The sequence below is a fragment of the Solanum dulcamara genome, chromosome 9 (assembly GCF_947179165.1).
Source record: "Solanum dulcamara chromosome 9, daSolDulc1.2, whole genome shotgun sequence".
In the NCBI taxonomy this organism is placed as follows: Eukaryota; Viridiplantae; Streptophyta; class Magnoliopsida; order Solanales; family Solanaceae; genus Solanum; species Solanum dulcamara.
The window spans coordinates 18,804,633-18,876,721 of NC_077245.1; the positions used below are offsets into that span (position 1 = coordinate 18,804,633).

Below are 72,089 nucleotides of genomic sequence, written 5' to 3' on the forward strand. Positions count from 1 at the left end.
TTCACTATAAAGTAATGTCAACCTCAACACTCATGAAACTGGTAAACGTGATTGAAATGCAATACAAAGTGATGTTATCATTAGAGGGAATAGAATACACATTACTTTTTTTTAAAACTAAAATTCTGTCCATTTTAATTTTCCTAAGATTTTTAATGAAACAAACCAATAATGCACACTATTAGATGTGTGCCCTCTTTTTCTTTCAATAGAATTTTTCTCATGGGTTCTTTTTCGTAAAATATTACCGTGTGAATGTAGTAGCTATTATATCTACCTGTGTAGCTAATAATACTCTCTATATAAACAAAAAAATTAAGAAAACCCTACTATCAATCTTCTTTCTAACAAATGAAAGTATCCCATAAATTTCAATTATCATAAAGCTTTAAATAACGGCATAAATAAAAGTATTGAACTCTTATTGCAACTAAAAAATGAAGCATTTCCATAATTAACTACTTATTCTAGAAAAAAAATGGTAACAAAACAAATACAACATCCAACATTTCTTGTTATTACGTCTTTATTGAATTTCCATCCGTATTATAGTTACGTAGTGTAATGTCACAAAGATCACCCACAGGTCACAAGGAATATCTATGCAAAGATAAAAACATTTCAACAACTGCGAAAGATCTTTATGTCAGCATTACCATTTCCAATCTGACTTATAAACATCACTGCAATTGATATGCAGGAACTTCGTTCCAAAAATCGAGGTTTCCAGCCGATCGCTGTCCCTAATATTCTACAAATCCAGTCAATAGCATCAACCCGTAAGAAACAAAAATGTGGAAATGATGCTGGGTATATTTCTGTGATGGATAGATCTCTCTGACTCCATTCTAATTGAGTAGATTATGTAAATTAATATCACCCTAAAAATGGGGTGTCAGAATCTGTGAAATGTTCACTGTTTCCTCCAAACAAGAATCAATATCGTGCTATGCTGTTGCATCTTCATACCCTGGGAACAGTAATAAGTCCTGATCTTTACAGCATAAGCTGCCAAAATACAGTGGCCCCAGATCATGATATTGGCAGTTTGATGCAACTCTAATACGCGCAACACAGAAAATAGATTAAGATGCTGGTCATTTGAAAAGAAAGGATCAGCAGTTAGTGTCCTCTGTGTAGTATCTTTTCTACATGTAATATGCATAATTCCACATGTCCTTCCAGATGAACTGTTAATATTAGTTGTCCTTGCAGTTTCTCGTATAATTTGATGATAATCGGGCTTGGGACTGAAAGAAATCAAATGGAGCCCCTGGTCCAAAAGAACGCCTTGTAGCACTAGGAGAATCTGAGAGCAGTGGTTCGTAGACTGACGTACGGTTCTTGGGTTGAGAAATTGATAAAGGTGAAACATCTTTATCCAAAGATCGTGATTGAGGCTCTATATTACCCAGCGACAATATAGGTCCTCCCATACGTTCGGCTTGCTGAAGTATGTTAATTTTACTAGATCTGTAGGTATACCTGAAGTACTTCAAAGCTAGCACTGGACCCATGCCAGCTGCAACAATGATCTGAAATGGGAAGGTAAGCCAGAATAAGTTCTGTTGTAGTATGATTCACTAAAAGATGGAATAACAAAACTACTTTCCTCCGGTAAAATAATTGCTTAAAAGGAGCATTCCATCTAATTAGATGTAACAAAGCATTTCATATAACAATTAGAAGCACCTTATAACCTTTGGCATATAGAAATGAGTAGATTATAGAATACTTTTCAGTCAATTTGTAATCAATTTGCAGGAGAATTGACTTTCAGAAGCTATTACACTTTCTAGCATTGGTGATCTACTACAACGGATCGATATTTAAACAAAGATTTACAAAATCACAGCATCGCTATTCGTGAAATGCTTATACTAACATATTTTTGGATCAACAAGGAAAGATGATGAATAGAATGATATCATGCCAGAACAATCTGAAGGCTAACTGCACCTGTCCCAAGTAACATGACACATTCTTTTCAGACATACTAGATTATTTTAAACTTAGCCTATTCATTACATTTTGAAGTGTTAAAGAACTTGTTCATGCAACAATTTGAAATCAACTCTTAGGTAATGTTTCTCCAATCAAACAAAGTACCCAACTACAAATATTTCTTCTAACTGCTGGAGTAATAGTAAGTCATCTCCTAAAACTTTCTGCCCAGCCACATTCTACAATAAAAAAACTGGATGGACTCAATTCTGAAGCATTATCTCGACTCTGACTGTGTTTTTGTTAAGCATACTCATCATGGTTATAAAAGTAAAACCCAATCTTTAGAGCTTCAAATTCAGAAGTATGAACCATAGAGTTAAATAATTTCTGAATTACTTGGAAAAAAAAAACCTTTTGAACTGTAGACAATAGATAATCACTTTGGAAACATCGTGATACCAATAAAGGATTTGAACACTACATGAAAAAAGAAGATAGAAAAAGTTAACTTACAAATATAGTAATCCAGTATGACGGCTGTCTACATAAGCGAAACATTATTGTATACAGGCCAGAGGATGGGAAGGCACTGACAATCCAATTGATGACATAAAAAGCAACAAGATTTCCCCATATGGCAATGTGTTGCAATATTGTGAAAGAACTGTAAACATTGAGGCAAAGTTAGTTCCCTAGAGATTTAAGACCAATATTGCATACTACCATGCATTGCAAGCACTAATACACATAGGTGTTGTCCAACTAAATAAAGATTTATATAGTAACTCACTGGGGAGGTGAAAATGATACTATCAAGAAATGTACCCACTTCTGCTTTCACTGGTTATCGGCCAAACTTTTTCCTTCACAGATAAAACTTCATTTTGAGTTTAGAAAAATCATATTTAGGGTCTCAAATGTAGGACTGTTGTTGCGATCTGGTCCCTAAATTGTGCTAATTGGATCCTTATTTTATGAAGTTAGTCCTTACACTCACCACCAACCAATTCAGCATACTTTCCAATAAAAAATTAGCCTCACATGACTATCCTAATAATTTCTAGAGGCAAAGTTGGAGAAAGAGGAAACAATAGACCACAAGAAAAAAGGAAAAGAGACGACCCTTCAAGAGGACTCATCAAAATAGTAATGTAACAATTATAGCAAAAAGAACAATGATACTTAGACAATCAGTCTCTATCTTTGCCACCCCAATCTTTGGCCACACCCACCAGCTTCACCCTTTCCCCTTTCCATCCAAATCACCATCAGTATTGTTAAGGGCATGCTTTGAGGAATATTAAGCTGAGAGACTACGTGCAGTGTAGGTAATGAGTGATCCACCTTGCTTAAGTGGTGCTCTATCTTGAATAGAACTAAACTAGAAATTGTCACCACAGTCAATACACTATGGACACTTATATTAGCTATTAGGAATTACAAGTTTGAAATTTAGAAAATCCCACTCTGAAACTAAAAACCGTATCTTTGCCTCTGCAGCAGAAATTTAGAATGGTTTCTGAAATTGGATTGACATGGTTTTCCTTCATGTCTTTTTCTTAATTCAAGTACTCTTAGTTCCTATGTATCGCCATAACCACACCTTTTTCTCGTGTTTCTTCTCCAGTGGCACCATACCTCTCTTGGATAACTATTACAAAAGCACCAGCATTTTCCCAGCCAACAACAACCCAGTGAAATCCCACAACGTGGGGTCTGGGGAGGGTAAAGTGTACGCACACCTTACTCCTACCAAGGTAGGACGGCTGTTTCCGAAAGACCCTCGGCTCAATAAAAGCATAAGAGAGGTTAGATAAGGCTAAGAAGTTCAAAGCGATATGGGAAAGCAAATAACGAGAACACACAGATAAAATAGAGTAATCAAAGTACAGAAAGTAATAGATAACAAGAGAAAGCAGAGCACAAGAAATTATAGTGCGCTAATGCGCCTACTAATAAGGAGGAATAACGAGACTATGTACTAGCCTTCTACCCTAATGTAGGTCCTCCACACCAATATTTCGAAAATATTTGTCAACTAGAAATTTGTCCCACATGATCTAACAGCTGAAACATTTTCAGTGAGATCAGGAAACAAAAACTTTTCCAACAAGTTTCTACAATCAAAACCTTCCCAGTGACTTTCCAGCATGCTTACCGAAAACCATTCCGGGGACTATCTACTTTCTCTGTGTCAGTGTTGTCAAAAGTTTTCTTTTAGTACATTTAAGCCCTGAAACTTGATGAATCCCAGATTGTGTTCTTTGCTTGCTTAGTTGCCGCTTTGGTGTAGGCATCAAGGTCCTAAGACATGCACATCTTCACTGATGAGCTCTGTCTTTAAAACCACGATAATAGACAATAAATATTATTGACAAAGTGATATAGTAGTTGTTAAGAAAATGTCATGACTGAACTTTTAGTGATTCGCAACAAGAAATTAGATATTCCTCAAAAGCAAATTAGCGCCCAAAAACTTATAAAAATATCTTTTTATCTATACTAGAAATTTAAAATAGTCTTTGAAATTAATTAGACTCATAGTTACATTTTCATGTAATGCATTTTCCATTTTTTATTTTTCCTCAATTGGTGCTTTGCTTTACAATAGTCAACACTTCAATTGTGTTTTGATGCTTAAAGCCTCAACAAATTTTGGCCTTTTTGTAGGCTTTTCTCTTTTGACTACTCTTCTATAGATTCAGTTGTATGACTAGCTCATTTAAAAGCGTAAGCTGCTAGAGAGGGTACACATAATATTTATTTAACCATGACACTAGTGTTGTCAAAGGCATGCTTAAAGTGCACTTAAGCTCTGAAGCGAGGCTCAAAATACGTTGAGCGCTTCACCTCGCTAAATGTGCGCTTCAGTGTCGTCATCAAGGCTCTGAGACAAGCTTTTCCTTGTTAATGAGTGTTTCCTGGAGACACCACACTAAACAATTAATATTTCACTTTATAGTAAAAAATCAATTTCTTTGTCCATATATTTGTTAGTCATGTTTATAGTTATTAGTCTTGGACTAAACATATAATTTGTATGTTTTTTCCATTTGTGCCTTTCTTCATTAAAGGCCACACTTTATTTGTGCTTAAAGACCAAGCGGACCTTAGAGCTTTTTTGCGCCTTTTGCTTTTGATAACACTGTATGACACACTTTCTCATTTGTGGATCTAGTTCTTTTTCATAAATCAAACATGTGAAAAATTCTTTTTGATAAGGGTATCTTGGACCCAAGACCTCTAGTATCTCTAATACCGTGTTGAATAGTGTTCGTTTAAAAACTTGAGCTTTAAGAGAGGGTACACTTATCTTAACTACTATTCCTCGTTTTATGTGATATTTTCTTTTTAGTCTGTCCCAAAAGAATGACACCTTATTTTTAGAAAACTACCTAGTCTTAACATCCCCATTTTATCCTTCATGATATGACTTGTTGGAACCCTCACCACCACTCATTTAAATTAAAAAGACACATGGAACTCTCACGCCACTCATTTGAAAGGATACTTTTGCTACTTTGCATATATTTTGTTAAGTTTTTTGTAATTTCTTAAACTCTATAACCAATCAAACATTGAGGCCGTTTGGATTGACTTATAAGCTGCTTATAAGCTGTTTTCACCTTTTTTTTGAGTGTTTGACTGGCCAACTTAAAGTCATTTTGTGCTTAAAATAAGCCCCAATAAATAGTTGGGTTTATTTTGATGAACTTATTTTAAGCAGTTTATAAGTTAAAAACAGCTTATAAGTCAAAAAAAAAAGTTGGTCTACACCTACTTTTTTTTCAACTTATAAACTGCTTAAAAATAAGTCAATCCAAACAGGCTAATTGTCACATAATTGGGATAGAGGAAATATGTCTTAACACTATGTATACAACATGTTAAAGCGCTAAGAGTTAAAATATTCGAAATGTCACGTTCTTAAGTAAAATATAATCCCACATTAAATTAACATTATGAGTATTGTGCCTAGCACCTATAAATAGGTGTGCTGGTATGCATCAAATCATCTAAGTCACCCATAAACCTCTTCTCTTATTTCCTCAATTTTTTCGCACTCTTGCTACGAGTAAACGATCCTCTTCGGATAATTTTTCCAATCCAAGGATAGCTATAATGTCTTGAAGTTCTTTGTAACGTTGTAAAGGTTGCATAACTTGGGCAGTTACGTCGCAAAAACCAGCATCAAAAACTTCCCATACTGCTCCAATCCTAGACCTCTCTCTTCCAACACAACATCACGATGCCTAACCTGTTGGTGTACTTGCTCTCTCCTTGTAAGAGTTCAAAAGAAGATAGTATAGGACATAGAAGTCAGACAGAGAGCTTCCAGAGGTCGACACAACCACGAAACGTAGGGTAGCAACGATGATGGTAAAACGTTTTCCCCTTTTCTTTGTGTCACTTACTATGTAGTTCTTTTTATTGGGAAGAAAGTGAGGTTTTCAAACATAACCCTAGGGTGCTGACATGGGCTTGAAAACCAGCCAGAAACCAAGGACCAATTAAATTCCAAACTTTTATGAAGGATTCTTTCTCACTTATCTGTCAACCCGTGACAGCCAGTATCCTCTTTCCTACTCAAGCTCTGGGGGCTAGAATCTGTGGATAAGGTAGTGAAATTTAGAACATAGAAACTTACTTTGTTTCCAGTGCTACAACAAATGCCTGCAACCAAATACATCCGGAAAGTGCCACCATGGATGCTTCTTCCATCTCACTTTTCTCAAAAGCATATGCATGTATGGTGATGACAAAGACAACAATAGCCTGAAAAAGCACCTCCAATCATTATGGCTATATTAAAACTAGGTTTACCATAGACTACTAGAACCAGATGACAATTAAGCGAAATCTTCCGAGACTGCAAATCCAATGCTAGAAAAGAATAGATGTGCAGTTCTAAGGAATCTGCTAAATGACATTAGAAATTTGAACCAAAAAGCACTCACATGAAAGAGAGACCGGCCAAACCATCCAGCAAATGTGCTAGGATTAAGAAGCCTGTTAAAATTTGAGTCAAACAAAACAGTGAGGTTAGTACCATATCAAATAACATGAAAATTAAATCAATAATTTTTTTTTATTTTTTCACTCAATTTCAGAAAAACTAAAAGACGGGCGAGTGCTACAAAAGAACTTTGTTCAGAATTTTACTCTATCTTTATGATCGTATGAAAACCGTAATCGATCCTTTCGTTTGTGTGGGCCACTGGCCATCTACCAGGAGTTTTGGGTTTAATATAAAGCAGCAATCCAATCAAACTAAGTTCCACCAAATTAAAGCTATAATCCTACTGCGACTTTTGAAATAGATGAAAAGCAAGCAGAGTACTAAGATACAGAAGACTCAATGAGCACGAATCTCAAACCTTCCTGCTTGGCAATAGAACAGTATTTGTGGATGCTGCATTACTGTTCTTTCACTGAGATCTTTGTCAAGGACACTGACTAGAACAGGAACACTTGTGTAGAAAACATTATAAGCCATCAAACTAACAGAATTGAAAAGGCTTGTTCCAGAAACACCTGAAATGAATGAGAAGCTGGTATGTATGATAATGTTAGTACAAGATGAGTAATCAAAGCTGTGGAGAGGCAATCAACAAGGCTATATGCCTTTGGTGAAGGCAATTTATCTTAAAAAAAGGGCACTCAACAAAAGACAGTCTAGCACTTACAAAATCTGGATGAAGCATATTAGCAGGGATTTGTAGAAGGAATATTGGGAAAGAAATGCTGTCCTATTATAAGAGTAACGGCCATGGACAAGTATCAGTCGTTTCAAGAACCTGAATTCTGCACGCCAGGAGAAGCACACATTAAAAGATACGGAGTTTGGTGAATGCCACAATATCAATGCTACAAATGCCCTTCTTGTTTTAGTATTTACCCAACTAAAAGGCAGATGAATTTTAGCAGGAGTTTATATATATTATAAATCTAATAAATACAGGAAATATTGCAGTAAAATGGAGAATACTGAATAATCCTGAGATAGAACAGCACCACTAAAATTAACGATACAAGTTGAGATTGTCTTATACAATCAAATGTAAATGCAAAAACAAACAGGTAAACATATGTACATCAAAGAGCAGTACATCAGCATTGAGTTTAAAGGGTCGCTGAGATAAGGAAAAGGGAGACACGCAGGAACCAATACACATGACAGCAAATACTTCTCACGAGATAATATAAAACTCGGATGACAAGAGAGAGATAGGTGTTTCCAAATATCTTTCTGATCGCCTTAACTACTTTAACATGTTGAATAAGTATCAATCTCCAACATTGACTTGAATGATAATTTATTAATCTACTAATGTTACCTGACTAATTCCCCTAGATATCCACAGATGTTACTTGCATTTTAAGACATTTTTCACCAATTCCAACAAGTCAAACATACCAATATCTTGATTTATAAAAGGAGTTCTTACAATTTTAAAATGAATATTAAAATATAATGCTCAAAATTATACTCTTAACAGTCAATTAAATGTTTTTATTGAAATAGAAACCATAAAAAAAGATGTAAATTAAACCTTTCAACACCACAACAACAACTATACAATCCCAAGTAAGTGGAGACCAACTATATATATATATATATAGTACCAGAAATCACAATAATTTCGAGAGGCATATAAATCTGACTTGGCCATGATTTGAAGTCATTAATTTTAAATCGGGTTGGTTTGAAGTTAAAATTTTGTTTGGACATGCAATTTGGATCTCAAAAGTTCTTTTTCTAATAAACATGAAAACCCCAAAATTTGTGAAAACTATCAAACCTCCTCAACTCTTATACGATCTTTCGAAATGAGCAAACCATAGTTCAGAAAAATGGTATTGGAATATCCTAAGGCACCACATAATAAATTGCAAACCTTCATGTCTTTTTTATAAATAAATGTTTGGAATTACATGCTATTACAAATTTTCAAAATACACATAATTTTACAAAGAATCACTGGTCCAATAAATTAACAATAGTAGTAACTAACTATTCTTTAATATAATCTTTCCAAATGGTACGGACAATCTCTTCACATCTAGCATGTTTTTTTTTTCCAAAATTTAAAATTATGGTCTTTTTTGAAAAATATAAACTTTATGGGTCAAATTTTAAATTTTAAAAAAACTGAATCACAAACTTGGAATAAAAATCCTATTTTTAGGAGAATTCGAGATAGTGATAAGGTCTGTGTAGACACTACCCTCCCCAGACCCCACTTAGTGGGATTTCACTGGATATGTTGTTAACAAGTGCAAAATGTCTGTTAGATGTTTTCCCTATTCTTCATTGTCTTGCTGCATGCACTGATCCTACCGTCTCTGAGTACGAGTAGACAACAAAATGGGACCTTAAATTCAAAATGAACTTCCATGACTTGGAGCTAGATAGATTAGATCAGCTAGTCGGCAAGTTAAGGGATGAAAGAGCTCTTCTCACAATCAGACACTTATTAGAAGACAGAAAAAGTTGGCTGCATTTGTAATAAGTCCTCCTTTATCATAGATATCGCAACTGGCAGGACTTATTACAAAAGCAGCCAACTTTTATGTCTTGTCATGCATGCAGTGTGTCTTACACAGGAAAAGCCACAGCAAAGGAGCCCACGTCCAGTAGATTCTACATGTTTGAAAAGACATTAAAGGCCTCAACAGTTTTTGCATTGCCTTGAACCTTGACAAATATGGTGCATGTTTTAACCTTTCTGGAGTGGAAGGGGCATGACAAACAGCTTGAGGAGGCTTTTACTATCTGGATGACAGATTAAGAAGAAGCAGCTCCCAGTACTATGGAACTTTGTTTCTTTGAGCATATTATGGACAATTTGGTAGGAAAGGAAGAATGAATGGTCTGAAGGAAAAAGTAGAAGATATTCATGATTTAATTATTTTCAATCTTTAGCTTTTTGGTGCAACATGAAATATCTAAATCATTTTCACTTTGATTGACTTTCACACCTTGCATAATTGAAAAAGAACTCATGTGCTCAGTGCCGAGGTTTTGAACTAGCACTTGTTGTCATTTTGGGGTTGATTAGATAAGGCTTATGCCGATAATGAAGGATTTTGAAACCGATTGATAAGGAGACCAATAGGATCAAGGTTCTCTAAGATTTCAGTTTGCATGCACTAGTATAGTAATTGATTGCTCTTTAGGAAAAAGATTAGAACAAGGGGGTCTCATAGGTTTTTTAATTCTACTTCTTATGGGAGGCATGCCAACAATCTTTCTTGAAAAGCTACTATTCACTTGTATATGTATAAAAAGGAAGAGAATGCATACCTTTCCCCCTTAGGAGTCCGGGCCATGTCTCAGTTCCAGTGTGGTTGATCATCGAAAAGACGAACTAAGCACCATTGGCTTGCTGAGCCTTTGCCTAACCAACTATCTTATACTAAGAAGGCTCATCAAACAACGCTTTTTAGCTTTTTCAACACCCCCCACCCAAAAAAAAAAGCCTCAAACTAGGCATTTTGCGACTCTACCGCTCGGACGGCCTCTCACCTCTCTCTTGTTGTGGTAAGACTCTTGCTATGTGTCTAACCCACTTGTTCAAACCCCTGGGTCCAACACTGCTTACAAAATAATTATCAATTGGTCATCACCTCTGATCCTTGTTAAGTTTTACGGCACTAAACTACACTACCACCTATTTCTGCTACCTATTCCATATTCTTGACATTCTTTTGAAACAGAGGACAAATGTGAGGTAAACTAAGAAGCAGCTAATACAATGTTTGTAACTAAAACATAATGTAAAAAAACGAAGAGTATTCAAGAACTCACTTCCAATACTGTAATCAGCTGCTCTTGCTGCCTGCAGTCCTTCTCTCCCACTTATACCAACTCCAATATCAGCTTGTTGGATCATCCTCACGTCATTTCCGCCATCCCCTATTGCCAGTGTCCGATATTCACACGATTTAAGTAGCTCTACCAGCTGAAAGTAATAAAATGTGGTTGAGATCTATACACTCACAAGTTGTACTTTTACGAACTATAGGCATCAACAAGATGAGCATTCTACTATGCAAAGACCATATCCCAAAGTTACGAGCACAAAAACCTTTGACTATAAAAAATGACTTCCCTAGATTCAAACTAATGTATGTTTGCTCAGGAGATTTCAAGCTTCTTTTTAAACGTTTGAACTGCAAACTTAGGAAAAATTGACCCGACTATACAAGAAAAATCAATCTGTTCGAAAAAGCCATCGTGAAATACAAAAACACACCAACTCCTACTATATTCGTAGTAGTTACTAACAAGTTTTCTTTCCCAACTAACTGTTCTGCTTCCAACACTTTGATCTCACTCCAAAAAGTTGTCCATTTTATCTCATTAGAGTATACATGTAATGGGAAAATATTCTGCTACAACATCATTTTTTCTCGAGTAAAATGTTTCATTAATAATACCAAGGCCAACATGGCCGTATACAAGTGGTATAACAAAAAGGAGAGACCTACAAAATATGGTACTCTCCAAAAGACACCCCATCCTCTATACAAACAGGAAATACATGGATGCACCAGAAGAAAATAGGGGATCGAAGACGACTACTCAAGTGAGCAAAGCTCATCTCCACCCCTTCAAAATCATTCTTATACCTACCTCTCTTTCCAAACGACCCACATTAAGGCAAGAGGAGTGACATTCCAAGCCTTGTGTTTTATTCTCCTAGCTCCATTTTTCCATCTCAACATCAACTCTCTCAGGGATCTTGGCATTACCCAAGAAACGTCAAACCATCTAAATATATCCTGCCATAACCTCGAGGGTAATTTGCAATGTAATAGAATAGGGTCCACATCCTCACCAGTCTCCTTACAAAGGAAACACCAGCTCTAAAAAATCACCTTTCGTTTCCTAAGATTCTCTGTTGTCAAAATCACCCCTTTAGTAGCTAGTCATGCGAAAAAGCATACTTTCCTCGGTACCTTAGGAATCCAGATCGAGGCATGAAGAAAGCTGACCTTTGTCCTAACTAGGAGCTTCTCATAGGACTTAACTGAGAACGAATTGTTATTCCCAAGATCCCATCTCAAGGCATTAGATTTGTCAATTGGCTTGCCTTTCTTTTGGATTAAATCTAGCAATCTTTGAAACTCGGTCACCTCCCAATCCTAGGAATTCCTCCTAAACCTCAGATCCCAAAAGTCTCATTCCTTTGTGTTCCCCTAACTTGTTGACCGGTCAACTCCCTCTAACAAGAGATACTATACAACACCGAAAATTCATCCTTGAGCACCAATCCTCCACACAACTTTTGCCCCCAAAATTTAACTCTACTCCCATCCCCAACCTTAAAAGTAATGTTATCAAAGAAAAGATCCCACCCCTTCATTATATTCCTCCACACACCACACCCGAATTGTGATCATATTTGTTCTCCACTCCCCTTCCATTACACAATATCTATCCGCAATCACCTCTTTCCATAAAGATTCTCCCTCCACCCGGAATCTCCACAACCATTTACTCAAAAGTGCTTTATTAAAAAACCTTCAAGTCCTTGACCCCCCACCCCACACACACAGAGTTTAGAAGATGTCAGGGTCTCCCAAACGAACTAAGTGAAATGCCTTTGTCCTATTCGCCGCATCCCAAAGAATTTTTTTTTGCAACCTTTCCAATTTAACTATCTCAGTGTCAGATGCCTTGAACAGGAACATACAATAAGCAGGGATACTCAACAACGTGCTTTTATTGAGCACTGCCTTGCCTTCTTCGAATAAGTATCTTTTCTGCCAACCTACTAGCCTCTTCTCTACCCTCTGAATAACCGGATTTGAGATACCAAGATCCTTGTTGGAAGCACCTAGAGGCAACCCAAGGTAGGTAGTAGGGTGAACCCCTACCCCGATTGCAGAACTTGGGCAAGAATGACAATGTTATCCACTGCACTAATGGGTATGATCTCATATTTTCTAAGGTTAATTTTAAGCCCTAGCACCACCTAGAACAAAGTCAAGACTTGCCCAAGGAAGTCAAGTTGGATTTCATCTGCATCACAGAACACCAAAGTATCATTCACAAACAAGAGGTGAGAAACCACTGTGGTACCCACACCACCAACCGCAACTTTGAACCCCTTGATATATCCTCCTAAAAATGTTTTGTCCATCATTCTACTCAAAGCTTCCATTACCAATATAAAGAGCATTGGGGATAAAGGATCACCCTGCCTCAAACACCTCGAGCTGACTCACTTTCATCATCTCTCCCCAAAGCCCATCTTCAACAAAATGAAATCCAAGATCTTCCAATTTAGGTGGTCATAAGCCTTCTCAAAAACCAACTTGCACAAGATACCCTGGACACCATGTTTCTTCCTCTAGTCAACCACTTCATTAGCCACAAAGCTACATCCAAAATCTGTCTTCCTTTGACAAAGGCATTTTGTGAAGAAGAAACGGTCTCATCCAGAACTCTCTTGAGTTTATTAGAAAGCACCTTAGAAATAATCTTATAGATGCTTCCCACTAGATTAATGGGTCTGTAATCCCAGATACTAGTCGCGCCCTCCTCTCAGGAATAATGACAATGAAGAAGCTTCTTTCAAATTCACCCTCTCCTAGAATTCCTCAATAGTACTCAAAACATCATACTTGATCATGCAGTGCTGAAAGAAAGTCAGTCATCCGTACCTACAGCCTTGCCCCCCGCACAACACACTACCACCAATGTACATCCTCCTCCTCAATAGACTTTTCTAACCACTCACTATTTTCCCCTCCAATCTCATAGAAATCCACCACCTCCCCACCCCACCCCACCCCACCCCCAATTTGTCCCCCACTTTCCTTCCTCCTTGAACAATCGTTCATAGAATTGAACAATTGTTCCCTCTACTTCCTCCTCCCCCTCTTATGTCTCACCCCAACCTCCACAGATTCTATCAAACTCCTCTTGTTTGCAACTGCTACCCAGTGAAACAACTTTCTGATAGCTCAATTACAACGCCCTTCATTTTTGTCTCCAACTAGTCTCTTGAGCCAAAACCAAAGAAGTTAGCTCCCCTTTCAAAACTTCATGTAGTAATCTTTCTACATGTTGGGACTTTGCTAGTGAAAAAGAATGAACACAACAGAACCTCAACATATCAATTTTCATTCAAACAGTACAACAAAAATGCTACAAGTCGCTCCCCCCCCCCCCCCCCAAAACAAAAAATCACTCAAACCTCTCAATACCAACCTCGTTGCTCCAAATCTTATTGAATTTAAATCTCATGTGATATTCATATTTATTAAATTGAAAATTCAAAAAGCTAATACAAATATTAATAAATCCATAACTTCATCTTTTAACAAATGTAATGTGGAATGTGTGAAAACGGTAGTCTACGTTAAGAATTAGGAAATTAATGATATGGAAAGAGCTATTTCCTTGTGAATATGAAAAACATTTAAAGTTTGTATAATTGTGTAATTAAAAATAGAAATTACATTCCTTTCCTTTTTAGGATTACCCTCCTTTTCTTGTTAGGATTACTTGTAAACACTATTCAAATCCCAATATACTTGAGGATATAATCAATTTGTTATGCATATTGCTTCAAATTCAGTATTTTCATGAAAGAACAAAGCATATAGAGGCTGAATTAGATTGTCATTTTATTTGACAAAAGATTGAATCAAGTTGCATTGTGAGAGATTGTCTAAACTGAAATGATCAACTGGCAAATATTCTTACAAAATCATTTTGTGGCTCCAGAATTGAGTATATTTGTGGCAAGTTGGGAGCATACGACATCTACGCTCCAACTTGAGGGGAAGTGCTAAGAATTAGGGAATTAATATGGAAAGAGTTCATTCCGGTAAATATGAGAAAGGGGCTTTTTTTGATAAATAAATATGAGAAAGGTTCAGTTCTTATAATTGTGTAATTAGAAACAGAAATCACTTTCATTTCCTTTTCTAAGATTACTTTCCCTCCTTTTTACAATTACTTGTAAGCACTATTGTTAAGAAATGGATATTGGGCCTAACTCAACCCCAAAATCTAGCTCAAGACAGGAGGATTGCCCAAGACCAAATAATGAGACCAAGCATCCCTTTTTCATCCAATGTGGAACTCTTTAACATTCCACCTCACACCCTGGGGCTAGACATCTAGAGTGTGGGCAATTTAATATGGGCGTACACCATTGGTAAACAAGAATTGGAATGGGTTCTGTTCTGATAGCATGTTAAGAAATAGATCTTGGGCCTAACTCAACCCCAAAAGCTAGCTCAAGAGGGGAGAATTGTCCAAGACCATATAAGGAGACCACCCATCCCTTTTTCATCCAATGTGGGACTCTTCAACAACTATTTATCCTAACATGTTTGAGGAAATAATCAAGCAATTCATTTTCAAATCTCTTCTTTTTTTACAGACTACAAAAAGCTCCCAACCTCATCTTTTCATTTCTCATGTTCCAAGTACAAAAGAGTTGTTGACGTTCCAGATTCCTCATCAGAACTTTACAAAATTTATCAAAGATATGTACTCCAATAAAATAATAGATTGCTTTTGGTTATTATAAAATAATAAATACATAAATATTTTATTAAGGTTAGGGCTGCGGAAAAGTTCCCAAACACATTCTATATCAATCAAAATATGTTTCTTAAAACAACCTTTCACGCACTAGAATTTAGACACTTTATTTGGACTAAGCAAATACAAGCACACATCTGCAGATAAGCAACAAAAATTTGAGGTGCTTATTGAACAGATTGAAGTAGTAAAAACATTTTAATCAGATAAGTTGCACTTTCAACTTGCACATTGGGAGCTAAGGAAATTTCAACTATGAAAAGGAAATAGAAAAAACTGAAGCAAACATGAAAACTACCAAAATATAGTGACACGACAAATTAAATGTCGACAAGTAAAACTTTCTATATCTTATGAGCATTTTTTTACTGCTTGAACTTTATTTGCAAGAGGTTCACAAAAGAGCTGTGATGGGACATGATTAAGTTCTTGTTCTCAAAATAGGTAACACAATGGTATTGTACTCTCCTTAAAATAATGCATTAAATATGAAAAATTATCTTGCTAGCACACATAATACCTGTGCCTTTTGGGATGGAGTAACACGACAACATATAGCTGTTCTTGACAATATAGCAAGTTCTGTGAATGCCTTCCGATAATGCTTAAGTACAATCTCAAGAGCCCAACCATCCACAACAAAAGCAACATCCTGCCAGATATAAATACTAAGAGTCATGTATCATGAAAGAGGAAAATGTAAAAGAAAAAGTACCACCCATTCCAACGTTAGAGTTATTTCAGAGATCTTGGAGGGAAAGTAAGTTTTCTTGTTCTTCTGTTTCCTCCCTCTCTGAAAGTACATTTCTGAGATTTACAAGATAGTGCCTTAGAGTATGCATACAGAAAGGATGCTATCAACAGAGGAAAAAAATTAAGAACTGGAACAGGTGACAGGTTCAATCCGTGGAAATAAGACTTCATAAAATAGACCAAATATGGTCAGGCCCTTCTCCAGGCCCCAGGTATAGTGAGTGCTTAGTGTACCGGGCTGCCTTTTGTAGTGTTTCTCCTGAATCACGGATAAGATGTGCCTCTACTGAAATAAGTCATCCACATATTTCCGAAGATACAATAGTGTGCACCTTTGTTCAGCTATGTCTTGGGATCAGGGCCATCTTGCCACATTAATTCTTAATCCATTTTTGGTTATCAAAAAAAATAATCAAAGAGACGAAGCACTTCTGTGATTTTAGAGTCTCCTTATTAAGCAATAATGTCTGTCACAAAAACAGAAAGCAGGGAAGACTTCCATCTCCCCATAAGTGTAGCCATTACTCTTCAAATTGAGAATTGATGTACAATCCTTGTGAACTTCTTCGTGTATGATCATGTTATTTTAAACCCACTCAAGACATTGCTTTATTAAGGCAGACACAATTATTTTTAAGGCTATCACTAACAAATTAAGATCCTTTTCAAGTTATCCAAATTTAGAGCACAGCCTGATAAGTTCATAACATTAAGCTTCCCTTACAAATTATGTAGTCCCAAAAGCAGACATCAAAGATGCATATATTAATTCATCCACTAGTAAAAAGACACACAGAAACCCCAAAGCAAGTGCATATCCTATGTCAACATCAAGCACCATAAATGCAAGCACAATGGTCAAGAAAAGAAGCTCATATTTTCCAGATCTAAGAAAATAACAACTGAAAATGCAATTATGGCTGGAAATTGGAATATGCAATTATTTAGGCATCTCTATTTATCTTTTTAGCAAAGAAGATTATAAAAGTGGCAGCCAAGCAAACACTTATTGTCATAGCTAAGCAGTTGATAGGTGCTGATGGAAATGAAAAGGATTTGTCTTACAAGTTAACAAAATAGAACACTCGCCAACATAGACATGCATTCAATTCAACATACCTTGGGTTCTGCATTGGTTATTCTCATTGTAAGAAGCACTCTCTCCAGACTTTGACCTACTTCATCTTCAGTTCTCCCATTAATCAGCAGAAGCTGACCTTTAGGTTCTGCAAACATGTCAATCAGAAAATAAAAACATCTCCTGACAAATTTTTAAGAAGAAAACATCTTTTGTCACAATTGTGGCATATGAGAGAATACAATCCAGAGGATTAGTCTGGCTTTAGCATATCCATTTTCTTTTACCCCTTTGAAGGAAATCTTAGTCAATTGCTTTTGTTATGCAGCTGAAAAGCATTTCTGAGGATGCAGGTTTGCGGTATTAATGGATCTGTTGCGCAACAAGAACACTTGACAGGATGATCTTGTTGCATTTGATTTTTTTTTAACTAGAAGGCCATCTTGTCCTCAGCATTGCATCTTTTGTTCTATTCAAATGGATCTTTTTTCCAGTATATGACATATTTATGTCAGTTGTCAGTTTAGGGTGAAATTCGTTAGGTTTAGAGACAAGTTCTGCAAGGATTCGTTGCAGGGATTATTTGTTGTCGATATTTGGTTTAGTAGGCATTTGACCATAGATTTCAATATTTTCACTTTATTTGTAATATATGGAATTGTGTTTGGTTATACTTTTTGCAACAAGTATTTGGAATAATGTTCATGCCTAAATGTACTAAAACATAACTTCAAAAGCGAAAAGTTAGTTGGAAAACAGCTTTTGACCTTTTCTCCAAAATTGAAATACAACTTCAAGTTGGATTTAGTATTTTCATGGCAAAACAACAACAACATACCAGTGAAGTCCCACAAGTGGGGCTTGGGGAGGGTAGGATATATGCAGATCTTACTCATACCTTTATAAGGAAGAGATGTTGTTTCCCATAGACCCTCGCCTCAAAAGAAGTAAATCAAAGCAAAATTGAAAAGAAAATAACGACAGCAAAATACCAAGATGAACATTGCAAAAAGCAACAAGTTGTAATAAAAATAGAAAAAAAAAAGATACTACGTGGAAACTAACTAAAACTACTAAATAAGGAGAAGATGAGCAAAGGAGACTAGCCCTCTGCCTCACGCAGATAAAGTATGACAACATTTGGCTACCTATTACCCTTCTACCCTAATTGTCGACCTCCATACCTCCATATCTAGGGGCATGTCCTCAATAAGTTGAAGATATGTCATTTCCTGGCTAATCACCTCTTCTTCGGCCTACATCTCTCTCTCCTAAAACCTGCTATAGCCAATCTCTCATACCTTCTTACAGGTGCACAGAGACCACTCCCACCTTCTTACATTTCCAAACCAACTCTACCTCGTTCCCTCATCTTGTTCTCCACGGAGACCACTCCTACCTTGTCATGTACCACTCTATTCCTAATCATATCTCTCCTACTATGTCCACATTTATGTGAGCATCCTCATCTCCGCTACGTTTATCTTTTAAACATGAGTATTCTTGACTGGCCAACACTTCGTCCATTGAACAATGTAAGTCTAACCACCACTCTATAGAACTAACCTTTAAGCATTGGTGACACATTTTTTTATCACACAATATGCCGAATGTGAGCCTCTCCATATCACCCACCCTACTCCAATACAATGTGTGTCATCATCGTCAATCTCTCTGTTTCCTTGGACTACAGACTCAAGATGCTTGAAACTTCCTCTCTTGTATATGACTTGTGTATCAATGTTAAACTTTCCCCTCCACTTCATATGTTACAATACTGAACTTACACTCCAGATGCTCTATTTTAGTCCCGCCCCCTTGTGTTTTAGAATAAGTCAATCAGCCAATTCTAGAGCTTTCTTCTTAATACGACCCAAACATAACCTATATTTGTCCTCTACGTTTGTGCAATAGCCATAGTTTTTTGCTTCAAGTGCTAAAAATGGAAGGACAACAATTGCTATGACATTTCACGCCGCATGTTCTCTATTTCCCAGAAAGACCTTACACTTGTCACTTGTGATAAAGTAGATAATAGAAATCTCTCCATCCTGTCATTATGTTCCACCATAAACCACTCTAATTAGGCACTGTGATGTTTTTGGTCCTCCGTCGACTCTCTTGGATCCTATACTTGTCCACAATAATTGTTCTTCAAATAGCCTATTCCTCGTTGCCCACATCCATCTCCCCTTCTTTGTTTTGAGAAATATTGCCCACATTCCAATTCCTTAAAAGCACTTTGTTGAAGAACCTCAAATACTCTCCTTAAACCTCAAATCTCATCCAGGATGTGACCACTTTCCACTTTATAGAAATCTATCCATCCTGTCACCATGTTCCACCATAAACCACACCCATTGCAATGATCTTTGTCCTCCATCAACTCTCTTTGATCCCATACTTGTCCACAATAATTGTTCTTTAAATAGCGTGTTCCTCATTGCCCGCATCCACCCCCCCTACCATCCTTTTCTCCTTTGAGAAATATTGCCCACAATCCATTTCCTTGAAAGTGCTTTGTTGAAGAGCCTCAAATAGTTTACCTTAAACCCCTCCTAATCTTATCCAGGATGTAACCACTTTTCAGTTTACCAAATGTAACTTTTTTCACACCTCCCCTGTGTCCAATAGGAGTCCTTTCGGAGCCTCTGCAACTCTTTTTTTTTTATGACAACGGAAACCTGCAGCCGCTACCCTTTGGGTGCGCATAGGGTAAAATCCCTGATCCTATGCAATAGCTCACAAACCACACTGGAGAGGTAACCCACACTAGGTAAAAAAATAACATTGAAAGGTGTTTGGCTTATTAGAATTTAATGTAAATATATGTTGGCTATTCCAAGTGTAAATGATGATAGGGCTATGCAAGTTGTAAACTGTTTGTTTGGATTGTACATATGAGTAAGTATCCCCTAAAAGAAATGGACTTTGGGTCTAACTCAACCCCAAAAGCTAGCTCATGAGGGAAGGACTGTCAAGGACAATATAAGCAGACCAAGGACCCCTTATCCCACCGATGTGGGACTCCAACACCCCCGGCACGCTTAGGACCAGATATGGAGCGTGGACAATACAAGACGACGAGCTCAACATCGGGTAAACAATGAATTGAGATGGGCATGACTATGATACCAAGTTAAAGAAATGGACCTTGGGCCTAACTCAACCCCAAAAGCTAGCTCATGAGGGGAAAGTTGTCCAAGACCATACAAGGAGACCAAGGACCTCTTATCCCACGGATGTGGGACTCCAACACCCTGAATTGAACCCAAAGCCCACCTCCTTTCTTTGATCATTTAGCCCTCCATTTCATATCCATCACAAGACTATTTGTGCTCATTTAGTTAAAAAATCCAAATGAGCCCATAATTTTCCATGATTCCTAGCCCACTGCAGAAACTTTTACCTGGACTCAAACTAATCCTTCATGATAATGCATCTGGCAGAAAGCTTAAAGTACGAACAGTTGATTGGAGGAATTCGTGAATCACAAGCATGGGAAACAGCTAAAGTTCTTCAACTGAAGAGGGACTCATAAGTCATACTGCCACTTTTGTTCAGCATAACTTTAGTACTGTCTCTTATTTTTTCTAGAAACTCAGTCAGGCATTGAGCTATCAAAGTAAAAGAGTTGGAGACATTGCACAAGAAAGCACAAATTAGAAAGAAAAAAAGAAACAGAAGGAGAAAAAGTCAACAGGGCATACCAGGAGAAACAAAATTACATGAACGTGCAATCTGTATTGCCGTATTCTGTTTGTCGCCAGTCAGCATCCAAAAGTTTATTCCTGCCTTCCTGAGTGTCTCAATTGTTTCAGGTACAGCATCCTGAACAAATATGTGCGTATATATACAAGTGAAAAGTAAGATTATAAATCCATTGACCAAAAGACAATGAATTATAATTCTAAAGGAGCATCTTTGCGAAAATGCAAGAATTGTGTCAGGATGGAAAGCAAGCCTTACCAAGAATTTTTTAAATTTTTTTAGAGAAGACGGTCTCACCTGTAATCGATCTTCAATTGCTGCAACTCCAATAATCTCAAATCCATGCTCTATTCTTTGGCAGACTTCAGCTACTCTCCACTGCGGCATACAAGGATAAGATCAGTCAGTCAACTGAAAATTTCAGTAACACCCAACAGATAGCCAGAGCACAATGGATACACAACACAGGTGATCTATGTAGCAGGCATAAAACATAGAGATGATTTCTCACCTCTCTATCGACCAATGAACTATTAGCCTCTTTAAACAATAATGACCATTCATTATATTCTTCTTCTTCCAAATCACGCCATGCCAAACATAACGTCCGCAGACCAAGCTGAGCATATTGTTCCACAGCTTCAGAAAAGATCCGCGTTTGCTGTCCTGATATATATATATGCTTTTCAGTTTTCATCAATATATAAGAAGCATTCACAGTTGAGCAGCAGGGCGACATAGTAATTATACAACTTGCATATTTTTGAGTAAGAGTAAATATAAACTAGCAATTACATAACAAAATTCGATTGATTTAGCATACATACTCAGAACAATGCAGCAAGACATTAGCAAAGAATTTACAAAAACAATGCACCTTTGTCCTCAATCTTGAGACTGAAAATATGCAAAGTAAACTAGTTTTTAACTCTCCTAACCAACCAGATGGAGTGGTAGCAATAAAGGGCATTCCAGACAATATTGTCCCTGCAGCGATTTGGTGGACAATTTGGAAGGAGAGGAATTCTAGGTGTTTTGAAGATACTAGTAGTTACTTACAAAGAATTAAGATGAACTGTATTTTTATGTTCTGTTATTGGTGCAAATCAGAGTATATAGATGTTCCAATTTCTGCTTTAGACATCCTAGGGTCCTTATGAGATGATATAGGGCTTAGGTGGTTTGTCTCTAGTTTATATTTTTTGGGTTTGGATCCATTGATGTAAACACTCCATTTTGGCTTCCAACATTTTGTGTTTGATGATTTATATAGACTGTTAATTACCTTGTCAAAAAGAAAAATGTCACCATTTTGTCATATCTTAGATGTTCAAGCAATTGTCAAAGCATAAACAGAACTTTGTTAAGTAAGGGACCAGTGTAGTCAAAGGCGCGCTTTAAGCGCGCTTAAGGCCTAAAGCGAGGCTCAAAACGTGTTGAGCGTTTCGCCTAGCTTTATGTGCGCTTCAGTGTCGTCATCAAGGTTCTAAGGCAAACTTTTCCTTGCCAATAAGCCTCTTCTGAAGAAGTGACACTAAACAATTAATATTTCACCTTATCATAGTTTTTTTTTTCAATTTCTTTGGTCATATATTTGTCATTCATGTTTATAATTATTAGTCTTGGACTAAATATATATATTTGTATTTTTTTTGTCCCTTTGCGCCTTTTTTCATTAAAGCCCACGCTTTATTTGCGCTTTGCGCTTAAAGCCCCAACGGACCTTAGAGGTTTTTTGCGCTTTTCGCCTTTGATAACACTGTAAGGGACTAAAATGAAAGAATAAAATCCTGTTGAATACTCCTACAAAAGTATTGTCCATAGTTTCAGGGCTATCTATTGTTATGCACAACTAAAAACTATGCGCACTTCTTCTCCCCTGAATCAATTTGAAATATTAAAATAGAAATTAAGTAAATTCCAAAAGTAGAAAGGCCACAAACTGACAGCTTTACTTCTGGTGATACCCTCATTTCCACATTGATGCAATTTGTGTAAAGGTGGGATCTTCTTTTACAACTATTCACCTAACACATCTACCTTGCTTTGCACCTATCCTGCAACACTCCAGTATCCCCCCTCAATCACTTGTCAAAGACTCTCCGTCATTTACTATCCTTCTCAAATGCCCCCTCTCCTCTTTAAAGCTATTTACTTCTGCACACACTAATTGTCTCCATTTTTCTTGTCAGCCAAAAAATAAAAAAATAAGGAGGAAGAACTTTTGAAGCAAAAAGATGTATTTAACAGTAAAGATAGAGAAGAAAACTAGGTTATATTGGGAAAGCACATATGTTGAAACTGAAAAGAGTAGACCCCACCATATGTTTACCCATCTGCAACCATTTCTCAGAAAGATGAATAAACCTGGTTAAAAAGCCACATACTTCAAATCTAAAAGGAGTTGTTCTCCACTTGATCCGGTAAAACTTGAGGAAGTGGAGAACATTGAGAATGATCTGAGAAAATGTGTGGGGTGATCTCTTGAACTATTAAGGAAACGTCTCATTCTACTGAAGAAAGGAACAAGAATGAGCAAGTTTGCAACTGGACAATGTCCTAGCCTGCACCAATTGAACTGAGTATTGCTAAGAGGAACATCCCATACGTCAAAATCTGGAGTAACGCTATCAAAAACTCTCAAACTACAGTAAACCTTCTATCCTGAAATTTTCTCATCAGTACTCCTAATGAGCCGAAAATTCCCACAAAAAGACCTACTTGCTAGCACAGTATGAAAACAAAACTTTAGGCCATCCAAGAAACTAACATGATCACTTGGTCTTTTGACCTATAAATGGAACTAAATTAACAAGAACTTCCGCTGTCTACATCAAATCTTAAAGATGCAGGAAGTTCCACACCTCACGGTAAAACGGTAGCAAAGTGTGTGTCCTAAACAATTGGAATACCATCAGATGTTCCATTACAAGGAAACTCAACAATTTGCTTAAATAGAAAATCTCAGAAACCTTTAATAATTGATAAGTCTGCAATATCAAACTCAGTTTCTGGAAGAAAGAGATTGCTCCAATATCAAGGTCAATCCATCCTCCTGATAGTGTTTTTAACCCTCAGCAGACTTACACAGTCAATCAGCACTTAATGTTCCAGGTTATATCACCACGTACCTTATCTCATTACCTATCAGAGAGATCTACTAAGCCTGTTTGGTCGAGCTGCCAAAAAGGCTTCTTTGAAGAACAGAAGAAGCAGTTTTGTCAAAATAGCTTTTCAAAAAGTACTTTTGGAGGGAAGCAATTTGTGTTTGGCCAATTCGATTGAGAAGTATTTTCATTATTTGTATGCAGATTCTGTTCGGCCCATCATTTTAAAAGTGCTTTTGAGTATCAAATTATGATAAAAGTCAAGTATCACTATACATTTTACAATAAGGATTATTAAAACAGAAAAATTATTTTAAATATTCGTTATGAGAGACGTTTTTTACTAAAGTAATAAATTTCATTAAACAAAGCGCAAAGAGGTGCCCATATACCAGAAGTATATCAAAAGTCGAAAACTCTACAACAAGACATAGTTTTCTATAAATGCCACCCAATCATCTAGACATAAGGAACCTTGTGGGTGCCACCAAAAAACCAATAAGCGAAAAGAGGCTATTTCTCAAATGTACAAGATCTTTCTCTCAAAGCTCTCCTAGAATTACATTTTAAAAAAAATGTGTCAAAAGACCCACCGTCTCTCTGAATTCATGCAGACTTAGCAAGCAAATGATAGACTACAATGGAAGCAAAAGATCTATATGGGTGATACCAATAAGTTGGGATTAACACTTAGATTGATTAACTAACACAAGATTTGGTGTTTGGCAAGAGTCTTTTTAATATAAATACTTAGAGACCCTATGCCAGAGTGTCAAGGAACTCCAACCCATTAAGTATTGACATAGAACTGGTCCAAATAGAGAAAAGTGGCTGTTATTCATATAGCCGACTCCAGCTAGTTCAAGGCTAAGGCATAGTAACTGTTGTTATTCTATAGTGCTGTATGAGAAGAAATTGCAGATAAGTTGTTCAAGTAATCCTTAACAGCACACGAAAATCAACATTCATAGAGATTCAGACTTCTCTTCTGCTAAATTATGAAATATGGTATTACTGGGTAAGGAATTATCACCAGCATGTGCATGAGGCAGAATAGCCTCATCTGCTCCTTTTGACAAAAGTATGATATTTCCATTTTGACAGTCCCTGACCACCACAGACATCATTTTTCTCTCAGAAGTGAACTCTAGGGTATCCAATACTTCATACTGGACCAGCGAATCATTAAAATTGATATCTGTGTTTGAGAAAAGGTTCCAAGAGAAAACAATATTACTATTGTATCTAATATGTAAATAGTATTACTGTCTTTCCTCAGTCACAAACTCATACCAAGAATATTCCCTTTCTTCTCAAGGAAGACCATATTTAAGCGAGCAGCAGCACGCACAAGTGCTTCCTCATCTTGAGATTGTGCCTTGTATGAAACCGCTCCAGCTTTGCTATAGGCAGTAAAAGGAAAAATAAAAATAAAAATAAAAATAATAATATTAATAAAAATAATAATATTAATAATAATAATAACAACAGAAACAGAATACTACTACAGAAAGACGACAGGCACCAATAATGGCCATCCTAGATTATTAAAAATTTGATGACTTCATCGAGAAATTCAGAAAAAACAATATACCTTTGTACAGGAACCACAGTGTTACATATTGCCATGACTATAAGAAACCGAATAGCATCTGGAGAACCAGAGGCAACAGCTTGAAGCAGTTCTGGATCTGCATGGAAGACAAAGTTTGTTTATGCTTCTTTTCTACAAGAAGGAAAATATACAATTGATAAGGAAAAAGGTATGGAGAACACATTAGTTCTCCACCCAGAGAAAAAGGAAAATCAGACAAGGAAAGGTCAAATTAATTGAAGATGATGCTATAGAAGAGAGACCACTTTATGCAAAAGATATTGCAGTCCTTCCCAGGATCAAAAATTTAAAGTTGTGTTGATCAACAGATTTACATGACATAAGAGAGAGCAGTAAAAACTTCCGGATGAAATTAAAAATGTTATATAGATATACGAAATGCAAGTGTATACTAGTGACAATCAAATATAGGTTGAGAAGTTTTTCAGATACGAAAGGTTAAATAATCATATGTGAAGAGTAGATGTAGATAAGCAAATGGCAGAGAAGATGATAGGTTAAATTGAGAGAACTGCCTGACAAAACCTTTTAACTTATAAATCATAGGCTCCACAAATTAGTAACAAATATTATCCCAAGTCATCATTCAAAAACAAGGAAGCAACTATTAAAATCCCAAGTTTTAGAATTCAACGGGTGTTGCATGTTTGTTTTAGCAACACATGCAATGATAATCTGCAAAGTACCCACTTGAGGAGTCTCCTTCATTTCAAGCATGTGTAGAAAGGAAGGAAAAAGCTTGAAAAAAACTTTTCCTGAACTTTTGTGCATCAGGAAAGCAGCATAGTTGTGAGAAAAGCAGTCAAAGCCACTTCCCATACTTTTTTCAAAAGAAACAAAGTAGAGAACTCATGGGTCACTCTGAAACTGAACTAAAAGTCCAATGCTAACAGAAATATATTTTTGGGGGTTTTAAAATGGAGCTTTCAGAAACATTGGTAACTACTTTTCCTTTAAAATCTTTAATAACTGCGACCGAGTTTAAAGGAAAGGCAATGAAGAAAGCAGAAGAAGAGAAATATAGCTTATCTTCAGGCACCTCTATAAGTTAACCAAGGAAAAAAGATAAATAGAGGTGGATGTACAATAATATACAAGTAGATCTATAATTCTTATGATTATCCTAAGCTAAGGACCTTGTATCTCAATCAATATTAGTATATGCTCACAATGCATTTGAACAATTGTCTAAAATCAAGTCTTCTTCCAATTTATAGGACCTTCAAACACCACAGCAGGATCTCAAAAAGAACATCAGAAAGCTGAAAGCATTTTATTGGTATATGAAGCTCATTAAAGGGGGTGATTGAGTTCACATCAGGTTGTACTCAAAGTTATCAAGACACTGTATCTGTACCTATATCTCTGTCGACACGTAAATTATTAAAGCTGGAAGAAGTTGAAATTGCACAAGTCAATAATAGAGAACTCATGGAAAATATAACTAAGGCCTTACCCTTTAAACCATCTCCATTCTCATTGCCATAGAAAGTTCCACTAATACAACATCTTTTAAATATCATCTTGTTTTCAGTAAGTGTCCCAGTTTTATCAGTCAATATATATTCTACTTGCCCCAAATCTTCACTAATTGCTGTGCTGCCATGAAAAGAAAAAGAAGAAACACAAATAAATGAATACTGAATATGTTAGCAGACAAACTTAAAACTAAGAAAATGTTTCTTACTTTGTCGCATGGGATGGAGTACCGGTTTCTGGATCAACCATCTCATTGTCCCAATCAATAAATTTGGCATATAAGCTTTTTACAAGATCCAACGATACCTATCAAAAAAGAACAAACACATATTGAAACCATAGATTTTTTTCTAATCCAAAGGGAAAAAGTTGCACTTCTTAGTGCATAAATTAACCGTGTAATTTTATTTTGAAGCATTATCATACCTGTCGTTGCAAAGTTGCATAGCGCCTAACATTTTTGTGTTCAACAGTTACCTCAGCTTGTTTTTGGTTCAATAAGGGATTATTTTAGTTGACAAATATACCTAAATATATGTGCTTTTCCTCAAGATTAAAGATCGGTAAAAAAAAATCAATTGCCTACTGTCCATAAGTGTTGTAATGTGCTTTTATTTTTTTGGATGAAGGTGGTGTCTGGGCCAGCTTGTATGCACCTCAACTAAATCCATCAGGTACCTGCTTCCTCCCACCAGCATGGATATCAGATAACTCTTCCCACCAAAGGTTAAGATGGGAAGATATTACCTAGTACTTTTTTACCTCCTCAAGGTAATGTGCTTAAGTTTACTAGACCAGCTTCAAAGCTAATTCAATCAGATCAGGATATTAAGGCTAACTTGAGTAACACTGCTGATTCCTCAAAACATCTCTAACTTCCTAGGGTCCTATGAAATATGTCTCGAGACATAATGAAAAAGTACAGCAAAAAAGAGACGCTGAAATAACATTTAAAGTACTCTCAAGATCAGGTGAGTCAAAAGGTCAGGAGCTCAATAAAACTAGCTAGACTTCCCTCTCAGCCTGCCTGCGATCTGTGAAACTGTTTGACAAAGATTACTCCTCTTTCATGCGGGAAGTGATCTATGGAACTCTTCTCACTAGGAATAGAGCTCACGAGGAAAAAAAATAGGTTCAAGTACAAAGGCTATTCTGTTAGTTTAGACGGAAGCAAATAACTCATAGTTTGTGCCCAAGGTCAGATCACCAAAGAAAATTATTAAACTAGTTGAATCGAAACTACAGAAAAAGTGTTTATGGTGGTCAAGACACAGAATATGATGAAAAAGATGCAAAACATGGGAATTAGAGTCAGCAGATATCAGTATTAAGCAAGAGGAAAGCACACCAGGATCCATCAAATAAAGGAACGAAGGAAACAATTATGCAGAACTACCAAGAAAGTAGCTATCAGATACCTCTATTTTTGGATATAACTTCAAATATGACATACAATGTGGTAAGATATAGCATGAATATGTATTAGTTTCGTCTCCACTGGATGCATCATAGGACAGGTTGAACCACAATGAACCAGCAAAGAACAGTCATCAAGAAAATCAGAATAGAAAATGATAAACCGGAAAAAGAGGCACTCAAGTGCACCATTATATACAGTAATACTTATTAAGGGAGTAAAAAAAGTGAAAAATTGAACTTATGACCACTTTGATAGCCTTTATCAGCCTGGAATTCTAGTTGCTAAAATTCATAATTCAGGCTACCAGTGAAACTGAACAATTCAAACAAATCTGGTCTTTAAGACGTGCACCAATCAACTTAATTTGATCTGAATATAAAGTACAGGAGATAAATTTTTGCAATGTACTGAATCAACATTATGCCATTTTCACTGTAATACAACTTAGAAGAATCACGGCTGAAATTCAAATGTAAAATACATCTTGATATTACCATTCAAGGGGAATCCGAATACGCTGTTTTAGGTTCTATCAATAGAACTTCTTTGATAAATGACTGCTACAAAATACAAAATTACTCTAATATGACAGGAAAATTTTATAATGCAACCAAACATAGTGTAAAGGATATTTCGCAGCATACCTTTATTGAAATGGGAATCATGATGGAACAAAGAAGCTCAAACCGAAGAGGGATGACCAGTAACTCGTACCATGGACCTTCATTTGGATATTGGACATACCATAGCTACAAGATGAACAAAAACCTGCAATCAGACGGATGAAATCCGCACCAAACGTGGGTCTGATAGATCTCAAGAGCTTGCTACTTGAGTGCTCAATAATCAACAGAGGAAAAGCAAGACAGAAAGGGGAAAACTAATCTGAGAGGAAATAATCTCAGCAGTAAAATGCATTATACAATCTCTTCTTATATACAAAAATGTTGAAGTGGGTGACCATCTCATGCAACAGCTTAAGTTGTTAGAGAGAGCGCATACTTTAATCACCTAATTATCCTCTTTCCTAATTTATGTGGCACACTTTTAGTCGATCCAAAAAAAATGTCACATTTCTATATTAGAACATAATTTAACTTTAAAATTCTCATTTTGCTCTTAATGAGATGACTTATAGCCAACAAATGTATTAGACCACAAGTTTTAAAAGTCTTTATTTCTTTCTTAAACTTTGTTCCAGTCAAACAGTGCCTCATAAATTGGCATAGATGGGAAAGATTATATCGCAACGCCCTCTAACGAGTGGACTTGATTTTTTTCATGGGCCAAATATGTGGAAACCTCCCAAACATAAATATTTGATATGACACAGTGTTTCTCGAGTTTATTACCAAATTGTTAATTATTTTTTGTTTACAAGAAATGCATGAGACTGAATGTTGTTACCATTTCTAAAAGGGCATTTCTATGATATTTCCTATTATTATACTGGCATGTTTTTTGGCTTGTCCCCATTAAAACTTGTTGTGATTAAGTGTTATTACTCACTAAGCTAATGACTCATTCCTCGCAATTCTTTTACAGAGACCCCAGGAGACGTATGCGAGGATTTTGTTAACTAGCACACACGAGTTGACAGTTTTAGGTGAGCCCCGCATTGCTTCGCGTGGGCAAGAAGTTATTTCCTTACTACTGTCCTTTTACTTTAGAACTCTTAGAGTTACTCTGTTAGTCATTTTGTTAGTGTCATGAATATTCTTTTACTATTATAGACTTGGGAGTAGCATTAGACTTCTTTTTGTAACTGGAGATGCAGTTGGGCCTCATTTCTTTGCACTTAATGGGGGCCTGAATCTACAAAAAGAATTTTCACATGATGCGCCCAACAGAAAAGAATTAGGCTCGCATGTGAAAGGGCTCTAAAGATATAATCAAGTAAATCAAAGTTTGACTCTCTAATTGCTTAAAATATCAGATAAGATGGTCATACAATTCAACAATATGGATATTTAAAAGGGACAATTTCAAATATATATAATATACAATAAACTAATTAGTTTACAACAAATATGGCCATGTTTTATTTACATAAAAAATAGCCAAAAATCATAGGAAATATACAGTGACTATACAATATAGCTTGGCAAAATTCATAAAAAGTATACATTGACTATACAATATAGATTACTTATACATGAACTATACACTGAATATATATTATGATACATTCTATACATGAAATATACACTGAATATACATGAATATACACTGAATAACCTTTTTTTGGTAATTAAAATGACCGAATGGTCATCTATTGTAATTAACCCTATTTAAAAAGGTTTACCCATAGAAGATAAAATATAAAAAGATCACAAAATGATTTTGTTTTTCAATTAGAGCATATAAAACTTTAAACCAGTAGAGGTTCAAAAACACCCTACATAGACTTGATTATTAACTCGAAATTTAAAAAATAATATTACTAATATCATTATCATGCGGATAAGACACGAACCTTGCGTGCTTCTGTATCTTTCCAGACATTCCCCGCAATACCCAGAACAATAACAACAACTATCTGAAAAATAAATATTGCACCCGTCAACTTGTCAATCATGGCATCCATGGCTGTAAGCTTTGGTTCTGGTATGCCCCTACTCATGCCAAGCTTTGTTTCATTTCCTGAAAGAAAGAGGGAGAGCTCATGAATATATTTCGCGAAGAAGAAAAATGAGGTACCTCAGGTTATCACATCTGATAAGTAAGATGATAGCATTAGTTCATACATTACGACTTTATGAGGACAGGAGATAATAGAAACAAGTTGGACAATATAGGAAAAAAATTAGTGAAATCATTTCCCTGTATATGACAACTGAATAGCAAAAGTACTAGGGGCAATTTATCTGATTTTCATCAGAATGCAAAAACAATTGTATAGTAAACAATTTGGGATAAAGCAATTTATTCAACACGGTAAACGATTGCCTTGTCAAAGCTACACAAAGAAGTAACAAGGGAGGCAGATTATAGATGATGCATTGATTGTCAGTGAGTGTACTAATTCTGGACTTAGAGGTGATGAAGCAGGTGTCATGAGCAAGCTAAACATAGAAAAAGCATATGACCATGTGTCTTAAAAGGAACATGCCTCACTCAAGATAATCTAATGAGAAGAAGATTCCAACTGGTCAATAGGTGTTACATGTGTCACATTGTCAGTCAACATCAGAAAGCATCAACCACCTTACGCTTCACTTGCCCTTTTGCAACAGACTTTTGGACGTGGTCCTAGCAACATACCCAATGAAATCCCACAAAATGTGGTCCTAGCCCTTTCTGGTACTAGTCTCTGGGTACGCGCGTTGCGCATGTACTTTGTCTCAATGAATCTAATTTTAAAGAATTACATAAATATTATATAAAAAAATTATGTTTTGAGCAGTAATGTAGTAACTCATTACTAACTTAATCGAACGCATCTAAAAGCAGTTTATAATGGTGGATATGAGCAAATATCTAAAAGAGAATCAGTGAATTGGATACTTCTAGCATCTTAAAAGCCTTGTACATGGCAAATAAAATTCAATTACAATTACAATTGCTATGAGTTTTTTCTGCCAATAACTGCTCCTTGTTTCTACTATATACAAGAGTGAATGTAAAACATTGTAAGAAATTTACATCACATAATTAATTCTAGAGGATACAATCTTTTGATATCATTTAAGCAAAGAAGTACAAATAGAAAGGAAAAGAACTACATTTTACTGCAGCCAAACTTTATTGTGAGTTTCTTCCATATCTCTGATAATACATACATTTATATATATAACTGGTCTATGCCCTTCAATATCAGAGATGCTAACACTAGTTAGAGCTCTATGAAATTTAGGGGAAAATCTGGATCATGACCCCATCCTGTATTTTTTTGGTATATTTGGAATGACTATATATATATATATGTGCCCTTCAATATCAGACCCCATCAGTGGCGGACCCAGGAATTTTATGAAGGGGGTTCAAAAAAAATTAAACACGCTAATCAGAAAAAAAATGTGCTTATTCGGATTCGAACCCGCGAGCTGAGACAAGCTAAGGCAAAATATTGAACCCCATTTGCCACTGAGCTAGTCCTTTGGCTTATGCTCAGGGGGTTCAATGTTAAATATATACACATAAATTAAAAATTTTACCTTATATATACAGTATAATTTTTTAACGAAGGGGGTTCGGATGAACCCCTGAACTTGCCTTGGGTCCGCCCCTGGACCCCATCCTGTATTTTTTGGTGTATTTGGAATGAAAGAAACAGGAGATTTTTCGTTGGGGTTTCAACTCCAATTTGCAAGCTTAAGTTAGTTGTTTCGGTTAATTTTTATTTGGGCCAACTCTTCCTCTGTAAATAACTTAAATCACTACCTGGATTTTGTTAGCTCCTTAGCTCTATAAGTTTTTTGTACTTACTGAGCTGACAGATCCCCCCCCCCTTTTGTATCTTTGCGTCTACTGGATGCCTTAATGAAATCTCACTTATTTCAACAAAAAAAAAAAAGGACAGAACTGTGGAAAAAGCGGATAAAAGGTTTTCAAATTGGAGACAGCAGGGCAGATAGAGGAACTATGTCATCTTCTTTATGCAGATGATACAGTGATATTTTGTGAACCAAAGGTGGAGCAGATTGGATACATCAGAATGATCCTATTGATTATTGAAGCTGCTTCAGGTTTGAAGTTGAAGGTCGACTGAGGGAAGACCAATTTATTTCCTACTATAAAGGAGGTGCCCAACATTCAGAGTCTTGCAATAGTTTTAGGTTGCACAGTGGAAAACTTGCCAACAACTTATTTAGGCATGCCTTTAGGCAGCAAGCACAAAGCTGAGGAAACTTGGAATGCATAGTGGAGAAAACATAAAAGAAATTGGCTAAATGGAAGGCACAATATTTATCTTTGGGAGGCAGACTTTTTTTTTTTAGGACCGTGGTGTCTGGGCCAGTTTTTGTTCTTTGGGAGGCAGACTTTTGCCTATCAAGTTTGTTCTTGACTGTTTTCCAACTTATGTAATGTCCTTATTTCCTCTACCTCCAAGGTACTGAAGAAACTGGATAAGCTTATAAGGTAAAGAAGGCAAGGAATATAACTTGGTCAAGTAGCAGACAGCATTGCTAAGGAAAGAAATGGGTGGGTAAGGCATTAGAAACCTGAGAATACACAACAACAACTTAATGATGAAATGGCTATGGAGATACAATGTGGAGTATCAAGCTTTATGGAAAGAAGCCATAAAATGCAATTTTGGAAATCCAGTCCTAGGTAGACCAATTTGTGCTCTAATACCCTTGGTGTAGGGGTCTGGGGGACAATAAGAGATTTGTGGCCTAAGCTTGAGATAAATTTGCAGGTGAAAGTAGGGAATGGCAGAAAAACCAAGTTCTGGAAGGATACCTGGAATGACCAAACTCCATTGATGGACTCTTTTCCAGATCTGTTTACCTTGTGCAATAACCCTGAGGCTAACATCAATGATTGTTGGACTGCACAAGGCTGGAATTTATCCTTCAGAAGATTTTTGAATGACTGGAAGGTGATCTACATCTTTTTTTTATTAAGATTTTTGAATGACGAAAAGATTTTTGAATGACTGGAATTTAAGTGTCTTTTCACTTGGCACGAATTTTAATAAAAAAAAGGAAGACTTCGGAATCATGTGGTCTTAAACTAAAGATGTAACATACAAAAATACCCTTTGAATCTTGTGGTCTTAAATATGTCACGTAAAAAGTTAGATTTAAAGAGTTACCTAATATAAAAATGACACTCTTTTTAAAATAGACTAAAAAAGCTAAGTAAGACACGTAAATTGAAATGGAGGGAGTAAAACATAAAGAAAAATCAACATTTGGTCACTACAATCATTCAAAAAACTTGTGCTTATAAGCAGCAATGAGACAACCCCAACCCCGGTCCTGTAATACATCAACCTTGACCTAGAAACTGCACAGGATTCACTCCTATTGTGCATATAAGCAGCAATGAGACAACTCCTATTTTTTGTTATTAATACACAAAAATGTTACCTGTTCAAAAAAAAATTGTCAGCCTGGTGTTAATAAGGAGTAATGTCACCAAGCTTCAAAATACGCATATTGGTCTTCTAAAAATTCTTCTATCAAACATCATTAAATTGCAGTATTAACAAACTATTCTTTCACCAATCACAAGGTTATACTGACAAAAAAGAAACAAACAACAAAGGAAAGAAAATGTGAAGTACAAAATCAATGTTCCCTCATCATATTCATATGAAAAACTTGCCTGTATAAACAGCAACACCACATGCCCATTCTGTGTTCCTCAAATAGCATGATTGGAGAATTGTATTTTTAATGGTCAAAGGGCATATATCATTGTCCAAGAACGGAGGAAATAGTCTCATGTTTGCATCAAACCTTCTAATGTCTTTATCTGGAACGGGACACTCAATCACACCCTGTAAAAGAACATAAACATGTAAAATTCACAAAAAGAGCATTTTCACCAGAACCAATACTAATAGATTATTTCGCCTAAGCGTAAAGAAGTAACGTTTACCTTGATTTTGTGCAACAATTCAGAATCTATTCCCATACAAGCAGAAGCAACCACCCTTGTCTTAAGATCAGTTTCACCATCAAGGGCAGCTGTCTGTAATATGATATAGGAACAAGAAAATGCAACTATAAGTCAGTTTGAACAGAGGTAACCATCAAGTGTATTGAACAGGAAGAGTGAAGCATAGGGCCATAATAAGGAAAGAGTCATCAAACCTATAAACAGAAGATTAAATCAAATAGAGTGCATTCATCAATAAAAGACGCAAGTAAGAAATGTTTTAATTTGATCCCAGAGTTCATAATGGAGCATCCACAATTTGCGTGCACCAAGCAATTGAAAGCAAAGAGCTCACAACTGACTGGGTATCAAGGTTTCACAAGCATTTAGCAACCAGTTTGCTTCAATGTATTTATTTCGCAACCAATGACAATCTGAAACGGGGACTGAATTTTGAAATATACATCAACTTACAAATTTGTTGCAGATGCATTCCACCAATTCTTATGGTCACACACTAGGCCAGATTATGAAAAATGGAAGAGTGTCACATATTTACTGTTCTAAATAGAAGAGAAGCGCCAAACAATATGCACGGATATGTGTGAGTTTTAACATGTTTGAATAATAGAGCAATAATTGCAAGAGATATCTGCAAGTTTCTTTCTTAGACAACTAGGAAAGGGGCTGAGCTAATTTCACTTGTTAAATCAAAGTGAATATAGAGAAGCAAAAGGCTGGTGTGGAGTCTGCTGACAGATGTAAGTTTTGTATATAAACCTGAGCTAAGTTACTAACCGATAAGAACAAATAAGACTGTATTCTACTTGGTTTGTCTTTCAGGAGATGATTACATGGATGAATATCAATTATCAAGAATCTTCATGCAATACTAGGTAACTTAGCCAAGGCTATTGAGTTTGACTCTATTTGAGAGGAGTGGATGTCAATTAACCCCTTTGACTCACCAGAGTTGACTTCCCATCTAGGCCCTCCTACATTACAAGTTTTTGTCAAAGTTTAAATACTTTTAGGAGTGGAAATAATCCATCTTTATGTAAAAATAAGAAGATTTTGAGAGAAGTCTCAATGCATCCCGAAGGTCTAGATACAAGAGGACGCAATATCCCCCATGTATTCAGCTAGGTAACAAATGCTTTGAGTAGAATGATGGATAGAGTTGCGGGAGGTGGTTGCTTCATGGAGTTTTTCCATAGCAATCAAGGGGCAATGTATAGTGAGGATTTCACATCTCTTGCTCATAGAAAACTCTTTAGCTTTCCATGATACAAACATAAATCAATTGGGTTACCCTTTTTTTATCGGTAATCAATTGGATTACCTTAGACAAGTTCTTATTTGGTTCCAAGAAGTATAGATCTCAAGATTAACATCGGGAAGTGTGATATCATCTTAGTAGATTTGCAGAACAATGTTGATTACCTACTTATGGTAAGGTCCGATGTCTTCCAATTATGTCATACCCTTAGGCACTTCCAATAAAGACCAAGCAGTGTGGAGCCCGTACTTAAGAGAGTAGAGAATAGGCTAACGAGACAGCAAAAGAGGTACTTGTAGAGAAGGAAGAAGAGGTATTAACTAAGAGCACTCTGTGGAGCATCCCTACGCACTTTATGCCATTTTTTTATGCATCGGCCAGAATCACAGGTAAGCTAGAAAGGCTACATAGGAGCTTTTTGTGGTATTCAGCAAATGAGGACAGCAAATTTCACTTAGTTAGCTGGGAGGATGTTACATCTTCGAAGGACTACAGTTCTTGGGGTAAATGAACCCCAACTTACAACATGACCCTATTAGGAAAATGAGTATGGAGATTCAGGATTGAGGAACGTGCTCTATGGAAGGTTATAGTAGAAAACTGTGGAGGACTAAAACTATCACACTTCCAGTTAAGTGTGAACTTTCGAAGAGCATTATGGAAGGATGGAAAGACTTCACTGGCAACATAACTTTCAGGGTAGGGGATGGAAGTAGAATTAACTTTTGGAATTACAAGTAGCATGGAGTTGCAGTATCTCAAACCAGAAGTAGATGACAATTCAATTCTTAAATTATGAGATGGGGGAGCCCATTGGAAAATGAAGGTCAAGAAGAGCTTTCAGGACACTGAAGTAGCTGGATTCCAAAGTCTGGTCGGTATGTTTTACAAGTAGGGGACATTTCATGTTAGTCAGGCCTCATGAGGTGGGGGTTGGAAAGAGATGGATTATTTTCATTAAAGTAATATTATCATAAGCTCTTGGTGAGGGAGGAGTCGGATTTTCTACACTTATGGTTTGGATTCCTAGGGCACCAAAGAGGATGTGTTTTTTCACTTGCTTGGCAGCGAGAGGAGCTTTATTGACGGCTGAAAATTGAGGAAACCGCAAATTAAATATGTCAGTTGATGCTTCATGAGCAAATGTTCTGGTGAAGATGAGAACCACCTACTACTACATTGTCTGATACAACTAAATTGTGGTGTGAGATTTTGAAATGGTTTAAAACGGGCAATCCAAGCACAGCAGCGGAGGCACTCTCCAGTTGTCAAGTCAGAAGAAGAAAGAGAAGTCGAAAAGTCTGGGATGTTGTGCCACTAGCACTGGTTCGAGTGGAAGGAAAGAAATAGGAGACCTTTTGATGGGATGACATTTATACACCAGAGGAAAAGGCTTTCATTTCTAGTTTCTTTTTGGTGAACCCATGAGGTTTGGTATTTAAAGAAGATTGAGAATCATTCATGGAGAATTATATTATGTTGTTGATTCTCTACTTTTTAAATACTGCTTGTATAGGGGATATTTCCCATTATTAATACAAATGTTTACCTTCTCAAAAGAGGGCCGGGGGGGGGGGGGGGGGGGGAGGGGGAATCTATCTAAAAACGTCAAAGCTTAATTTTTCTCAAGGTTCTTGTGATACCCTTCCAACAATAATAACCATGGTTTTTATCCTAGATAAAGACAATCTTTCAATCCAACACATCTACTTAATACTTCAGGTAGAGTGAAAGAGGTGCAATATATTCTAAGGCAGAAAACTTTGACAAAGGCATAATTATTTACCTCTACGTAACAAAGACCTTGTGGATCAGAAGTACCAATCAAGACCAGATCACAGGGAACTTCATCATTCTCACGAAGCCATACAATGTTACCAACACAAACGTCTTGGGCTTGAATCTACAAGTAAATACAAGCAATGTAGTATATTAAATCTTCTGGTGAAACAACAAACAAGAAAATAGTTACAGAGATGATGAGATGATGAAATAGAATACATCATAGTGAGTTAAGAATTATTTTCAAAAAGACATTGTGCTTCATAAACAAAAAATATATTCTGGTACTAAGTCAACACATCTAGTCACCTACAGATATGGTAGGTCACACTAACAAAAATAGATTAGCAGGTAAACATTGGATGGAAAATAATGCAACACAGGCAAAAGTACTTTACAGTCACTAAGTACACGTAAAGTTCAGCACCTATATGCATGTCACAGAATTGCCATGTGGCAAAACAAAATCAACCTATACAGGAATACAAAAATTTATCTCCTTCAGCCATGTTAATAAAATACATATTTAAGAATGATAAAGGTAATAACATTTTGACTATATTTACAAAGTACTGAACTTTGGGGAGAAAAGAAATTGCAACACTCAGCCCTTCTATAAAGTCAATTTTGGCAAACTGATACTCTCTCCAGCAAAAAGTTAAAATTATATCTTTATTGACATGTTAGAATGATAGAATCCTTCTAAAATGGCAAAGGATATTCATGTGGCTTTTTGAATTGTAAATACGGCTCAGTACTGCCTCTGTGCTGATATTAGTTTACTGTTACAATTTTAAAAACTATGGAGAGGATTATACAAGAAGGTGCACATTAACTTTTCAGCTTCTGGGAATTGAACGATCGAAGGTTGTATTAACAAACTAAAGTTGGACCATGTAACTTTGGCACTCTGATGAATTACAATGAAACAATTATGGATGTTCCATCATGATGGATAAGTGGATAGCAAGAAATGGAAAAACGATCATCAATATGTTGGTTAGTTCTCCAAAAGGAAGTTTGTTTCTTGAATCCATTGATGCTAGCGACTCTTCTACTGAATCCCCCAAAATAAACTCCTTGTTTAAGAATATAGAGAGAACTGGAGCAGCTTATTATGTGGCAAGAATTTTCTGAGAAAGTCAACATTATCCTCCCAAGAGAAAAGGCACTCCATCCCAAATTGAACAAACTATTATGCAGGGAGATATGTGAGATCGACAAGTTACCTTTTGACGTCTGGAGTAGAACAACCAAAAGTTTGTGATAAGAAATTAAGGTTGGATCACGTCACTTTTTGGTGTAATATTGCATGTGACAAGAATTTTTATCCCAAGGACGTGACCATTATTTTGACTCGTATAAACGAGAAAAGAACAATGGACAATTCAGGACAGAGCAGGTGAAACAAATCAGACAATGCTAAAGTTGAATTAAATCAAATAAGAAAGAAACTTTCTGATATGTTTATGATAAGTGAATAGAAATGTAATGAAGAATGTAGATACTAATGTCATACATGTTTTCTAATGCCCTTCCGCACAACCCAAATTTCTTTCTCATTAGCTTTCTTGTCTGAAAGATATCTGTTGTAATCATCCCATGCCTCCTTTGTTGCTGAGACTGCAAATATAAAGATGAGAGGGCCCCATGTACTAGCAGGATTTACTGGAGTTATGAGTGACCATAACTGAAGGCAAGCAATCAACAAAAAATACTGGTTCATAAAGCGGCTGGAAACAAAAAGATAAAGCTGTTAGGAAAAAGGAGAGATAGATATTTAGAAATTCAAGCTAACAGAGAAAAGAATTGGTTCTTTTTACAAAGTTTGATGCATGAAACAATCTAGGCAACGAATGGGATAATCACAAACCAGAAAGAATGTCACCAATAGTTAGTAATGCAATCAAATAAGCGTAAATGAATCAATTGGTGCAACAAATTACATAATGCATTTTTTTGTGCAAGAATCTTGTAAAAGATTTCCAATCACCAATTCCATGTTGCATGATTTTGACATAATTTCTGTTCCCATCTCTAGTCTTTATATATCAGAATAAACAAGTACAGCCCAGCCTAAATGCATAGTATTCTGATAATCTACAACAACAGTAAACACAAACCATATCACACCATGTAATTAAAGAAACAATCAAAACAAACGTGGTTCTCTTACATACCATACCAAGGAAAACCACTATCCAAACAAGCTATAACATGCCGCGTCAAGTAGAGTCTTGTTCATCGGTGTGAAGCACACCACATCTATGAATAGGAGGCTATGAGTCATTTTAGGAAATTCTACTTCTTTCATGATCTTATCATGCGATAGAGTTGAACTCTAAGGCTTTCCCTCTAATGCTTTCTCTTTGCGATTTCAGAACGATGCCTCCACAAAGAAACCCTGACCGACAGAACGTTGAGGAGGAGCAACAAGCTCCAAATGATATCTTGAATGAGCAAGTCTCTCATGCGGAGTTCCGAGCCGCATTCCAAGTACTTACTCAAGCGGTGGCGGCTCAAGCCAATCGAGAGGTAGTTGCTCCCGTGAACCCAAATGTGGGTACGGCGGCAACCAGGGTTCATGATTTCATAAGGATGAGTCCCCCGGAGTTTCATGGATCCAAGGTTGATGAGGATCCACAAGAGTTCATTGAAAGCATTCATAAGATTGGAAATTATGGGAGTTGGTCCGGTGGAGATAGCAGAGTTGGCCGCGTATCAATTTTAAGGAAATGCTAGGATTTGGTTTGACCAATGGAAGGCGGAGCGACCTAGAGAAGCGGACCCTATTGCTTGGGATGAGTTCAAAGAGATGTTTCTTGATCGTTTCTTTCCCCTTGAGCTAAGGGACGCTAAGATCCAAGAGTTTATCAACTTGCAGGTAACATGAGTGTGAGGGAGTATGCCCTCAAGTTCACACAATTATCGAAGTATGCATCAATTATGGTATCCGACTCAAGAGCCTGAATAAGTAAATTTGTGTCAGGTGTCTCGGACTTGGTGTCCAAGGAGTGTAAAACCGCCATGTTAATTAGGGAGATGGAAATCTTGCAGCTTATGACGTATGCCGAACAAATTGAGGAAAAGCTTAAGGAAAGTGCTAGGGAAGCTAAGAGGACCCGAACCGATAGTGGTTCATTTTTTGCTAGTTATTCGGTGCCTAGGTTCAACAAGGAAAGACATCCTTTTTCCACTTGTCAAAAGTGTGGTAAGAAGCATCAAGGGGAGTGCATGGCCGGTATGGATGGTTGTTATGAGTGTGGTGAGATTGGGCATAAAAGAAGAGATTGTCCGGCGGCTTCTAGGAGAGGTAGGGAGATGGCTCAGTCTGCTTCTTCGGATTATCCTACTGGACAAGGTACTTCATCGGGTATGTTATGAGTTTTTGGTTTGGTGTTATGTTGGTATGGATCGGATTCATGTTCGTTACGCCACAATTGACTTTGGAGTCCAAATGGTTAAGTTCCCATGTTGGTTGAAGTAGTAGTTCTTCATGTCTATCCTTACGAACTCCTGAGTTTTTAGCTATTCTCACGTCTCTCATAAGCATGAATGTTCATGAAGACTCCTTGGGAGATCCAAATTATGTTTCTGAATATATAAGGAGAGCAATGGATGAGGACTCCGTGATGTCAGCCACCAAAATGAGCACCTTCTAAAATCCCAACTAATTCACTTATGTGGCAAAAAATCAATTTTAACATACTAACTCAATGGTTAGGGCCAGGAACTTAAAATAACACAATAAGAGCTTGTTATTCAAATGGATTTGGAAATTCTGCATGGATGGTAAATGGTAATGATATCTACAAGGAGTTGATTTATGTTTTATATGGTAAGATGATTCAGTGGAGTTCTCCTCCATTTCGGTTAAATGCTAAAGGGGGAATTTGGAAGGATATTTGTAGGCTGAGGGAGAAGTATATGAAATATGCTAAATTGAAGGTTGGTAAGGGCTGCAAAATAAATTTTTGAACTGATGTATGGGTGGGGGAAGAAAGTCTGAAGAATAAATTCCTATCTTGTTTAATTGTTCCATCAATAAGAGTGGTACTATTGCTAAATTTCATTCAAATTCAGGCTGGCAGATTAATTTTAGAAGGAATTTGAATGATTAGGAACTAGAGGACTTCTATCAGATACTTCAATGACCAAATTCAGTCCAGCTTGATCAGAGACAGGTGGATTAGTTGATATGGACAGACAGCAAAGATTAAAAAAAACCAGTTAAAAGAAGCTACACTGTACTGTTGACGGAGTCGGGTAATTGGGATAAAACTTGGCCTTGGAAGATGATTTGGAAAACAAAAACTCCAGTGAAGTATCTTGTTCGGGATAGACTGCAACCGGAGGAGCATGTCTAACTCAAAAGGGGTTTCTCTTTATGCAACTTATGTGAAGAAAACCAGGGCTCAGTAGATCATTTATTCCTTCACTGCAGATTTCTAGACAGTGTTGGGAACTATTTCTTGGCATATATGGCACCTTCTGGGTAATGCATAGAGATGCAAGGAGTTTATTAGATAGCTGGATGTTTCAAAGGGTTCCCAGAAGGCTAAAGCAAATTTGGAAAACCATGGAGTTTATTAGATAGCTGGAAGTTTCAAAAGGTTACCAGAAGGCTAAAGCAGATTTGGAAGACCATCCTACTTTGCATATTTTGGACCTTATGGCTGGAGAGGAACAAAGCATGTTTTGAAAGGCATAGGATTCACATTTCTAGAGTCTAGAATACATGTTCGCATAATTTGTTTTTCTAATGTAATAGCAACTTGGTAGACAAAATGGACCAATATATAGATTTTTGGGGAATTGTAAGGAAGCAAAGAGTAATAACTCGTCTGTGTGGTCTTTGTATGAGTCCTGTTTCCTTTTGTACCAGCTTGATACCTTTTCAATATAACCTTACCTTACCAGAAAAATTCAGTGGATAAAATTTTCACAGAATCAAATATCTAAAGTAGAGACATATACACTTTAAAACAGCAAAAGCAACAATGCGTCAATGCCCACCTACAAAGCGGGATGAGGGATGTGATTATCTCTCGAATGTTAAATGCTAGATGCTAGAGACAGTGTGAAATATTAACTGTGTATCTCACACCTGTTAAATGTGTCCTGTCTTCAATTTTATATAAGGTAGATAATTTAAGAAAGAGGGATAATCTTTTTATATTTGTCCTTAAGAGGAATAATCTTATTTAATTTGTCCTTCATTATCATCAATGTATCCACATCCCTTCCTCTCATATTCCTGACATGATTTCCTATACTTCTCACATGGTTGCAGAACCTCTTCATTCTTAATAGATACTTGAGTAGATTATGCCTACCTGCAGGGAGACCTTACTTTGCCTGCCCAACCAAAAATTCTGTATTTTCATACATATTATACTTTCTTCTTTTTTGTGACTGTTGGTAACATTCTTATTTCCATTGGCCTTTCCAGCAGCAGCACGCCACCATAGCTATTCTTGGTGATCATTCCGGCAACACTGCATCTCTTTCCGATGATTATTCTTGCAGCAGCAAGCTTATTGGCTATACCACCTCTTTAGCACCATTCCATCGACACTATGCCTCATTTACCCCATTCTCACAGCACCACTTCCTTTGGACCACTACTCCGACCATTGTTATTGCACAACATTCCTACATGATAATGAGATTTCATTTACCAACTTTTACGGCAAGTTTACCAACGATAACTCAGTGATCGTTTATTTTTTCTTTGTTGCTAAAACAACTCAAGTTGATCTCGCTACCTAGAACTTAAGGGATGCAAAGTATATTAGGATCTTAAAATTAGTGATAAGTTTTAGTAGTACCTCCTACAAATTATATCCTATACAATCCCCACTATCCTCATCAAATAATCAGACGCCAAAACTTTCTTCTAATTTTCCACCGCTAATGCCCAAGGTATTGCCTCCTGTATAATAGTTCCTCTACATCACACATTATTCCAAAACTGACACCTGCCCTCTTCCCACAGTGCACCAATAAGCTTTAAGAACATGCTCCTCTCATGATCCCCTTTCATACACTCACGGAACATCTATTATCTGGTGCTCCAAGTTTCACGGTTAGTATACTTATCCATAATGTAATTTTCCTCTTGGATGAATATCCACAACAACTTCCACAAGAATGCCAATTGAAAGAAAAGTTACTCCTAGTCCCCCATCTCTTATGAGACCATCATCTCCCGCTATATCAAACTCTCCCATCCCTCCTCTCCCTGATGAAAAGCCCCTCATCATCTTGTTCTATCTATCTCAACTTTGCATGTGGCCTCTAAATTTTCTACATTAGCCAGGGCCCTTATCCAAAACGGAAACAGTAAAGAAGAAAAGTAAATTAAGAGAATTTCTGATCCGCCCTCGAGAAATTGTGTTTTGTGTACGGAGTAAAATGAAGTTTTGTGATAGCCTAATCATTATTGATAGAAAAACATTCATGAAAAAACCATAATGGAAAAATCTCACAGCTGCAAGTTCAATCTAATATAGAATGCAGCACTTCTATGTAACAAATTTAGAAAGTTACCTGAATTGTTCCCACAAGTTCTTTGGAAGAAAATTCCATACAGTATATTTTCTGTTTGAGATCCGGTTGTCACAGTAAATATTGTTTGACAAATCATCATCATCAATATAAACAAAACGCTTCATTGTTGGAAATAGTTGATGATTTCTTGATTGTTGACTAAACTGTATGCACGTTTTCATGTAATAGATGCTGACTTTGAGGTTAAAGCAGCAGTTAGTGTCCTTTGGGTCTATTCATTACCAACGAATTAGAATTGTACCTGCAATATTGACAAAAGTGATTAGGCTAACAATTACATTACGGAAACAATAACCACTTGTAAGGAAGAGATTGGACAATGATCACAAAACACTAACAACCAGAAAATCTGACTCATCCAAAGACAAACTTAATAGGAACAAGAATTGCTTCTCAAAGTTAATGGTCAGCATGAGACCGTCCTCTTAGGATTACAATGGACAGAGGTGTACTTTATTATCTTCTAACAACAGACAGGATGCAGTTTTATCCAGATTACTCAAAGGTTGACAACTGAAGGTACTAATAAGACGTTACACCTAAAATCACATAAAAGAAATTATGTCCAAAAAAGTAAGCTTTCATGGAACCAATGCTTCTTAGCTATAAATAAAACATAATGAAAGAATATATCTTATATAAGTGATATAACTTGCTTAGACACCTTTTAGTTCAAGGAAATTCTTACGTCAATGTAGAGATAGGCGTGAGATTTAGAGAACCGTCAATTTTAAAGTTTCTGTAATTTTCCTTACAATAACTACTTCTATGCCTTAGCCCCACACAAGCTAGGGTCGGCTATATGAATCAATTATTTCAAGGTATTGGAATGAAACGGGGCCGAATAGAACAGAAAGGACATAGAGGATTCTCATAGCCTACCTTAGCTTGTATGCGATTAAGATTTAGATGATTCTTTATGTTAATATCATACCACCCAAAGCACACCCTAATAGCAGATAACTAGCCAACCATGCATTCAGCTCAACTCAAGATGACATTCTTTTTATAATGGTTGTGTCCAACATCTTGTTTGCACCTCGACTACTCAACCTACCATCTCTCACCAGTACATATGCCGAGTATCTCTATCTGCCAAGACTTAGGCAGATAGGACGGAATCACCTAATTCACGATATCATTTTTATTATTGCTCTGCAAGAATCCTTGGCCAACCCAAGCTGTGCAACTCACAAATATCACAAAATTGAAATGGGACTACTCCAAGAACAATGTTATATTGTGAATCTACAGCCAATTTTTGCTCCTACGGCAACATAGTTGCCAATCAGACAAAAATTTCAGGGAAAATAACCACATAAAGAAAAGACAAATATTCAGTAAAATGGAAAAATTGCACAATATTTCTATAGAAAAACATTCGCCAATCAGACTACCTTTCAGTGATGAACCCAGTTCAATAGGAATAGGTTTCGCCAAACCCACTGGTTCTAGTATGGGGTGTGTATATACATTGTAAAGCCTACTAAAAGCTGACAAATTATTAAATTATGAACCCAGCAACGACAAGCATTTTGCTTTAGTAATGAGAGCCCTATGTGAATGATATTAAGTTATTAGACTTGAGTTGGAGTCCCACAGTCTACATTACTTTTTGTTCTTTTACATAGGGTTCCCTTTTCTTTTTTTGATCAAGGTAACGTACATAGGGTTCCCTTTTTGGAAATACACAAATGGTCCAACTTTGAACCCATAACCTCCAAATCCTAGATCAGATACTACTATGCATATGGAGCACGACAACAACATACCCAGTGAGATCCCACAAAGTGGGATCTGGGGAGGGTAGAGTGTACGTAGTCCTTACCACTACCTCTCTGAGGTAGAGAGGTTGTTTCCGAAAGACCCTCGGCTCAAGCACATCACAGCAGTAATAAAATCAAAAAAGATAGTGGGAAGAAACATGACAACAAATTACAAAGCAGAACAGCGCATATATGCAAACCGTAGCAACAACAAAAAAGTGTGGTCACCTAAACGCAATAAACCACATATGATATCAAATACCAAAAGTCAAAGACTACATTAATACAACATTCAACACGGTGCTCTAAACTACCACCGAACCAAATACATGAACAAGCTAGTAATAGGACAACTCTTAACTACCTACTAACCTTCTACCCTTATCCGCGACCTATATATCCCCTCTATCTAAGGTCATGTCCTCAGTAAGTTGAAGATGTGTCATATCGTATCTAATCACCTTCCCCCCAATTACAACAACAATGGATGGATACTGAATTGGACGCAACTGTGGCTGGGAAGTCAGCTCTCCCAGAAGTAGCAGGAAATCTTGGGTTGAAGAAGTAGAGGAGGAATTAGGGATACCTTAAAGGAAGGGCACAGTTAGGGATAATTTTGACATTGCAAAAGTGGTGAATGAAAGGTTCAAACTGGACTATGTGGTTCCGACCACACAAGGTGATCCTCATTTGTTGAAATTGAGCCAGAAGATATTACGTCGGAGATTGAATATTGGAAGAATTTATTAGTATGCTATGTGTTGGGTGCACACCCTCCATTTACTGTAATGAAGGGGTATATTAAGAGATTGTGGGGCAAACAAGGCATCAACAAAACAATTATGTTGAAGAATGGCTAGTCTTATTTGATACAGCTCTGAGTAAAAATGAGGTGTACCAGGGAGGAATGATCACTTTGATAGCAAGCCTTTTGTTGTAAGGGCTTGGACCCCTGATATAGAATTCTCGAGAGATGAACTCGATATTGTTCCCATATGGATTAAACTGCTAGGGTTTGATTTCAAGTACTGAAGTGAGAAAGGATTGAGTAAGATTGGTTGTTTGGTTGGTTAGCCACTGATGGTGGACCATAATACCAAGAAGAAGACTGGGCTCAATTTTGCCAGATTGCTGGTTGAGGTGAGGATGAATGTCAATCTGATAAGTATGGCCATTTAATGGATGTTTGTAGGAAGAAGAATGGCTCTAATACACACAACAATACAGGGGTGCCACTAGAGCAACCTGAGGAGGAGAGAATGCGTCCAAAGCCATGGAAGGTGCAGATAACTAAGGGTGTCACACAGGCGGTGTTATCAAAAGCGCAAAAAAGCTCTAAGGTCTGTTGAACTTTAAGCGCAAAGCACAAATAAAGCGTGGGTTTAATGAGAAATGGCACAAATGGAGAAAACGTACAAATATATGTGTTTAGTCCAAGACTAATAATTTTTTTTTGAAATAGATAACTTTGTATTATATCACAAAACAGTACATGGGTTGTACTTAAACCGTATATACAGATGTCTCCTTTTCCACTGTTTCCAGTCTATATTGAGTCTAAAACATCAGTTACAGATACAGTGTCATTGGAGTATAATTGATTACACCAAAAACATAACAATAAAATGCAGTTTAACTTGACCTTCTGAACATCATTCTCTATGCTCTCAAAACACCTAGCATTCCTTTCTTTCCAAATAGTCCATCATATACTAGCAAGGCTAATTCTCCATTTGTTTATATTGAGTCTAAAACATCAGTTACAGATACAGTGTCATTGGAGTATAATTGATTACACCAAAAACATAACAATAAAATGCAGTTTAACTTGACCCTCTGAACATCATTCTCTATGCTCTCAAAACACCTAGAATTCCTTTCTTTCCAAATAGTTCATCATATACTAGCAAGGATAATTCTCCATTTCTTTCTGTCATTTGCATTCACCTCTGTTGCCTCCCAGCTCTTCAAAGCATCTAAGACCTTCCTGGGTATGGTCCAAGAGATGCCTTTGAGGTTCAAAAATATCCTCCATAGTTGTTGGCTATACTTGCAATGTAGGTGTTAGAATAGGAATAGGTGTACACAATCCTACTTAGAATAGGAATAGAAATGGGAATAGTTTATAGTATCCTACTTGGAAAAGGATTGTTTTATAATGTCTATAAATAGGGTCTGTGTAATATTGTTCTTACACAATTCAATAATATTTTTCTCATATACTTCTCACATGGCATCAGAGTATTGGTGAGAAAATTCAAAGGTAGAAACAAATCACCGTGCGTCAATTCTGATGGTTGTTGGGACTGATTTGTGTCATCTTTTGTTCTGTGGGTGTTGTGCGAAAACCAACACCACCACAAGACTCAGAAGGCTCAGGTGACCAAACCCCAGCAAGAACCACCGGAAAATATCACCCCACGATCTCTCACGCGCCGATCAGAGGTGACAATTTTCCGACGAGATCTGGCTCACGCGCAGGCGAGTGAGGGCTATTTCGGTCTATTTTTTTGAGCAATTTTTTTCTAGTTGTGGTCATCCAGCCATTCTAACCAGATCCATGCAGTTTTTGACCAGATTCGATCGCCAGAATTAGGATTTGTTTCTGTAATTTAGTGTTTCTTTTTGTTTTCAAGACAAATTTCACACCATGTCTTTTGGGTGTGATGTTTTTGGTTCCAAAAATATGAGGATTGGAAGTTCAACCCCTATAATCACTTCAGAACCATTAATGGGAAGTTCAAACTATTTAGCTTGGGCTTCTTCGATTGAGTTGTGGTGCAAAGATTAAGGTGTTCAAGATCACTTAACAAATAATGCTTGTGTAGTAGATGAAAAAGGGAAGGCTAGTGAGGAAGATGCAAAAGTCAAAGCACGATGGGTGAAGGTTGATGCTCAATTATACAGTCTCCTATGGCGATCTATCGATTCCAAGTTGATGCCCTTGTTTCGCTCATCCCAGACATGTTATTCAGTTTGGGAAAAGGCTCTTGCTTTATACACTAATGACATATCTTGATTCTATGATGTGATATCTCGAATGACCAACTTAAAGAAACAAGAATCCGATATGTCTACTTACTTGGGACAGGTACAAGCAGTCATGGAGTAATTTGAAACATTAATGCCAGTTACTACGAATGTGGAAAAACAACAAGCGCACAGACAGACGTTGTTTCTAGTTCTTACACTTGTTGGACTTCCTACTGACCATGATTTAGTGCGTGATCAAATTTTAGTTAGTCCTGTAGTTCCTACAATTGATGAATTATTCTCTCGTCTACTTCGTCTTGCCGCGCCTCCCAGTCATAAAGTAGCATCATCACCCACCATTGACTCCTTCGTTCTTACATCTCAAACCATAGACAAATGAACATTCAATCTATGGAGAATCGGCGAGGATGAAGGCATTTTAGAAAACCTCGATCCAAGTGTATTCATTGCCATAAACTTGGACTCGTGACATATGTTATATTTTGCATGGTCCACCACCCAGTTATGATCCTATTGCTCTAAAGGAATATAATGAGTTCCTTCAAAATTGTGCAAGTAAGCAGACATCTCCACAAGTAGCATATGTGACTTCAGCCTAATCAATCATCCAATAATGCTCATATTGCTCATACAGAATATGATGAGTTCCTCCAGTATCCAGCAAGTAAGCAAACGTCACCACAAGTAGCTTCGGTTGCATAACTTGATGTTTCTGTTGCAGGTAATTCTTTTGCTTGTATTTCACAATCTAGTATTCTTGGATCATGGGTCATAGACTCAGGCGCTTCTAATCATATCTCTGGTAATAAATCACTTTTGTCTGGTATTGTTTATTCACAATCTCTTCCAGCTATTAGCTAATAGCTAATGGGATCCAAACAAAACCAAAAAGGGTTGGAAAAGCCAAACTCTTCTTCTGTCACTCTAGACCAGTGTTGTCAAAGGGGCGCTTTAAGAGCACTTAAGGCTTGAAGCGAGGCTTGAAGCGAGGCTCAAAACGTATTTAGCGCTTTGCCTTGCTTTATGTGCGCTTCAGTGTGGTCATCAAGGTTCTAAGGCAAACTTTTCCTTGACAAAGAGTCTCTTTTGAAGAAGTGACTCTAAACAATTGATATTTTACTTTATCATACCTTTTTTTCAATTTCTTTGGTCATATATTTGTCATTCATGCTTATAATTATTGGTCTTGGACTAAACATATATAGTTGTATCTCCTTTTTTTATTAAAGCCCACACTTTATTTGTGCTATGCGCTTAAAGACTTAATGGACCTTAGAGCTTTTTTGCGCTTTTTGCCTTTGATAACACTACTCTAGACTCTGTTCTTTATGTCCCTAGCTCTCCTTTTAATCTGGCATATGTTAGTCGTTTGACGCATGCCTTACATTGTGGCATATTCTTTTTTGATGATTTTTTTCTCATGCAGGACCGCAGTACGGAACAGACGATTGGCACAGGACATGAATCACAAGGCCTTTACTATCTTACATCTTCAAATTCCTTCACAGCATGCTCCATTACAGATCCTCCAGACCTAATTCACAAACGTTTGGGACATCCGAGTCTATCCAAGCTGCAAAAGATGGTGCCTAGTTTGTCTAGTTTAGACTGTGAGTCGTGTCAACTTGGGAAACACACTCGTGCTACATTTTCACGTATTACTGAGGGTCATTCAGAGTCTATTTTTTCATTAGTTCATTCTGATATTTGGGGTCCTAGTAGAGTTAGTTCACCCTTAGGATTTCGTTATTTTGTTAGTTTCATTGATGATTATTCAAGATGCACTTGGGTTTTCTTAATGAAAGATCGTTCTGAGTTATTTTCTATATTCAAAAGTTTCTTTGCTGAAATACAAAATCAATTTGGTGTTTATATTCGTATTTTTCATAGTGATAATGCCTTAGAATACTTATTCTCCCAATTTCAAGAATTTTATGACTCACCATGAAATTATTCACCAAACATCTTGTTCGTACACCCCTCAACAAAATGGTGTAGCAGAAAGGAAGAATAGGCATCTCATTGAGACCACTCGCACTCTTCTCGTTGAATCTCATGTTCCGTTGCGCTTATGGGGAGATGCAGTCCTTGAGTCTTGTTATTTAATTAATAGAATGCCCTCATCCTCTATTCAGAATCAGGTTCCACATTTCATACTATTTCCTCAGTCACGCCTTTACTTATCCCCCCTCGTATCTTTGGGAGCACATGCTTTGTTCATAACTTAGCCCCAGGGAAAGATAAATTAGCCCCTCGTGCCCTCAAATGTGTCTTTCTTGGTTACTCTAGAGTTCAAAAAGGATATCGTTGTTATTCACCTGAACTTCATCGATACCTTATGTCCGTCGATGTCACATTCTTTGAATCTCAACCTTACCATACATCTTTTGATCATCCTGATGTATCTGAGGTCTTACCCATACCTCAAGTCTTACCTATACTGACTTTTGAGGAATCTACATCTCCAGTTGTAGTGCCACCACTTCTGACTTATCATCGTCGTCCGCGTCCAGTTGTAGTCCCAGATGATTCATGTCATGTGCTGGACCCTGCTCCTACTGCAGAGCTGCCTCCTCTTAGCCAACCGATTGCACTTCAAAAAGATATATGATCCACTCGAAATGTTAACCCACATTATACTTTCTTGAGTTATCATCGTCTATCCTCACCACATTATGCCTTTGTATCATCTTTGTATTACCAGTTGGACATTAAGAATGCTTTTTTGCATGGTGATCTTGAGGAAGAAGTCTATATGGAGCAACCACCTCGTTTTGTTGCTCAGGGGGAGTCTAGTACCCTTGTAGGTCGATTTTGCAGGTCACTCTATGGCCTGAGGTTTGAGAAGTTCAGCACAATGATTCAGCAGTTTGGCATGACTCGTAATGGAGCTGATCACTCTATTTTTTATCGGCATTCTACACCAAATCTGTGCATTTATTTAGTTGTTTACGTTAATGATATTGTTATCACCGGCAATGATCAAGATGGAATCACTAATTTGAAGCAACATCTCTTTCAGCATTTTCAGACTAAAGATCTCGACAGACTAAAGCATTTTCTAGGTATTGAGGTTGCTCAGTCTAGATCAGATATTGTTATTTCTCAACGCAAGTATGCCTTAGATATTCTTGAGGAAACAAGAATGACAGGACGTAGACCCATTGACACTCCTATGGATCCGACTGTTAAAATCCTTCCAGGACATGAGGAGCCACTCAGTAATCCTAAAAGGTATAGACAGCTGGTTGGAAAGCTAAATTATCTCACAGTGACTAGACCTAACATCTCTTTTCCTGTGAGTGTTATAAGTCAGTTTATGACATCTCTTTTCCTGTGATTGTTATAAGTCAGTTTATTCCCAAGAGAAAATTTTAAGTATCTTGAGTCCTTACTTCAAAATAATGAAGACATCGATAGTGATGTCACACATCACATTGGGGTGGCATGGATGAAATGGAGGCTTGCTTTTGGAGTCTGTGTGATAAGAAGATACCGCCCAAACTTAAAGAAAAGTTTTATAGAGTGGTGGTTAGACCGTCCTTGTTGTATGGGATGGAGTGCTGGCCAGTCAAAAACTCTCATGTTCGGAAAATGCATGTTGCGAAAATGAAGATGTTGAAATAGATGTGTGGGCATACTAGGAGCGACAAGATTAGAAATGAGGTTATTCGGGAGAAGGTAGGAATGGCCTCTGTGGCGGAAAAGATGAGGGAAGCGAGGTTGAGATGGTTTGTACATGTGCAAAGGAGGGTGAGAAGGTGCAAGAAGCTAGTTGTAGGGGATCACCGAAGGAGTAGAGGTAGGCCGAAGAAATATTGAAGAGAGGTGATTAGATAGGATTTGACGCAACTCTATATTACCGAGGGCATGACCCTACATAGGAAGGAGTGGAGGACGCGTATTAGGATAGAAGGCTAGTAAGGGTGAAGGTTACTGGAGGTTTAGCATGTTATGTTGTGTATCGTGCTTCTATTATCACACTATTTTGTGGTTGTTATTGTTTCTTTCTTGTAGACTATATTTGCTTTGCGTATTAAATGCCATGCCTTCTTCATTGTTTCTCTATCTTTTCTACTTGAGTTTGAGGCTCTTGAGCCGAGAGTCTTTCGGAAACAGCTTCTCTACCTCCTCGAGGTAGTGGTAAGGTCTGCGTACAGTCTACCCTCCCCAGACCCCTCTTAGTGGGATTTCACTGGGTATGTTGTTGTTGTTGTAAAATGAAACATCAATTGTTTAGCGTGGTGACTTCACAGAAACACTAATTCGCAAGGAAAAGTTTGTCTTAGAGCCTTGATGACGACGCTGAAGTGCATATTTAGCAAGGCGAAACGCTTAATGTATTTTTAGCCTCGCTTCAGGGCTTAAGCGTGTCTTTGACAACATTGACACAAGCTAGTAGACATCCTTTACAAGCAGCAAAAGCTCAGGTTGATGGGGGCACAAGTCAAAGTAAGAGTCATACTCTACTAAGGAATCAACAATCAGGTAGTACCTTTGATAAAGGGCTGCGTGGTACTGCAGGATGGATCACCCCACTGAGGCATGGGTGAAGTCCAGAGGTGCAGCAGCAGAATCAAGAAAGTCACTAGACCAAACTCTTTTTAGGTGTTGAATTAGCAAGCCAACACACAGTCATCACAAAGTCCAGGATTTGTTGGAAATGCAGGGAATAAGACCATCCCATCTCCTGGGAATGGTTAATCTCATCAGGTGGAATGTTAGGGGGCTAAATTCCCCTAATAAGCAGAAGGAGGTTAAGCTCCTTTGAAATTAGGAAAGAGTAGGGTTAACTGGGTTGTTGGAAACAAAAGTTAAGCTAAATAAGATTGATCAATTAGCTAATAACTTGTTTGGGGGATGGCAATACTTGACCAATCAGGAACATCACTATAATGTTAGAATCTGGAGGATTACCTGGAAACCAGATTACTACCATATTATTCCAGTTAGTATGAATGCTCAAGCTGTTACATATGAAGTGGACCTATCTACATTTACAATTATCCTTTCTGATAACATTTGTTTATGCATTTAATACTAGGGAAGAGAGGAAGAGTCTTTGGGAATATTTGTTGTACCTGCAAGGAATAGTTGAGAAGGCCTGGTTGATACTAGGAGCCTTCAATTCTGTGTGTCATGATGATGATAGGATTGGAGGTAATCATGTGTCATGGACAGAGAAAGTTGACTTTGCACAATGTATAGATGAATATGGCAATATACATTGATTGGCAGATACACATGGAATGACAAGAGTGGGGAAGACAGGATATTCTCTAAGATTGATTGGGTGTTTATCAACCAAGAGTAGTTAGACACTATGCCCTCAAGTAAGAATATTCTTATGCCTGAGGGTATTAGTCACTACTGTCCTGCCAAAGTGACACTAGCAGAGAAGAGCCATAGAGGGTCTAAGGCATGCCAATACCTCAGTTTCTGAATGTTGTGAGAGCTGGTTGGGAAGTGCCAATCATGGGGTGCAAAATGTTTCAAGTAATAAAGAAGATGAAGCTATTGAAAAGTGCACTACAGAAGTTGAATGCTCAACACTTTAAAAACACAACTACTAAGGCTGATGAGGATAGGAAGGCCTTGAAGCAAGCTCAGTTACATTTACATGCTCACCCTTTGAACACTAAGCTCAGCAGGAAGAAAAGGAGAAACATTTGAAGTTTAGACAGTTCTCCTACTTAGCTGAAATGTACTTACAGAAGCAAAGCAAGGCCATTTGGCTCAGATTAGGAGATGACAGCACTAGATATTTTCATGTTGTCATCAAGGATAGGAGTCTTAAGAAAGAAACTACACAATTAAAGGATGAACAAGGAGTTTAGCAAACAGATCCTGATATCATTGTCAATATTTTTGTGGAGTAATATGAGAACCTACTAGGCAGGAAAGAACCACTCAGAAGGAATGCCAATAATTACCTCCTGAAGAATGGAAGTATCTTAACAATGGAACAACAAATGAGGATATTGGTTCCCTTCACCGAAAAGGATGTAAAATCAACTATATTCTCCTTTGTAAACACGAAGAGTCCACGGTCAGATGGCAATGGAGCTGGATTTTTTAAGACAGCCTGGAGCAAAGTGGGGAAGGGTATTACAAAAGTTGTATTAGAATTTTTTTCAGAATGGCAAATTGCTTATACAGCTCAACTCCATCAACATTGCTCTTATACCTAGAGTTGACACTCTCGAGATGACAAGTCAGTATAGACCAATCTCATGTTGTAATGTGGTGTATAAGTGCATCTCTAAGCTGATATGTAGCAGACTAAAAGAAGTTGTTTGTCACACTGTTGCAGACAACCAAGCTGCTTTTGTACAAGTGGGTGCATGGAGTCTACATTAAGACAAATACCAGCATATGGAATCACAGGGCCCTTTTAGATAGTAGCTGGTATTGGAGGAAGCTGAATTCAATGAAGGATTGAATGAGAGTGTGGTATGCTCAGGGTTGTTACAACCTCACTGCAAAAGGGAACAACTCTATAGCAAGAAGTTATATGGATCTATCAAGGAGGGGTTCAGGTGAGGTGAGATGTTGCTGAGCTTGTCAGGAACTCTGTATCCCCTCCCAAGTATAGATTATTATGTGACTTGTTGTGCACCAAAGACTACTTACTAAAGGAAGGCTAGCTCATATGCATATCATGTTGAAGACCTATCTTGTTGTTTGTGTGATACACAAGCTGTGGAAACCAGTCATCGGTTCAGATTAGCAAGAGAAGAAGTATTGCAGTGGTTTGGAATTGCTCTACCATCGGAGAAGATCAAGCAGGTTCGGGAGAGGATCATGAGAAGGCATTGGAAGAAGTTCACAAAGGAAGTGGTGACAGCCATTCTGGGAGCCTGATATATCATGCATGGAGGGATAGGAACTGGCGGTTATACGAAGAATTGGTGTACAAAAGGAGGGATATAGTGGAGCAGATCACACTGGAAAATGTAGACAGAATTGATTTTTTTTTTTAAGCTTTCCAAATGTGCATATAGGAGTAGGAGTTTTGGCAAAAATTTTGTACTTAGCTGTTTTTCATTGAAGCCTGATGATCATCACTAGTTGTTTATGGTAATTTCACAATGTTGCCAAAAAAAAATATATAGCAACTACTTCCAGAGCAATCTACTCGCCAACCAGAGAATGATTAATTAAAAAAAAATTGGGCAAATTAAAAATAATTGTGAACTACTTCTGGAGCAACATAGTCTCCGATCAGACCTTCAAGTACAAAGAAACAGAAATTTACCAATAAAAAGAGAAATCACAATTAGAACTACTACTAAAGCAATAGAGTCGCCAATAAACATTGATTCTAGAATAATCCAATTTGCACTGAGTTGTTGTCCAGATAAAAGGAGATGTTTACCGATTCCGAGAGGATCAAGGAGGCCATGATGAAGTTGCTGCCGACGGTGGTTGAGGGAATTGGTCTTAGCTCCGCCGTTGACACCCGCATGCAGCAAGCTTCAGGGGGTGAAATCGCCGAGTATTAGAAAAATCGACGGCGTGATATTGCCAAGGATCTTATTGAAAAGCCGGTGTAATTAAGAGTAATTACTAAAGTCAAATGCCTGTTTGACCGAGTAGAGTACTATTTAATTTAGTTTTTATTTTTATTATTTTTACTTTTGAAATTATTTTTAATTTTCTAAATATATAAAAAATTATATTGTTTATTTTTTATTTCTTTACTTCATGTGCTTTCACATAATTTCTCATATTTTATTTCTTTCTTTCTTGTTTGTTTTAAATTTATAGATATTTATAAAACTTTTTTGTTATTATTTTTGTTTTTGTAGCATCAGTGGGAACACTTCTAAAACATTAAGGGGTTGTTTGATAGCTAGTTAGGAGAAATTGTACTGTACATGTATTAAATTCTTTACAAATCATGGAGTATCATGTTTGGTAGTTGGCTAGGACTATGTATAAAATGAATACGTTGTTTGGGTTACAATTTAGAAATCGTATAACTAATACATGTATAAGTTATCAGGAAATTTATATACAATTTTATGCATGAAAAGAAGATGAAATAACTAAATCTTGCATAAATAATACACAAATTTCTTCATAACTAATTCATGTATTACCAATAGCTACATAATTCTAACCAATTATTACCCCTAAATACAAAAGGTATCTAAAGGTTAAAGGAGGATATTTTTTATTGTATATATTTGAGTTTTAAAAAAAAAAAAGGAAACAAATGTATGCATGAAATTGTTCTATTTTTTATTATTTTTTTGCTGAATGTTTTTGAGATTATAGTCTCTGATGTTTCAAATTAAGTTATATTATATATAAATTTAATTTCATTAGTTTTTCTGAATCTCATTCCGACTAACTTTTTTATTTGTAAAAGATATACAATATTCAACTAATGTAAAAAATATTTAATGCTATAATATTATTGTATGATAAAATCAATAACGTTAACTTATCAATATATATATATATATATATATATAATTAAAGGTCTTGGTATTACAAAATACTTTTGTAGATGTTCTGTCATGCCCCCAAATTGAAGGGGTAGATAAAAGTAGTATAAACACATGTTACACGTAATCTATGACACATACAAAGCTATAAAACAATAAGTGAGTGAAATAACTATAATTAACATAAGCGGCATATACATGCTACAGAGTCATATGAATACAAACTATTCCACATGACAATTGTACATTATCTAGGAAGCCTTTAAGGAATTTGAAACACTGTGCCACTAATAACTAGTCGGAATAGAGTCTGACGTACTCAACTAGCAACCTATACATATAGACAAAAGTACTAGGCATAAGCTGGCTCCAAATAAAAATGGAGCTCACCAAAATATCTAATCTTGCATTTATAAAAATGCAGTGCCCCTCCCCACGAACATAAGCGTAGGGGTGTTAGTACATAAACAACATGTACTTGTATATAAAGCAAATAAAATAGCAGGTAGACAAGTATGAATGCTCATATGAATCAGATATCAAAATGAAAAACTTACGAGCATACAAGTAATGAATGCACGGTATGAAACTGTAACCTATATTTCAACCATATTGGCTTATTATATAACGTCGTAATAGTCATTTAGTATAATATAGCACATATAAGTTGCCTAGGTAATGTCCTGTAACTATTTTTAATATAAATGATCATATGATGGCCTACTGAAGACGGTCCATGTCAAGTGAAGGCATATGTTGTCCAAATATGCATCGCTATGATTCTGTACACACAATTATCATCATGGTCTGAAATAAGGTGCGCCCTTTGTTGTCAAGATCTAAATCAACGTCAGAGGCACCCACACTAAACCCTAATGAGAGGACCAATTTCCTAAGCCAACGCACATAAATAAACAGTCTTAAAACAACATTTTTAAATAAAAAGGATCCAAGGTTTATAATAAACACCGTTTTTCAAAAACATTCATGGAATAACTCCCTAAAATTTGAAAGTCGTGTACCAACTACATAATCTAGAATACGGGATGCAACTCCAAAAAAAATAGAGTCAAAAATCTGAAAAGTAGACTAGAAAGAAAAGATGAATCCACGACAGCCTGAAAGAAGCAGCTCATCCTTGAATTCAGAGAATGTAGGATTCACAATTGAGGTCGCGTAGCAGTCGCCTGATTTATCTTGTACTCAATAAAGAAAAAGCAAGGCAGTATCAGTACACAAAACTCAGTGTACTAGTAGAATCATCGTCCAGCTCCAAAGATATGAATGTAAAACACATAACTAGACCATAGTAAATACAGGACAACACATGCATCAACCAAGCCAACAATATAACAAGATTGTCAGTCACCAATCTTGACTTAACAATTACATGAAGCTTGTCTAACATGATCACAACAAGCAAGATTCGCTCAAAGAACCAACACACATGAGAACAATCAAACAAGTACTAAGTGTGGTACCCAAGCCAACCATATAAGAATCAATATCAGGCATGATACCCGAGCCAATCGATAATAGATCCTGTATCAAGAGTGGTACCCGAGAAAACCATAGATATTCTATCTCAGACGTGGTACCCAAGCCAATCGATAATCTCTATCAAGCATAATATCTGAGCCAACCAATGAATAACATATATCACACAATCACAATCATAATAAAATCAATCACACTTATAAAAAGCCACAAGCAATTAAGACAAGTTCATTGCATGAGATTGACAACACAATATCATTTTACATTCATCTCTTATATTTCCCCTAAACATGCATTGTACAAATAATATTATCGAACCAGTTAACATGCACACATTATGTAACTTGAAAAATAAAAAAAACTATCACATACCTCGAATCAAGCATGAATGGTTTAGTGAGCCTTCCCTTTTTGTGATGTCTTGACTTGATCTTGGCCTAAAATAAAAAATACAAGTACTAAATCAATCATAAATGGCCTAAATATTCTTGGATTATATCTTAATGCCAAACCCCATGCCCATTCCATGATCTTTCCATTCAATCCAGGGTTTTTCCACCAAGAATTCACCTAGAACTACCAATAATTCAACAGGTGCCTGATCAGGTCAATTCTGAACAAAACTCTTTATGAATTGCTAAAATAATCAAAAACCTAAGTTAAGTTATGTAAGAGCTTTTGGATGTAAGTGTTTTGTTTTGAACAATAAAAAGGATAATCTTAGAAATTTGATTCTAAGAATGATGAAAAAGGAGTGTTCGTGGGATACTCATCAACTAGTAAGGCGTATAAGATTTATAACAAAAGAACATTGTGAACTGAAGGAAGTGTTCATGTCATCTTTGGTGAGTCAAGAGATGTGGAGAATCTAAAGGACTAGGATGATGATGAGTTAGAAGAACTTCTTCGAATTCAAAGAAATAGCCTAAATGAAAAGAATGGTGTAGATGAACCTACTATTTAAGTTGATGATCAGGAGAGAAATGAAAATTTTGATGGACCTGATACTTTGCAAAGTTCTACTGAAACTGAGGATCTTCATCCACCAGATTTTGGTGATCATGAAGCTGAAGGGCATGGTACCAGTTCATCCCAATAGCCTGCAAGAAGATCAAGCTGAAAGCACAAATCATCTATCCTCTAGACAACTTTATCTCTCCTCTGAATTCAGGAATGCATATCAGATCTAAATCTAGAAATTTGATAGCCTTCTCAGGTTTCATAGCCACTATTGAGCCTAACAATGTGAATGAGTCTCTCAAAGATACAGATTGGGTGAACTCAATACAAAAGGAGTTGCATCAGTTTGAAAGAAGCAAAGTATGGCACTTAGTTACTTGGCCTGCTAATAGAACTATCATTAGGACTAGGTAGATGTACCGAAATATACTAGATGAGCATGATATCATTATCACAAATAAGGTAAGGCTTGTTGTGCAAAACTACAATCATGAAAAGGGAATTGATTATGATGAGACTTTTGCCTAGTTGCAAGGATGAAAGGAATAAGAATCCTTATTATTTTTGTTGCCTATATGGATTTCAAGTTATTTTAAATAGATGTGAAAAGTGCTTTTCTCAATGGGTATTTAAAGGAGGAAGTCTATGTCAAGCATCCTTCGAGATTTGAAGACATTGATCAACCCAAACATGTATTGAATTTAGACAAATCCCTATATGGACTAAAACAAGCTCCTAGGCCATACTATGAGAGGTTATCAAAATTTCTCCTAAAAAATGGGTTCAAAAGAGGAAAAATTGATAACACTCTCTTCTTAAAGTCAAGAGGAAAAGATTTGCTCATTGTTCAGGTCTATGTTGATGATATTATTTTTGGAGCAACATCGAACTCACTCTGTGAAGATTTTGCTGAGCTTATGGGAAGTGAGTTTGAGACGAGTATGATGGGTGATCTAAGATTCTTCTTAGGATTGCATATTAAACAAACTTTGAACGAAAATATGACTAGTCAAGAGAAGTACATTAAAGAAGTTGTAAAGAAGTTTCACATGAATAATGCAAAGACCATAGATATAACTCAAAACTAGATACAGATGGATCTTATCTAGAAGTGAATGAAACCATATACAGGAGAATCATTAGATCTCTTCTATATCTAATGGCTAGCAGACCTGACATCATTTTCAGTATTGAGATATGTGCAAGGTTTCGAGTCTGTCCCAAGGAATCTCATTTGAAAGCTGCTAAATGAATTCATAGATATTTGAATGGGATATGGGACCTGGCTCTATTCTACCAATCTGATGATTCATTTGAACTGGTTGGGTATGCTGATACAGATTATGCTAGATACCTAGTTAACAAAAAGAGTACCTCAGAAATGGCTTACTTTCTTGGTTCGTCATTGATTTTCTGGGGTACAAAAAAGCAACATTCAGTAGCTCTTTCCACTATAGAAATAGAATATGTGGAACTTACATCATTTTGTGCTCACATCCTATGGATCAAGCAATAATTCATGAATTTTGGAATAGTCATCAACATTATTCCACTCTTATGAGAAAACATGAGTGCATTCAACATGGTCAAAAATCCAGTGCAGCATAAAAGGACTAAAGATATTGATGTGAGATATCATTTTATAAAGGACAATGTTGAAAAGAGAACATTTGCATGCAATTTTGCAAAACTGAAGATCAAGTAAATGACATTTTTACAAAGGCCTTGAACAAGGACTAGTATAAGAAGAACAGTCTGAAGCTGGGGATAATCAAATTGAACTAACTAACCCAAGTTGATATAATCAATCCTCTCATTGACTATGATTAGGAAACGTGTATCCTTGTTAGTGATATGCACTTTTGATCTAAATTCAGTTTCATACATTTAATAGATATACACACATGGTAAATTGGTTGAAAAAACGTAAGGTTTGATAAGACAGATCTTGAAAAGTGACATTTAAATTTTAAGAGATGGACCTGATCGTCTCTGAAAGGTTATCATCTAGATTACTACTTTTCAAATATTTTTTTAGAATCATTCAATCTGCCACGTGTCACTATCTCTTTCTTTGAACCGTTGTCACTTCATCTTGAAAACACAAGAGACACAACCTTAAGCTGTTTGGAGTCATAACCTTACCTTTTTGCATTAGAAAAAAAAAACCTAGTCTAACTTCGGTCGTGTCTCAATAAATAATATAACCATTAGTACCTTCTAGTAGAGTCGACACCAGAGCAGCAGTCAACCTAGTTTTCAATTCCTGAAAGCATTTCTCATGAGCTTCAAACCATTAGAACTTAGCCTTTTTCTGGGTCAACTTAGTCAGTAGAGTGTAAATAAATGAGAATCTTTCTACAAACCTTCTGTAGTAACCATCCAAACCCAAGAATGCCATAGATACCAAGTTTGTCAAACGGGGATATAGATCTAGGCCATTTTTTTATTGCCTCAAACTTTGGCGAATTAACTCGGATACCTTTTCTAGATGCAATGTGGACCAGAAATGTCACAGATGAACTAAAACTCACACTTTAAAAACTTAGCATATAACTCCCGATCCTTAAGAGTTGAAGAACAATTTTGAGATGGTTAGCATACTCTTCCTTACTTCTAGAGTAGATCAAAATGTCGTTACGATAATAAATATGTCCAGATATTACTTAAATACTCAATTTATGAGATCCATGAATTTTCTATGAGCGTTAGTCAAACCAAAAGACATAACAAGAAACTCATAATGACCATAACGGATTCTGAAAGTTGTCTTTGGGATGTCATTATCTCTCACTTTCAACTGATGATAGCCAGATCCAACATTTATCTTGGAGAAATAAGTGGCACCCTAGAGTTGGTCGAGCAGATCATCGATTATGGGAAGAGAGTACTTATTATTTATGGTGACCTTGCTCAACTGACAGTAGTCGATACACATTCTAAGAAAACCGTCTTTCTTTTGCACGAATAGAACAGAAATGCCACAAGGTGAGACACTAAACCTAATAAAACCCTTATCTAAGAGATATTTTAACTGCTTTTAAACTCTTTCAACTCAGCTGGAGCCTATATGATGAAATAGAGATAGGTTGCGTATCGGAGAGGATATCTATCCTAAAGTCTATCTCCCTATCGGGAGGAACTCTAGGTAGATCATTAGGAAAGACTTCTGGGAACTCATTCACTACTAGAATTGACTAAAATGATGGTATCTCAACACTAGAGTCTCTAACTCGGACAATGTGATAGATACATCCCTTGAAAACTAATTTTCTGGCCTTAAGGTATGAGATAAAACAACCCTTAGGTTCATCAAACAAAAAAAAAGTTTAAAATACGAGCAGCAATGCCTCGTTCAAATTCCCAACAAATCATGAGCCACAACGAGTATAAAATATTTAAAAATGAGGATGATATTTGCACACGAATGTCGAAGTGATCAGGCGAAATAGCCACTTTCAAGACAAACAAGCATCTATAATGACTTAAATTATATTTTATAGCGTCAAAGGCATCTGATGGGCATGCATAAGTCGCATCAAATACCAAAGAGGGTTTGAAGTGCAACTAGTCAAAATATCAGCTATCATGCCAAAAATTGATCAAATATCAAAATTTGAAGGATATCGATCATTATCCTACCAATGGAGCATCATCATCCTACCAATGTAGAAACATCACCCTATGAATGGGGAATCATCATCTTCCTACTGATGTATCAACATATATTCTACCAATGGATCATCATCATCCTATCGATGGATCAACATACATCCTTTCGATGGAACAACATCATCTACTGATGGATCAACTAACCAATGTTCCAATCGATGGAAGAACATCGATGGAGCATCATCATCTAATCAATGGAGCATTATAATTCCTATTAATGAAGCATCATCATCTTATCAATAGGACATCATCATCATCAGATTATTGCCAAGAGGGTCATTCTTACTATATTACCGGAAGTGGTGATATCATTTGCCAAGAAGGTCATTCATACTATATTACCGAAAGTGGTGATATTATTTTCCAAGAGGGCCATTTATACTATATTTTTGGAAGTGGTGATATCATTTGCCAAGAAGGCCATTCATATTATATTACCAAAAGTGGTAATATCACTTGCCAAGAGGGTCATTCATACTATATTAACGGAAGTGGTGATATCATTTGACAAGAGGGTCATTCATACTATATTACTGAAAGTGGTGATATCATTTGCCAAGAAGTTCATTCATACTATATCACCAAAAGTGGTGATATCATTTGCCAAGAAGGTCATTCATATTATATTATCGGAGGTGGTAATATCATTTGCCAAGAGGGTCATTCATACTATATTATCGAAAGTGGTGATATCATTTGTTAAGAAGGTCATTCATACTATATTATCAAAAGTGGTGATATCTGTAACGATCCATTAGGTTGTTTTGAGTACTAGAGTTTTTTTTATTTCATAAAAGAATCATCCCGTAAATTTTTAATGGGTATTTTGGACTATTCGATAACCATGATTATTTAGTTGAAGGGTAAATTTAAATAACTAATTTAATTAGTGGTCTAAGTTGATAATTTATTTAATACTCTATACCAATTATTAAAATAAAAGGATAAGATTTGTAAATTGTAATACATAAAGATTAGAAAAGAAAAGAAAAGAGAAAAGAACGAAGCGAGAAAAACTTACCTGCGGCATCATTCGAGAACATCTGCTTCAGGTAAACATCGAAAATTGAGGTATATTCACTTACATGCAATTGTAATGGCTGTAGGTGTTGTCTTTGATTTCTTATTATTAAAGTAATTCTTTAAGAGAATGAGATAGTGCAAGTGTTGTCCTTTTCTTAGAATAAATTTAAGTATGCAAGTAATGTGAATTAGCCAGTGATAGGGTCAATGGATGATGTTGATTTAATGGTTGTCGCCACTGGTTTTTTAATCAGCTGGTTTCAATTTTAATTAAGTATTATTTTGTTATCATAGAATAAGTTAAGTTTTGATATATTGAGATAGATAATTAAATATTTAGTGTATTACATTATATGAATACAATTAGAATTATGATATTGGAGGAATTAAGACCTAACCCTAGACTTGAATTTTAGGAATTGATTATAGAGTTGGGTGAGTTATTGGGACTAGGTTAAACATATATATAATATTGGTGTCAATGGGTTCGTTTGCTTACAAATATTGTATACTTGATAGATTAGAAATGTGAGGCATCGAAGAAAGGGAAATCACCGGTGAATTAGCTTGCTTGATTTCGGTTCTTCGGTTGAGGTAGATTATGGTTTATTCTATATCATAGATAGACTCTTAATAGTGATTGATAGTCATTGAGTAATGCATGAAGTTTACTATGCATTTAATTGTTGTGGTTTGGATGGTTGGTATGTTGTTGTGATTTATCTAAAATTCCAAGACTGTGAAATCCAAAATCTTAAACTTTTCCTATCAAAAATGGTGTCTTGAATAAAGAAGGCTTGATGAAATATTGTTAATGAAGTGGAATATAATAATAAATAATGATAAATTAATTATATTTGGATCATATGTCACGTTTTAACACGGTATATTTGGATCGGGTTTCATATTCCGACACGATATTATTGGATCGGGTTTTATATTCTGACATGGTAATATTAAAGGAAAATAACTTAAAATGACTTAATGTTACCTAATCTCCAATAACTCATTTCCCATAAAAGTGTGATGTGGAGGTCTGAGTCCTCATGTATGATCTTAATATTGTCGATTGGTTTTGTAATTGTTCATTTTGTTGTCACTTGACCTTGATCTTGTTGGTTGCCGCCTGTTAAGTGGTATGGTTGATTTTCCGCTATTATTTTATGCATATTGATTTCTATTTTGAGTCGACCGATAATACCTACTCAGTATATGTTGTCCTGTACTGACTCTTACTTGTATTTTTCTTTATTTTATTTTGTGGAGTGCAGCGAGTGTTCCACCGACTTCGACTCGACCTTAGCTCTAGTAAATCTCCAGCACATCAGGTTTCAAGGTGAGCTATTCATTCTAGCTTGTGTTGGATTTTCTCGAACATGGTATGATGTCCTTAGTTTTTGGACACATTATGTTATTTATTTATTTTGGTGTATGATATTTCCAGACCCAGTATTTTAGAATTAGATGTCCTTGAGGTGATGACTTTCAGGTTTTGGGAAAACGTATTTAATTGAACTTCCGCATTATTGTCATATTTATTAGTTACGGTTTGTATCGTTGGTTCTTCCACCGAGGAGGTTAAGTGTGGGTGCCACTCATGACCCATTTTGGGTCGTGACAATATCATTTACCAAGAGGGTCATTCATACTATATAATCGAAAGTGGTGATATCATTTGCCAAGAAAGCCATTCATATTATATTACAGAAAGTGGTGATATCATTTTCCCAAAGGGCCATTCATATTATATTACCGGAAATGGTGATATTATTTGCCAAGAGGGTCATTCATATTATATCACCAGAAGTAGTGATATCATTTTCCAAGAGGGTCATTATCATGTCATCGCCAAAAGAGCCATCATTATCATGATATCAAATGTCCAAGAGGGCCATTACATATTCAAATTGCCAAGAGGGTCATTATCATATCGTTGCCAAAAGAGCCATCATCATCATGATATCATTTGCTGAGAAGGCTATTATCATATCATTTCTGAGAGGGCCACTACATATTCAAATGTCCAAGTGGGCCATTACTTATTCAAATTTTTAATAGGGCCATTCAAAATAAATTACCAGAAGTGGTGATATCATTTGCCAAAAGGGTCATTATCATGTCACTGCCAAAATGGTCATCTTCATACTATATTGTCGAGAGCCTTCATCATATTGCATCATATCAACTCATCGTATATTGCATCGAAATTAAAGGAAGCTGGCATTAGAGAGATATATTATAAATCACATCAACTTAGGAAGTATGTTTTGTTTGATTTACGTCAAAATCGGAGGAGGTTGACATGCCAACATAGTAATGACGCTACTTTTCTATTTGAGTTACATTTTCTACTAATGAGCTTTATCTCAGTCTTTGTCGAAGGCATCCAAGAGGGTGAATTCACTTTATTTTCGCAAATAGTTTAAACTAGAGAAACAACAGCACCTGAGCCAGCCGTTGGGGCTGTAACTAGAAGATGAGTAGCAATGAGAGGCCGTGGTAGAGTTTACAGGAGAAAGCCCACCAGGGGCAGGGGCCAGGCAATTGGGCTAGCCAGGGGAAGAGCAACGACCTCTCCATCGACTGATGAGGTAGCTGGAGAGGATGTTGAGGTAGAGGATGAGCAGGGTCATGAGAGAGAAGCACCACCCCAGCCTACTCCAGAGATGATCATACTTGGTTCTCACCTATCTTAGTGGGTTATCCGATCAGGGACAAGCTCCCCCAGCACCTCATATTCTAGGAGTTCAACATGCAGTTGTTGTGGCTTCCCGTATGACAGCGTTCTTGGGAACAAGCATGTTTCCTTGATTGACTACAGGTTCGGTAATAAATAGTGACCAACATGATCTCTTTGTTAAGTTTTTGAAGTTGAAACCCCCGGTCTTCGGGGGTACTGAATCTGAGGATGCTTATGATTTTCTTGTTGATTGTCATGAGTTGCTTCATAAGATGGATATAGTAGAGCGATTTGGTGTTGAGTTTGTGACATATCAGTTTCAGAGAGACACCAAAATGTGGTGGCGGTCTCATGTTGAGTACCGACCAGCAGAGGCACCACTTATGACTTGGGCAACCTTTTCTGACTGTTTCATGGAAAAATATATTCTCCGGACCTTGAGGGACAGGAGCAGAGATGAGTTCCTGAATATAGAGCAAGGGAGGATGTCTGTTGCCGCTTATAAGGCCAAGTTTCGTGTCTTAGTCAGATATGTTACTCAGCTTTGCTTCAGTCCATAAGAGAGGATTCGCCGCTTTGTGAAGGGATTGAGGTCAGATTTACGAATTCCATCTTTACAGGTTACTGCGTCAGCAAAATCTTTTCAAAAAGTGGTTGATTTTGTGATAGAGGTGGAGGGGGTGAAGCCAGATAACTTTGTTAAAGAGACAACGTTCAAGAAGTTTCGTAAGGGAGGTGAATTTTGTGGTTCTTACTCCAGAGGACAGAGTTCTGGAGATTATTCGATCCGTCCTATTCAGTCTTCATTGCAGGTTTCAGATGGAGATCCATTAAAGACTAGTCAGCCCTTTTCTAATTTTGGGGTTTATCTCAAGTCTTCTTCGTCTTCACAAAGACTCACTCTTGACCCTAAGACTTGTTACGGATGTGGTGATCCTGGACATATCAAAAAATATTGTCCAAGGCAGAGTCAGGCTTGGCATGATCAGGGTTATAGAGCCCCAGCAGTTAGAGGTGGAAGCGACGGCTATGGTAGGGGCCGTCATTCTGGAGGATGGGTGGCCAAGGTCATAGTGGTCGCCAGTCCAGCTGGGGTGGCGGGCAGGTTGGATCTATGGAGTACAGCCCGACAAGGGAAATGGTCAGATAGGCGACATAGCCCATTGTTATGCTTTTCCCGGGAGGTCAAAGGCAAAGACATCCGATGCTGTTATCACTGTAATCCAACAAACTTCCCCAATCTCATTTCTGAGCATTTCGATCTCTCCATAATCTGACACAGGAATAACTTTTGTATTTTTCAAATTCGTTCGCAGAATCAAGAGTCTTGAACTACAAGTGGCCTAAATTTTTGTGTAGTCTAAGATACATAGCAAATTTGATACCAGAGTCTGACCATAATTTCCAAAGACCGTACCAACTCCCTTTCAGAAAGATGAAGTGTGGTCGGCCAAAATTGGATTTTTTCAATTTTCTTTGCCCTAGATTTATTTCATCGATCCTATCCAAATAAAATGAACAATTGTTGACACCTAATTTTGATCCTCCACAACATAAATTAATAATCGAGTTTCTTCATTTTAAATAATTTTAAAATAATTATCTCACAAAAAATCTAAAAATATTTTAAAGTCAGTTCTAAGTAATTTTTGGCATTTTTATAATTTTTGAATGATATATATATTTTTATATAATTACTTATATAATTATTACCTTTTATGAATATTCGAAAATGATCTCATAAAGATTTTATTTTTAATTAATTATTTCATAAATTAGTAGTTTATATTTTTTAAATTAATTAACTTGTAACTAGGTTAAATAATTTATTTTGTTAGGATTAAGAAGCTCGTTAATTTATTAGTGTTAATTCATTTTATTTAAATGAGATTCTTCAATTTTAAACAAATTGAAATAATTAGCTTTTGTAAAACTCCAAATATTTTCAAGTTATTTTAAAATAATTTTGTCATCTTTATTGTTTCAAGATTATATATATAATTTTTTTATAATTATTAGCTTTTATGAATATTCGAAAATGATCTCATAAAGATTTTATTTTTAATTAATTATTTAGTATTTTATATTTTTAAATTGATTAAATTTTAGTTAAGTTATTTATTTTATTTTTGTTAAGATTAAGAAGCTCATGAATTAATTAATGTTAATTTTTTAGCCGAATTTCCTAATAAATTTTGATTTGGGTAAATTCGATTTATTTATAGTTGAAATCATGTGATAATTTTTCTTACAAATCTAATCATTTTTTACCCCTTTTTTAAAAATCCGATTTTAACCTTTTATGGTCATTACAATTCATACCAATTCCATACCTATACAACACCTACATATATCTAATTTCCCACATAATCCACAACTCCACTAACCTATAACAAGCATTTTTAATCCCCAAACCCAAAATCCAATTCCGAATCTACCCATTTGAATCACAACAACAAGCAACATCACCTCATTTCCTACAATTTCCTACAGCCATGTATACAACATACACAACTAACCTCCATTTCCACCAATTCCCACTGCACACAATTCCTACATCTATACATGCAATTCATACACCTCATAACCCATTTCAAAGCCCACCACTACTTGTAACATATATACACACTCTCCTAGAGCCACTAACAATCCCCAAAAGATCCCAGCGCATACATACATCTACAGATACGCGTACCTATATGTGTCGTGTTTTCTCTCAATTTCTCGGACAACATCGCAAATCCGCAATCCCAACGATAATATCTTCCCTCTCTCAATCACTGAGATTTCATAGAGCCGTTATTATTGACTATGTATTATATTTTCTTGTCTAAATCTAATCCAAATCAAAATACATCACAATTGAATCTGGATTTTTGGGTATGTTTTTATTTTGCTTTGACTTCTCCTCCATCATTTTCCTCCATCATTTTCAATCAATCTCTCATCTCCCGCTCAAATAGTTGTATTAGGATTCAAACTTTTTTATTTTTTTATCTATAAATACATGGCATTGATGGTCATTTGAGGAGGGGATTGGAAGCTACAAAAATTAGACGAGAGAGATAGAGAATTTCCAATCAAGAGAAAGACATGCATTTTTTTTAATCACTGAAATAGCATTGAAAATCAAAACCAATCGAAGGGGTTAATTTCGTCTCAAGCTTTAGGTATCTCCTCTGTTTCTTGGGTCGAAGTATCGCTTGTGGTGGTCAAGAAGCTTTGGAGCCTCATAATCTCCTCCCTAAAAGGTAATAAATCATCTTCTTTCGTATTCTGTTCGGTTTCAATACTTGTAATATGATACCTAATACCTATCATGAGATAGGAGCTGGGTACATAATAAGCCGGGTAGGACCGGTCGAATAAGCTGTAGTTGCAATAGCTCAAATTAAGAAGCCTATGTGTTAAGAATAGAGTTACAAAGAGGTGGATCATCTTGGGACAAAGAGGTGGATCATCTGATCTTGATAGGAGTTTATCGCTAGGTATTTGACCAAATAGGATCGTCCCAGTTCCTATAGAACCTATCATTAAAATACCCCTAGAGGAGGCAAGAACTTGCTTGGCATGAGACTTCTGTCGGGAGGCTCCGTACTTCAACAAGTCTCCATGTTCCTCGAATTGGGTTCCTGGTTTAAATGAGTAGCCAATGTTTCGTCCGGATTTTGTTGTTTCTGATACTCATATTCGTAAATGGAAATCTGTTCAGTCCAACGCACTAATGTTGCTTTCTCAGGGTTGTTTGTTATTTGTTTGTGTCTTTCTTGTTCTATTTCTTTAGAAGGTCGTTTCGGCCGTGAGAGTAAGAGGGACATTGGTATGATTTAGTCATTATTTTGGATCTTCATAGGCATCTAGTGGTGGGTGTTCAATTAAATACGAAGTTTGCATATGATAGATATGTTTAGTTCCTGTCTTGTGCCTTCCTGATTCAGCTGATTTTGTTGCTGTTTATTCATTTATGGTTGCCATCTAATTCATATTTTTCTGGCCAGAGCTTTGTTGTCTGTTTAAATCAATTTCTTTAGTTTGTAATTGTCCTAAATCTCCTACTGACTTAAATCTTATATTCGTCTAAATTTTTAGTTGCTTTAGGCTCAACTTGTATTCATTTGGTTCAGTATTGCTTCAAAATTTGGTTACCTGAGCTCTCCAACCCCTTTACT

General features: G+C 36.5%; 1 protein-coding gene across 4 annotated transcripts; it reads right to left on the reverse strand.

Annotated features, from left to right (window-relative positions):
• Positions 1-421: 421 nt before the first annotated feature.
• Positions 422-57,156, reverse strand: LOC129902084 (phospholipid-transporting ATPase 2). Of its 4 annotated transcripts, XM_055977117.1 has the most exons (25): positions 57,011-57,156; positions 44,852-45,113; positions 39,819-40,032; positions 38,304-38,420; positions 35,239-35,331; positions 34,963-35,137; positions 31,160-31,326; positions 29,328-29,432; positions 27,472-27,569; positions 27,241-27,383; positions 25,764-25,860; positions 25,463-25,572; positions 25,203-25,367; positions 21,574-21,728; positions 21,360-21,440; positions 21,062-21,182; positions 17,393-17,499; positions 16,041-16,172; positions 10,760-10,913; positions 7,635-7,752; positions 7,326-7,499; positions 6,906-6,957; positions 6,596-6,723; positions 2,461-2,611; positions 422-1,535 (listed from the first exon to the last, which is right to left on the reverse strand). In XM_055977117.1, the coding sequence occupies exons 2-25, from the start codon at positions 45,031-45,033 to the stop codon at positions 1,200-1,202; spliced, it is 3,375 nt and encodes a 1,124-aa protein (XP_055833092.1). In that variant the 5' UTR covers positions 45,034-45,113; positions 57,011-57,156; the 3' UTR covers positions 422-1,199. The 4 variants fall into 4 exon arrangements, 3 of the variants coding, with proteins under 3 accessions (XP_055833092.1, XP_055833094.1, XP_055833093.1); XM_055977118.1 differs by lacking the exons at positions 422-1,535; positions 2,461-2,611 and adding an exon at positions 4,123-4,285; XM_055977119.1 differs by lacking the exons at positions 39,819-40,032; positions 44,852-45,113; positions 57,011-57,156 and adding an exon at positions 39,529-39,684.
• Positions 57,157-72,089: the final 14,933 nt, after the last annotated feature.

Excerpts from the sequence above, each read along its gene's own strand:
- LOC129902084 (XM_055977117.1), bottom strand. The coding sequence starts at position 45,033 with ATGAAAACGTGCATACAGTTTAGTCAACAATCAAGAAATCATCAACTA. Across the intron at positions 35,332-38,303 it reads AAGGTCTTTGTTACGTAGAG|ACAGCTGCCCTTGATGGTGA; the intron begins GTAAATAATTAT and ends ATCATATTACAG. Across the intron at positions 29,433-31,159 it reads AAGATACAGAAGCACGCAAG|CTATGGTATGTCCAATATCC; the intron begins GTTCGTGTCTTA and ends TTCATCTTGTAG.